Source organism: Artemia sp. Qi Xiang Cuo, chromosome 11 (assembly GCF_049724085.1).
Source record: "Artemia sp. Qi Xiang Cuo chromosome 11, ASM4972408v1, whole genome shotgun sequence".
Taxonomy (NCBI): Eukaryota; Metazoa; Arthropoda; class Branchiopoda; order Anostraca; family Artemiidae; genus Artemia; species Artemia sp. Qi Xiang Cuo.
Window position 1 is genome coordinate 35,685,854 of NC_142804.1, and position 62,686 is coordinate 35,748,539.

Genomic DNA, 62,686 nt, shown 5'->3' on the forward strand with positions numbered 1-62,686 from the left:
TTAGTTAAAAAAAGAAGAAGTATGGCATTCTTTGTGAAAATTCGTAATTTTCCGAAAAACTTTCCTGCTAAAATTTGTGTACATGATTAATACTTTATATGTTGTGGCTTTATTTGGGACTTCGTTATTTTTTTAAATGTTGGCCCCAAACTTATCTTTTTCTTTGGTGCCAAATAAAAGAAAATAAATAATTTTCGAATTCTGTGTTGTTAGTTGACAATTACTAGTATTAACACAAAAATTGTAAATTTCTATCTGAGCAGATGTTTCCTGATTTAATTTTTGTTTATGTTTTGTTAAGAAAAATATTTTCTTCTAATAATATATGTAAAACTTATTACATTAACTATTACATTACATAAACTATTAACATTGAAACTGCCAATTAGAAACGACGTACATTAGAAACATCTTCAAAAGGGGGCTCCTCGTCAATTTTTTTAGTGGTAATATCCGTACTAAATACAGCATACATAGTGAGATCCAGTGTCAGTTAGGAACTCTTTTTCGCGAATCAGAAAAACAAAAGTTAATCGAAAAAAGCTGGTTTTTTGTGAAAATTCCAGAAATTCAAATCCCTTCCGGCAAAACCTCCCGGGGGGAGGGCTACTGGTAGTAAAAGCTCTCATTTTGCCTCGTTTTCTTTATTTTAGGAAGTATTTGGCCTTCCTATTTGTTAGTTTTTCTTTGTTTAATTGTATAAGTTTAGGATTTAGTTTTCTTAACTTTTTAACTTATGGGCTGAAAAGTTTCTATTGGCCTTAAAAAAATACTTTTTATTGGATGTGGTTTGTGATAATTTAAGAACCAAAACTCACGTTTAAATTTTTACCGAAAATAACTATTCTTGAAACCTTCTGAAATAGTTCATCGCCTAGCTATATGATTGAGAACAATTCTGTAATTACATATTTGTTTGCAGAAAAGTTCTGAAGTTTATGAAGGATTTGTATATCATACTTTCTCAAATTTTGAAAGCTACAAAAAATGCAAGGGAGGAATAACTGTTATGTGTTCGTCCTAAAAAGAACATAAACTGATTATCTCGTTTATCCCAGATGTTTCCTTCTTTTAGAGAAAAGGAAAAGAAATTGGTCATCTGTTTATATTTTGATGGTTTTAATCCATCTTTCTTTCTTTTTTAAGAGAAGAGGAAACAGAAACAGATCGCCTGTTTCTATTTTGACTGTATTAGTCTGTTTCTTTTGTTAAAGAAAACGGCGCTGACGCTCAGACTTTGTTCAAATGGTATATTCGCAGATTACATTTATTAAAGTTATACGGCTTATAATTTGTTTTTAAACTTATTATTGAAGACTCTCAAGGAATAAAATTAAGTGGGGGGGGGGGGGATTGTATATCTGATTCATTATCATCCAAAATGTCTATCGTGCAGGTCTCGTAATTCATTTGTTGTGCTTCTTTGCTGTCTAGCTTATCATTTTGTAGTTGTTACCTGATTAACAAGCAATACGAAGGAACGCCCTATTCACCTTTAAAGGATTCATTTCCAAAGAAGTGGGAAATATTTACTTTGATGCTTTCGTTCGTAGTTTGTTCTATCTCAGAGGTATGATAACCGACTTTTCTTTTATTATTTTTCATTAATAATTTTCCTATTAACTTAGTTTGGACAAATCTAAAATAAATCATGAGACAAAATACTCAGATTTTAATTCGATATTAATAAGGCTGCCAAACTCATGATAAATAGAACTCTAAAAAGACCACAACCCTCTTATGTCCTTGTACTTTTCTTAAAACAATACTTTAAATCTTAGAAGCTTTATGCATTTTTTTTGTTATTTAGATGCGTGTTGTTAGTGCATTACTTTAATTATACCATTTTTTTTCTTATCCTGCTTATTTTATCTTATTGCAAAAAAAAAGTCGTTAAATTATAACGTCAGCGGTTTTATACCGTAGGTCGGATTAGATAGTCAGACGTTATACTCTTAGGGGAGGCTTTTGGGAAGCCAGTTTAAAATTAAAGTTTTACCAATGTATAAGTGTTGAGAATGTCTAATAGAAAACTTAGGAGTTCCAAGAAAGGAATATTTTCCATTCCTTTATAAGCAATAGAGCCTTTGTGGGGATTATTGTATTGAATTCGTTTTCTAATTTTTGTTCTTGAATATATCTCATCTTGTTCAAAATTATTGAGCAAGTCTTTGGGCCAATGGGTCATGAGAGTAATGATTTTGAGGCATTTGCCTCTTTTGTGCCAAATTGTATGAATAGCGCGTTAAAAATATGTGTAACTGATAATCCCTTCGTAGATACATCGAATGGAAAGATGAATGCATCAACCTTGTTTGGATCAAAATAGTGTCAGAATTTAAAAATATTGATTTTTTATCAGTATGAAACAAATAGACAAACGGGATTTTTTTGCGACAGTGGCACAGAACAAAATAACAATTGGTTATTTTGAGGTTGTTTCCAGTGTAAACACAATATGAAAGTGAGCTTTTATAATGTATATAGCTAAATGATTATTGCAGCCTTTGGCCCCTCCCTCTCCCTTAGCCTCATCCTTATAGTCATGTTAAACTCTTTCGAATCAGAATCTCATAAGCAGTTGTAGGGTGGGAGTGGTGGCCACCTTCCTGTTTATGCCCAATTATGTTGATGATAAGTTTGACTGTTATGCTCTTTGTAATTTCCGGTCGTTTAAGGTTTGGTGTCTTGTTTCATGGTAACCTATTATTGTTTTAAATTTGACTTGATATGTGACTTATTTTTACTCCTTTAAGATAAAATATAGGTCTTCTTTTTTCAATAAGAAATTGAAGCCATCTTGTTTGGGGTACGCGGCATCGATTTTAGATATTTTTTTTTCTTATTTAACGCTAGTAATAAAACCATCTACTTCAAAAGCTTCAAATCCTTAGTTTGGCTCTCTTCTGGAATTATGAAGATACAAGATGTGCATCTTGGTTTTTTGTGTCCACGAAAAAAATGTTAAATTAAATAAAAGTAAAATCGAAGAAAGTTTAAAGGAAAAATCTTAAAAATCCTCATAAAATCCTCAACACATGCTAAATTTGAAGGAGAGATCCCATGAGAGACTTTTAATACCATTCATGAATCTTGCAAAGAAAATGTTGAATTAACAGGAGTTATTTTGAACTTGTAAGCTTAATTAGATCGTTGCTGTGTTTTAAACTTCCCTCGTGTATGAAATTTGAATTCTCCTTGAGTAATATTCATTTCGCTAATAAGGTATAGCAAAAAATTGTCCCTTTTTTTGTAAAATAAAACTAGTTTCAAATAAACCAGATAACCTATTTATCTGGTTTTAAAACATAGACAACGAACTAATGATTACTCGATGGTTTACCCATATATATATAGTTAATAAGAACAAACTAAACCTAAAACTAACACAGCTAGTTGAATAAAAAAAATCAGGTGAAAATGATAATAATTAAATATAAAAAAAAACATACAAACGACAAGAAAAAAAGCTAATTGTGTAGCAAGAAAAGGTGAAAAGTACAGAAAAGGTTGCTAACTTCTACATCTTTTTTAGCCATTTTCGCCAACTTGGTTGCACTTGGTTTTTGGCGTTCTTTGTGGATGTGGTGTCCTTTGGGTGATTGTTGTGAACGAACCAGATTCACTTGACTTTGTTTTGTCGAAACTCAGTATTCTTCCTTTGAGAGTCCAGTCTACAATACGAGCCCTAATTAGACAACGTCACCGAGTGGATTAAATTAAAGTGTGATACTCTAATCGAAGTTGTTCTCGTTTTATTCTTAAATTTTTATCCTTGTAGTAGAAATGAAACGTCCACGTTTTGAAATCTTGAAAGTGAGCTGTTGTATAGATAATTCGAACGAGTTTGTGATTTGTAATTTTATGCATTAGCGTAATTATTAATTGGTCTGAAACCTGAAAACAACCCTTAGAGTAAATGACTAGGTTATACATGTAGGTTTTGGCTAAATTTTGAATCATCCGATTTTGTAATGAGGAAAAACTCTAGAAAAGAAATATAAAGAACACCGTGGAATATCATGTATCTTTACTCCCTTATTACTCATATGAAAAATGCAAGTGTAGTTTAGCTTCGCCCTTTGCAAGAACATATAAACTGCAGCTGTTCTGGAACTTAATAGTTCTTATGGAAGGTGGCCATGAATGAGGGCCATGCATGTTCCTAGGGCTTCGGGTCACAACGAGCAGACATCTATGTTTGTCTGTAGCTATTGTTTAATTTGCCTTTTTTATGCTGTTTGACCAATTACTAATTTGTAAGGAACAGTGTTGAATTTTAAGAGTTACATCTCGGTTATATGTATGCATTCAATTGTCTAAATATGTTAAGTATTCAAATGAGAATACATGAATGCTTGGATATAATAAATGCTTGAATCACTGTGGCTACTACCCTACCTCTTGGGCTACTGCTCTTTTTCCTTTTTTTGCAGCATACTCTGAATTATTTTACTCCAGTTCTTAGTGCCATCCAATGGAAATTAGAGGGGGGTGGAAAAACCAAAAATCAGATGGTTTCAGCACACACACTTGGGCATATATATTCGAAAGACGGATATCGTTTTGTTCTGAAAATTACAATCTAGAAATCTACAAAATATGTTCTGCCTTTCGTATGATAAAATAGTTTTAATAGTTCTCCAAAAAATATATCAGAGGTGCATAAAATCAATTAAAAATAGAAAATAATCTTAAGTAGATGTTCTTCTTTTCAGGGATTGACTATTATATGACATCGACCGGTAGTAGAGAAAAAAAAAGTTGTGGCTGTTTTTTTTTTTTTTCACTTTTTGATCAAATTTTGTTGAAAGCTACTATAGAAGAATATGCGTGCATATTTTTAAACGAAAAACAAGAAATAATTGGGGGTGGGGAGGATTTTTTTGGGGGTGGGGGGATTTATGTCCAATCGGATCCTTTTGTTCAGAAAGCTATCATCGATAAAAATAAAAAAGCTGTAAATTATATAGAAGTGCTCCAGAGGTAGAGAAAATTTAATATTTTGCTGAAAATTTTGTGCGAGGAGCTACGAACAAGAAGTCATAGATGGCGGCCGTTATCTTGGGCCGTGACAAAATAAAAAATTTGAGTACCTATTTCTTTCCTGAATTTCAGCATGTGTCAAGTTTGACAACTTTTAAGACTATGAAGGTAAGACTCTTAGATTCAATAACCAAGAACGGTAAGTTAAGAAATAAATGAAAATGTTCTCTTTTATAATAACCTAAACTTCATCGTTGAAAAAAATGCAAAAGCTGAGTTTAGACATTCGTCGATTACGACTGTGCACGACTGTGACCATCTTTAGCTCTATAGGTCCAGACCATAAATTCAAAATAGCACTTCTCGTTCAGTTCACATATTCTGATAGCTTGTTTAATTCATTTTTAAATAAAAGAAAGTTACTTAATATTTTTACTTCTCAAGCGTTTCCACAATTCAAATTTTGAGGAGTAAATGATTTCTTTTCTGCAAAAGTCCATATCTTCGCAACAGCGATTCAATGTCAAACGGTACAAAATCGCAGCTGGGTTAGTAGGTGGCTTCATGAAAGTGCACGTTACCAAAGTGTAAATTTTGATATGTGCGTTTTTTGGTAAACGTATCAGTTGAGTAGATGACCGACTTCAGAATTATTTTTAAGTCAGTAACAATTTAGTTGTTATTTGATGGGGTTTTTATGGATAGCTTCGTCCAAGTTTTGTTACAGAATTTAGGGTTCTTTGCTCCTCCTTTGAGGATTAACAGTTTTTACGGGCAAAACCCTGACGACATCCAAAAGGTATTACACCTGGATAGGTTTATACAAGTCCATGGACATTTCACGTGCAAACAAGATAATAATAAATGCAGACAAATAGATAAATAGCACTAAGAAAGAAAATTATATTGTTTCACGCTTTGTGCCTGGGACTTCGTATTTTGACTCTGGAAAATAAACGTGGTACTTAATTCAAGATAATTCTTTTCCCTAGAAACCTTAACCAACTATAGAGGTATTTTTTCGGTGATAAATACCAAAAAGCGATAAATCGACTACACTTAAAATTACCTTTCTTAAATTGTGAAGGTTTTTACGGATGCAAGAATAACGTTTCAGATTATTTCCATTCTAGTATAAACAGGGTATACGCTTATTATCTGAGGTATTCTTCTTTCTCTAACTTTTCTTTTTGTCATGGGTCCTTTTCGTTTCGTAAGTTTCAGACAAACAAAGTAACCGCAATCATTTTTTATTTTACTTTTCTGTGATAAAACTTTTTCTTTTAATAATTAAATATAGTCCTCAATTTGCCAAATTTACTATTCATGCATAAAATGGCGCTGGTAAATATATTGTGTTAATTTTATTTATAAAAGTCAGGAATTAGTAAAAATAGTGGCTAAGAGGCTTTATCGTGTCATCATGCCTAGCCCTTTAGGAAATACTTTTGTTGGCCTTCTCTGTCCCTCTGATCAAATTTATATGGGTGCCTGTGGTTAGAAATGTTTCATGACATAGAAACATTTTAATGTACCAATCATCTGTTTTAGGCAAAGTCTGAAGTTCTTTGGGTGTATTTATGTGCTTGGTTTCGGAGATTGTTATGAACTGTGTTTAACAACGGATTTAATTAAATTGGTTTCTAATATAAGTATTTAGTTTTCCAAGTAAAAAATGTTTGGCTTTTATCTTTATTTTTAGTGAATAATCTTTAAGTCTGAAAAAGATTGTTAGTTTATTAATTACATTGATGCTGAATCAAACAAGATGTCAAAAGGCGACTTTTGGCCGCTGAAAGTCGCAAATATGGCTACAATGGTTTCTACGAAAAAACGGCTTTATCTAATTTAATAGATCTATATTTGTTTTTTTTTTTTTTCATTTTTTTTTTAAACTTGTTTTTTTTGTTTTTTTTTTTATTGTAAACAAATTATAGAGGGAATAAAAGGACAAAACAAATCATGTGCTAAGGTAAATTTCTGTAAGTTCTTCTTTCTCGAGAAGTAAAGACTCGAGTTCCGATGCCAGCCGTTCCTTTGGCTAAATTGTTCCTTACTTTTACGCAGCACAATTAGCCTACAGCTTCAACGAAAGAAGGTGAAACTTGCTATACGCTAAATTTAATACCTTTTTTTTACTTAGAATATCAATGGTAACTCACGTGCAGTTGCGTCAATTCGTGACAGTTTAGGGGGGTGGGGAAATGCATTTTTCAAGGTCTAGGGGATTCAAATTCGTCCTTATTTCTATAGACATATCGAAAAAAGGTGTTTTCCAATGAAAATATCCCCCAAGAAATACATTTTTCAAAATCCACGGGAGAGCGAAAATCCCCCAATTCATGCCACTACTGAAGTGCTCTTCTTCTGAAAATGGAAGTTTTAATTCTAGAATGTCATGGGAAACAAAGCTTCAGAGCCTCAAGCTTCAGTCTTGATCATTATTCTTCGTCATATTTATTATGCTCTTGCTCCGTTTCTTTTTGAAGTGCCAACAAAATTAATAGCCAGCAGACAAGATTATTAAGTCAATATTCCGAAAAAATTATGTTTTAAATTTACACGAAGAAAAAAAAATTCAAAAGAAGAAAATTCACAGCTTAACTGGTTTGAGAGGCTTAAGCGTAATCATGTTGAAATGCTTAAGGAATCGTTCAATTTAGGAAATGCCAGAATTTGATGGTGAAGCTGAATATTTATGCTAAAGAAAATAGTGTGGAGTTAACTTCGGTACTAGGTGTATTTTGACGGATCTTAAAAAGGTTGGCACTAAATGGGTGAATGTCCCTTGGATGAACATCGCGCGAGGATCCCGTTGTCCCTCTATTCTTCAGATTCCCTCGAAATCTGTAGCCCTCGCCCTCTATAATAATATAATTATTTTTAAGCTTGTATTTTAGGATCACGTAGAATCATTGCAGAGTAGCCTTTCTCTATGATGCATCAATTATAATATGATGCATCAAATTATAATGAATAGGAAAGAATATGTTTGACAAACGAAACCTAAAATAAGCAGAAAAAAAATCAAATAACCAAGTTAAATTGAAGGTGAACAGAAATTACTCAAAATAAGAGTGGAACTACCTTATCAAAGTGGAACTACTTATCAAAGCACCTAAGGGCTAGGATGTCGTTTGTATTTAAATATATGGACGTTCTTTATTATAACATCCATAATTTAACTTCTGTTTTAAGCTTTTAGGAATGTTTCTTTTTACATATGAGTAGGTTTGAAACAATCAATTTAATTTCACGATGTTCAGGGAATCTCCAATCGGCGTTTTAAAAAGGACGGTTAGGCATTAATTTTCCACACTTATATGAAATGAGGTTAAAAAGAAAAATAGTTTTGAAACTGAAATGGTGAAACTCAATTGAAAGTCACTAAAGTTTTTATTCTAAAGAATGTTTTGTTTCTGCCCAATTTGACATATCAAATTTAAATGCTTGGAGTAAATTCACCGGCAGTACCATATGTTGTATTATTTGAATCAGTTAGTATTTAGATAATAGAAAAATGTAAAAATCGACGTGAATGTAAATGTATGTGTCTGTAATTAACACAGAAAGTCCTGCAAGTGCCTTGGCCACAAACAAAAGAAAAGACGATTACAGCATAACAAATAATTAAAATAATATTAGAATAAAACAATTTGAAAAAAATAAAAGAAAAAAAGGTGCTAATACACTCTTTACTTCTCTTCGAAATACTTTATTTTGGATTTTTTTTTCCTACATAATTTATTTTAGTTCTTTAGCTGATAAGGTTTTACTATGTGGTTTAATTAGGGAAGTGGTAGAACTTATTGGTGTCGGAAGGGCTACCGGTCCATTGAAAACTGTAGACAGGATATGCAACATACTTACCTGGCTACTCCGGCTCAGAGGAAATGCAACATATCTATCTTTCTTCTAAAATTTCAATGAGGAGAAAGGAGTGGAGGTCAGTCGCTTAGTAAGCTCAAAAATAGACCTGATTATATAAAGACCCGCAGCTGGCCTTGGACAGAGCTAACAAAGTCACCATTGGCATAGGGTAGGGTTTGAGCGGCCATTGGCTGACTTTTGTATAGAATGTTGGCAGATCATAAGAATACAACATTATTGCGGAATTCGGATCCAAACAAGCAACAACATGCCTACCTGTCTACTATAAAATTGAATATGGCAGGGAAAGAATTTCATTGGGGGAGGGGGAGGCCATCCTTGTGCCTCTAATTGTCATTATTGAAAATCATTGCATGTTTCTGATTTAAAGATGTTACGACCTTTATGTTAAAAAGTTAGCTGTGGCCGAGATGTAAACGCAGTTTGTACTTCGCGCTTTTTAAACCGAGTCAGACTTAGCTTTTTTTGACAATCGAGCCATTGGTTCTCCTACCCATTGTTTGACCTGGAGCAAAGTATTTTGTAGAATACATTGCCGATATTTAATTGATTGAAACCAGTAATGGCTGCCAAAATCATTTAAGTGAAGAGTCCATCTCCCTGAAAATATGAAGTGATGACTGTGTCGCGACATAGAATGGGGGAATTGCTCCTGAGGAGCAATCAAGTCGGAGAAAGAAGTTTTCTAGCTAGTACTGGTTCTGAGTACCTAATGTGAATTGTGGCTAATGGCTGGTCTGACTATCCCTTTTCTTGTGAGAGACAAGTGTTGCCTGCCGAATGAATGCTTAGCTGGTGCGTAACGTTTTCGGGATGGGAGAAAGAACAATAGACACCTTGACACTACTGGGTACAGCTCTTCTGTTTATGGAAAAAATGAGCAACCCCTATATTAAAATACTACGCCCTAGGGAGCACCAATAGCGCGTTCATGGGCTATTGCTGTTAGATTATTATTAATGTTATTCTTATTATTTTGTTTTGTGTAAAGACAACAGGCCTTTGTGCGTTAAAATTCGCCTCTGTTTGGTTTGCAGTCTATATCAAGTGTTTTATTGAGAAAGCATCATTCCAATTAATTCCTCACTTTCTAAGTTTATTCAGGAATGATGTTAGCCTTAGTTAACTAAATCGAAATAAACAAATTTTTCCTGTTTTATTAAAAAATGATTCTTTTCCTGTCCAATGAAATTAATGAATGATAAGGACTTGCTCCAGTAGGAATTCTGCATCATTCCTTAGCTTTATTTGACGGCTGACAGTAAAGGAATCATTTTTTAATAAGAAAAGAAAAATTTGTCTGTGCCTCATTATTCCTTATTAAAACGAAGGAATGAAGTTCGTTCATAAAACAGGATTTACGAATTTCCTATAGCGATAAATTCAATTTTCAAAAACGCTAAATCGTTAGGTTATTTGTAATTTTAGGCCTAGGGTAAAAAAAATCCAATATCCAACTGAACCAAATTATTTAAAACTAAAAATCTCACACCTTGTTACCAAAAAGGATTTGAGAAGAATTGTATATATCTATGAATAGCTAAAAATCTAAGCTATGCATCAATATGGGTATTATACAAATTATTTCAGATCAAACACTTGAAAGGACCTCTTTTTGAAAATACCAATCATCCTATGTTGATGTATATATCCCTTCAATGTTTTAGTTTAATTCATATATTAACAGAAAGCTGATTTTCTTCTGATTCTAAGAATGTAACTTTTATTGGTTGATATTTATTCTATATATCACAAATATTAAATATAAGGTAAATTTCAAGGTGACCCTATAATTTAGCTAGGATGAAAGTCAAAACATCATTTGATGCCTTTTTTATGCTCTGTCATAATACAATAAGTGCTTCTGATGCAAATTGCATCTTGAGCCCGTAAAGGGGCCCTGAAGGTATTTTATATGAATTATGAAAGAGCATAGCTAAAAAAAGCATCAAATGATGTTTTAACTTTCATCCTAGCTAAATTATATGGCCCTCTGCAAATTTACCATGTCTTTACCCCCCACCTCCCTAATGTGCAATTATATACCCTGAATTGGTATATATATATAGGGGTAGGGGTAAAATTCATTTCCAACAAAAATGATTATTATATTTAGAAAGACCATAAAAAAAGGTTTGAGTAGTATGTTTAATTTATTTGTAAGTCAATAATCTGAACTGTGAAAAATTTACCAACATATCCTTCAGAATTGTGATAAAATAAACCATGCCTTCAGCCTTCACTGCTGCATGCCACATGTGCTCAGCTAAGTAGGATGTCCTTCAATCACTTATCAATACAGACTAACAGGTTTTGTCTCATGTTAGCATTATCACTTCTTGCATATGTCCTGGATTTTAGTGCAGGACCATTTTACCTTAATTTTCAGTTATCAGTTTCTTTTTCTCTGGTTTTAGTCCTGAAAATACAATTACTGTTATTTGAGTAGAATTTTAAGCCATATCAATGCTTTTTTTTTCTTCAAAATCTCAGAAATGTATATGCCTTCCTTTAAAACCTTATAAATTGGGATTGAGCAAAGTTGTAAACAATTTTGTTTCACTTCATTTAAGCAGAAGATCCATTTTGCAAGGTCTCACTTTTATAAAACACAGATTTTTAAAGGTCTTCAAAGGCCAGGACCCTCTAGAAGGAGTGGAGGTAGGTACTGTACTTCAAAATACCTTCCTGGGACATACTTTAGCCTGTAGAACCATCCCTGAAAGTTTCATTTTCCTAACCTAACCCCTTTCCAAGATACCCAAAAGTAGCTAAAGTAGGATTTTACCATTTTTTATTTTCAAGTGCTTGTCAAAACAGAGACCACATTTTAATTTATGCTGACAAATTATTGGTGAAAATTTCACCAAGAATACAGGCTCTTGTTACTACCCTCACATTGTATCATGCTGTAGTAGAATAGGGGTGGTCCTAAAACCCATCCCTGTTTTTCTGGAATGCCAAAGAAAAGAGGTCTTTTACCATATGTGAATTTGATTAAATAGGCCTATTAAAGAAAGTTTAAGATGTGATATGAATTTGTAAATTCTAATGAAACTTGGCTAGGAAGAAAGCAAATACATCACTTGATGTCTCTTTTACTCTCTTTCCAAATTCAATGCTCACTTCTGGGACAAATTCTATTTGAGGCTTTAAAAGGGTTCAAGACAGTCCATAGAAACCAAAAGCTTAAAAATGTATTTCTGAAAGAAAACTTTCTAGTGAAAAAAAATTAGTTAAAGATCTAGAATTAGGGCAATTGAAAAGGAACTATGTTGAGAACCATTATTGCTTTATAATAGCCTATACAGAATAACAGTAGCTAACGCATTTTGACTATAGATCATCTGTAATTTACCCCCCTCCCTCTAATGTGCAAATAAATAGCTTCCCAAGCATTCTGCAATGTGTCTCTTGTTTCAACCTGTGTATCCATAAATTTAATCAATTGTGACAAAGCCAGAATTAGAGAAACAAGAGTGATGCATGGCAAAATGTATGGAAAATATATAATTTGGGCTATATATTTGTACATTGGGGGGGGGGGGAGGGGGGAGTTTAGTGGAGCTGCAGAAAAATATGTGTTTTTAAAAAGAGCCTGAAAATCCTCAAAAAAGGCATCACAGCAAAACAAGAAGTACGCTATCAAAATCAAAATTGTTTAAAACTCTGAAAAGGAAACCTAGAGCTTCTACCTTCACAAATCACATTTTTTATAGGTAGTACTGATGTCTCCTTTTTCTTGTTTTTGTTCTATTTTTTTCTTTGTTGCTTACAGGGCACTGAAACATAGAAAGTTGTTTAAGAGCTTGTTAAAAACTAAATTTTATATTTAATTATTTTATTACCTTATATTGTACTTGCTAGTGATTAGGATAAATCTAGTGTCTGTCAGCTTCAGTGATGATAGTTAGTTGTATATGTTGTCCCAAGCAGTGGTCCATGGTTTATTGAGCCACTCCTTATCCACTGATGACTTGAATGTATCCATGCTGGTAGATATAACTGTTTTTTCACTGAGGAAGTTCCACAAGCTGACAACTCTATTTAAAAAGAATTTGTTCCTTAGTCTGGTATTTGCCTGTTTCTGGAAAAGCTTACGAGGGTGAGCACAAGTTCTCTTTGAATTATCCAATTGTAAAAGGTCAGGAATGGTATCCTCAGCATTTAGAAGCTTCTATGCTGTTATCACATTGCTTTGTTTGCATCTATACATTAGAGATGATTCCATAGCTACTTGGTGAGTCTTGTTGATTTGGTATGCAACACACATTCCAAATTCTAGCCTGGTCAAACTAGACTTTTTTTTCTGGAGCTCTACAAGGAGGAATCCTTAGATTGCTCCTAGCTGCAATTTAAGGTAGTAATAACAGTTGTAGATCTGCTAGTGAATATATAACTAATATTTTAACTTTACATCATAATCTAAATCTATAGACATGGTAGGCTAGTAAGTTGCCATTTGGGGCCCCTTTAAGTGCTCAAAATAGAGTTTGCCCCAGAACCAATACTTGAATTTGGGTAAACTTGTAGTTGACAGCATAATTTAGCTAGGATGAAAGTGAATACATCAACTTGATGCCTTTTTTATGCTCTTTCATATCTCAGTAATTGCTTCTGGGGGAAAATACATTTTGAGCCCCTAAATGGCTCAAAGTATTCCATAAGGATCAAAAGCTTGAAAATGTGTTTCTAAAAAAGTGCCTAGTGAGAAAAAATTATCATTTGTAGCTGATATAGGAATGGTAATTATTATCTTCATTAGTTTCAATAGTAAAATGCTATTATGAAAACACATTTTCAGAAATTTTTAAAAAGACCAAGAAACCCCTTAAAACATATTGTCAGTTCTGCTGTGCTGTGATGTCATTTTCGAGTGGTTTCTGGCTCATTTAAAAAATTCCTGCAAATTTGTTTTCATATAAGATTTTACTATCAAGACTAAGGAAAATAATAATTATCATTCCTGAATCACCTTCAAATGGTAATTTTCTCTCACTAGACAGTTTTTTTCTAGAAATATGCTGTTAAACTATTGGTTACTATGGACTGTTTTACCATTTTGGGCCCCATTAAGGGCTCAAAGCATAATTACCCCCAGAAGCAATTATTGAATTATGAAAGAAGATAAAAAAGGCATAAAGTGATGTATTCACTTTCATCCTAGCTAAATCATGTTGTCAGCTACAAGTTTGCCTGAATTTGGAAAGAGCATAAAAAAGGCATTGAGTGATGTATTCACTTTTTTTTTTAGCTAAATTATATGAATGCATATAGATTTACCAGAAATAATTACTACCCTGTAGGAAGCCAAGGGAAAATGAATGGGAAAATGTACATATATTTTAGTGCTACAGCCAGTAAAGATCTAGAATATCAGTTCTTCAGAAGGAAACATGCTAGAACAAAAGAGAGATATTTTCTGAATCTGAAAATGTCTCTGTTTTAAAAATCTGTATTTGAGGTTGTTGATTTTATTTTCATTTTTATGGTTTTGTATTTTTGACAATTCATCTCCAGCCGCCCTCTGCAGCAGAATAGTCTATGCTGCTTATTCACAGAAAAATGATTTTAAGATAACACAGGAATTCCGTGGCCACTTATAAAGCATCAGATGTCTCCCAAAAATTACTTTTGACTCATCAGTTGCATTCTGTTCATTGCTTCCACTATTTCCAAATTTTTGGGAATAACCCCAAAAAACAGAGCAGCAAAGATACTAGGGTCTAGAAGCATCAAAGATTTAAATCTGACCCTGTATATGAGACCATTAAAGGGGGAGGGAGCTGGGGATGAAGTATCAAAATTACAAACAAAACCATTAAAATGAACATAAAATTAGCAATCTAAATTGTCTCTCTTTTTGTTCTTGAATGTCTCCTTCTGGAGAACTGCTATTCTAGACCTTTGTCCGACAGCCTCTTAATATTGATCAATATGGCATAATTTTTGCACCTCAAATGTAATAATTTTAAGAAATTTAATCATTAGTTTTGTTTCATTTAATAGTAGGCCTAGTTGACTAATAGTTGGGTGCCTGTAGTGATATTAGACCTATAAATGAAGTGATTTCACTACTTATGAAAGTAGTTGAGTAAGTTGAACAGACTTTTTGCAAATTCATTGAGGGTCTAAGCTATGCCCAAAAAATTTGTTTTGGCTAATTTTGCTTAGGGAATAGAAACCAGATATAGCCTAAGAAAAGAAAATATACTATTCAATGCTCTCCTCAAATAGAATTGTCATCACTGTCACCATTGTGTCCTATCCCCCCTCTACCTGTTGATCATTCCAGACATGGCCAAAAGTTGGTAAATGTATAGTATCAGATAGGAAAAAAAGCTCATACATTAGTGGTTTGCCCCTTAAGAAGGAAACACTAGATTTCTGAAACTTTCATTCCTTTACTTTACTTTAAATCCACCCCCTAATGGTCAAATACCCCAAAGTATATATTTTCCATGAATTTTCCAAATGTGACTCTTGAAATTGTTTTAACAGCAAACAAGTAACGGTATTTTACAGGACCAATTAATTATTATATTTTAATTATAAAAACACTGCTCTTAGTTGATTGGCAGTATCTTTTCACAAATTCCCAAAGCTCCTGTTTAAAGTAGAAAAATCATAGCCTAGCAGTATCTTTTCACGAATTGCAAAAGCTCCTGTTTTGCAATTTTCTTTTAAAAATAAATTTGCAAATATGCCTTAAAATTGAGTGAGACAAAGGTTGTGCAATGCAATATTGTAATAGCGATTGATGAAAAAGCATATTGATTAATGAAGTATTAAATACAAATAAGTTTTTTTTAACTGAAAGTAAGGAGCTACATTAAAACATAAAACGAACAGAAAACATTGCACATATAAGGGGGGTTGCCTCTCCTCAATAGGGCATTGAGGAGGAGACAGCCCCTTTCATGTATGGAATAATTTCTGTTCGTTTTAAGTTTTAATGTCGCTCCTTACTTTCAGTTAAAAAACTTGTTTTTTTTATTTAGTTTCCAAACGTTCTTGAATTAATGTAGGTTTTGATTTAAGCTCACCATACATGAATAAATAAAACAAATTTGCATATTAATTTTACTTTTTTTGGATAAATGGCTTTCTTGGACGATTTTGAGAAGAAAGGGGCGGGGGAGGGGACCTAGTTGCCCTCCAATTTTTTTGGTTTCTTAAAAAGGGCACTAGAACTTTAATTTTATTTACAAACGTTTTTATTAGTAATAACTAGCTCCTTTGAAATTACTAAAAATACTTTAGCGTAAAGAGCGTGGTATTGAGGAGGGGAGAAACCCCTTCATATTTGTAATAATTTCTGTTCGTTTTAAGTTTTAATGTTGCTCCTTACTTTCAGTAGAAAATTTGTTTTTTTATTTAATTTCTGATTGTTTTCTAAATAATTCTGGGAAATCCAGCACCCCCTTCATGGAAATTCTCCTCCCCGATGAAAACCTCCTCCATGGAAAGATCCTCCAACGGAACCCGCTGGAGGTCACTTAAAATGGACACTAGAACTTTTAATTTTTGTTGGAATGACCTCTCTCGCGATATTCTAGGACTACTGGGTCGATACGATCACCCCTGGAAAAAAAACGAATAAACACACATCCGTGATATTTCTTCTGGCAAAAAATAGAAAATTTTACATTTTTGCAGATAGGAGTTTGAAACCTTTACAGTAATGTTAACTAATACGCCGAATCTGATAGTGTGATTTTCATTAAGGTTTTGTCACTTTTAGGGGGGTGTTTCTCCTTTTTTTGAAATTAAGGAAAATTTTCTCAGGCTCGAAACTTTTGAAAGATAAGACTTCATTTGATAATACTTGTATATCTGAAATCAGCATAAAAGTTCGCTTTTTTTGATGTATATATTGGTATCAAAATTCTTAGAGTTTTGGTTTACTATTGAGACGGGTTGCTCCTTACTTACAGTTTGTTGCCACAAACTGTTTGAAAGTAATATGTTATTATATTGATTCTACATTTAATTCATGCACATTGCTAATTCTATTTTAATTCCATGTACAGTTTCTCCACTTTAAAGTTGTTGAGAAAAAAAAAATGATTCTTTAAATTTATTTTGTTGTTTGTATTTTACAGATTTTGAAAGCAGGGCTTTACATACTCAAACAAATTTCAGGTGATGTGGAAGTTGGTATTGATTCGACTGAGTACCCTTCTATTTGTTCAAACCTGGTTTGTTCCTGATGAATATTGGCAGTCAACAGAAGTCTCTCATCGTCTTGTATTTGGAAATGGAGAACTGACATGGGAATTTGACTATGGTCTTAGAAGCTATGTGATAATAATTATATATGCTTTAATTTTTAAGACATTGAAAATATGTGGGCTTGACAAGCCTTGCTTTATAGTAAGTATTCTCTTATGTTTCAACCTTCTTTCCTGAACCTATCCATGTTGTATTTTACGCTTGTTCATTAACTTTACTGCAGATGGGAGGGGGGATGGGGTAGTAAGTGAATCCTCCTGTAAGTGTTGATCCAAAGAAACGCTCAAAGCAAAACATTTGTACTAAAAATCCACTTTTTCTTGTTTTCAAACCTTTCTATAGGGAAACTTATACTACTTGTTGTAGTTAATTTTTTTTTTGAAAATTCTATGACTGTTATTTAATTCTATTCTCATAAAAGTGAGGCTGATGTTGTGTAGACTAATTGATTGGTCTTGTTCCTAGTTTTTTTCATTCAATGCAATTTTTGATTTGAACCTGATAGAAACTATCTTCTGTGGCCCTGGGCATTAGTTATATAGGCTAGACTTTTCTTTTAGTAAGAAACCTTTATTTACATTGAGTTTTGTTTTAAAATCAATTTTATAATTCCAGATGTCTGCAGAGGGCTTGTACAGCACCTCTAATGCAACATTTCTGGGGATTTCAGTGTAAGCAATCCAGGAAATTAATTTTTTCTCTCTTTAGATACTAAGGGTTTATGTTTGTCATGCAGCATGATTTGACTATTTCTTTATATATATATATATATATATATATATATATATATATATATATATATATATATATATATATATATATATATATATATATATATATATATATATATATATATATATATATATATATATATATATATATATATATATATATATATATATATATATATATATATATATATATATATATATATATATATATATATATCTATATATTTACACGGACGGGAGCACGGGAGCTTATTCAGCTCCTGTGCTTTTAACATCTAACCAAATAAATAGCATTCGTAATCGGATTATATTTTAAGTGACAAAAAAGAATAATTTATTGCGCAACCCAAGTATATTTCATAAGGAATGTAAGTGATTGCAATTCCTGACCTAGATTCAGTGTGAGATTATCTTTTTAGATTTTGAAATCTCATTAATTCAGTGACCTTGAAAACAATTTCTGGGACTACAATGCTGTAATAGCTATAACTCCACTGTGACGTCACTACCTGCTTGATTGGATTGAGTTTATATTGGCGATGGTTTTTGGCATTGATTTGGAGTGGATTTTTATCTATTGAATATTATTACCGTAAGTGCAATTATGAAATAATGGGCGACTCAGATATTATTTTAAATCCAATATTGAATTTTATTTATCGATCCATGATCGATGGTATCAAAGTAGAAACAATGATTGCTAAGTCGACAAGCATTTTCAGTCATGAAACCATTCTAAAGGCAAAGGAGGTTTTACATCAGGTGCTATAAATTGCAACATGTTTAATTAGATGCCGAAAAGACGATGAAAATGTCCTTGGCATTTGTAAGTGGCTATCTACGGCATCAAAAAGAAAACGTAAGATCCCAAAATTCGTGATATACTCACCACATGAAACTCCAACAATTGGTGATGCAATCGTTGTAACCTCAACCTTTCGCATCAAAAAACTTTTCTGGAAAATTGATGGTTTTTGTGAGCTAAATATGCAATATCTTGCTGTACAGGCAAGCTCTCCCAGACCATATTCCGCTCTATGGTCTTGCATCAAGGACAAATCCAAGCCTCCTGCCAATGCTGCTGTGCTGAGAAACTACCCCTCCAATCTTTCATCCCCATTATTAAGGAAAGATTTTATTGATAAAATATGTCCTGAAGCTGCAAATGATATTTCAGAGGTGAAACGTTCTTCATCAGAATGGAAAATTGTCGTAAAAAGTAAACCCGCTGCCTCCTCAATTGCTGACCAGATGAAAAAGTTCCATCCTGGCCTTTTAGCCTCTGTAAAATCTCCCGCCTTCATCGGTGTAATAAAAGGCGTACCGACAGAAATGAATGAAAAAGAACTAGAGAAAATTATTCAAAAGTGTATCAAAGCTTTGCAGTGTGGCAAGTCACGTGTCCACAAGATTTATTTTGAACAGCGGAATGATCTAGATTCCTTTCTGGAGAATTTTGTGAAGGTGGGTTATAAAAAGTTAACTGTCCAGAATTTCATTCATACCTAGACGGTGTTTCAGATGCCATCAACAAGGACATTTTGCTGCTGATTGTAAGAACGCAGAACTGTACTCTCGCTGTGGTTCCACGGAGCACTCTTCCACCAGGGATAATCCATGTGTTCGGAACATGTTTTGCATTACATGTAAAGAGTCTAATCACACCTGTTACAGTATCAAATGCCCTGGCAACGATCAAACCGATAAACGGGTAGCTAAGTAGATAAATGGATATTCGTTTTCTCTCTTGGAACATTAATGATGGTCTTATAAAAAAAAGACCTATTCGTCAGAATACACTTCATAATCATGATATTCTGTGTTTGCAGGAACATTTCCTGACCAACCACAGCCTTAGTTTACTTGACATTAGTGCCACCTTCAAAACTTTTTCGGTTCCAGCTAAACACAGTGCTTCTAAAGGCAGAGCTTCCGGTGGTATTGCTACTTATGTAGCATCGAATCTTAATTCTAGTGTTTTCTTTTCTAGTGATAGTTTTTTAGCTGTTCGAGTAGGTGAGTGAGTAATAATAAATGTGTATTTACCCACAGATTACAAAGATGAAGATTCGGAGAGAGATTTCGCTTTAGCAGTTAGTAAACTTAGCTCTTGTCTTCGTGATGTCCTTAAACTGAAAATCCCGTGTTTGATCGTACGTGATTTTAATTGTGATTTAAATTGTATCTTATGTTCAGTTTCTATCCGTATTTCTTTACTGTTAGGAATATTTGCTGAACATTTTAAAGTTCCTCTCAAATCGACTCAGTGAAATTACATACATTCTTCTTCGTTCACATCTAACCTCGACCATGTTGTGTCATATAACCTGGATATACCTTGTGTTGGAGGTAGTTTCCAAATTTCAAGTTTCAGACAATCTTCCTATTGCTTCTAGTTTTAAAGGAGAAGCTTCTCAGATTCCAGTGTTACAGGCTCATACAATTCGCCAGCAAAAGTGGTATACTTCTCGCAATTGAAATAGAATTGACATATCTCAGTTCATTGAAAGTTCAGATAGCATCTTTAACAAGAACCGGGTTCCATTTCAACTTCTCCAAAGGTCTTTTAATGAAAAAAATAATTAAGTGGGATTGACTATTGATATCTATTCTGCATAAATCTGACATACGCTGGCGTTTGCTGAAAAAGGGCAGTTCTACTTAAAAAAATACGACCCGATAACAAACTTCCCAGAGTGTCAAGACAACTCGCGTGCTCTAAAGCTTTTGAAAGTGCTAAATTTTGGTACAAGGCAGTGAGAGATCTACTTTGTCCCCGTCAATGAATAGTCAATGAACTGAGAAAAGTGTCAAAAAAATGTTTTGCTAAGGAACTTGCCCTTCATCGATCTAAAATGCAGACACTTTACTCCGAGAAGGTCAGGAATTCACCTGATCTTCTGTGGAAGCTACTACCTCATACTATCTCCTCCAGTTCGACAGACCTAAATGATATTCCTTTGTCCAAGTGGATATCCCATTGTTCAAATGAATTTTCTGAGCTTGATCCTGTTTTAGTCACAATTTTGTGACGAGCTCTGCAAATTCATTGATGAATCTGCTGACCTTGATTTTGTTGTTACTTGTGACGCTGTTATAAAAGCCATATCCCAACTTAAAAAGAAAGGGTCTTGTGGGATAGATAAGGTTAACACTCTACACATCATTAATGGAAGTTATCTATTGGTGCGTCACCTCAGCCTTCTCATGCAAATGATATTTGTTACAGGTATTGTTCCATCCTCGTTCTGCATTGGTGATCTGACTCCGATTCCCAAAAAAGGGAAATCTGAGCTGCAATGTTCCTCTTTCCGTCCCATCACCGTCTCTACTACGACATGCAAACTTTTTGAGCTTCTTTTTCTTGATGAGTTAAGACAGAAATGTTACGTTCCCCCATATCAGTTCGGTTTTCAGGCTAATCTTGGCTGTTCTCATGCTCTTACAGCAGTAGTTTGTACTGCCCTCGCCGACGCTGAATCTTCGGGAGAAAGTATGATCCTCGCCGGACATGACGTTAAACGTGCGTTCGATTCCTTAACTCATTCGTCCATGCTTCTTCATATGGCAAGGCAAGGCGTAAACCCATCAGTTGTCCGTGTTCTCAGAGATTTATATAGGGATCTAAGAGTGCATTTAAAACTTCAATTCCGTTTTCCCCTGCAGTCGGCTCTTCATCAATCCCTATATAATTGCATTAATTCTCGTGTGAGGCCAAACTCTTTAAATCCCTCGACTATGCTTGTGAATCCTAAGTACCCCATCCTCGTTAAGAAAAGGACTAGACAGGGAGCTATCACTTCCCCAACCCTGTGCAGTAATAGTGTCATGGAAGCTCAGGCAAAGTGTCTTCCTTCATGCATTCTTGGGAGAATCGATATGTCTCTTATTTGTTATGCTGATGACATCCTGAATCTCAGCCGAACGATCCAGCGCATTGAGCAGAATTTCAAAATCCTCAAAGATGAATATTCAAAAATCGGTCTGTCTTTTAATCCTGAGAAATCCGAAGTAATCCTTTTCAATTGGCGAAATCACTCTACTTCTCTTAAAAATATGGACGGTTCTCTTGTTAAACCCTCAGACCATGTTACATACCTGGGCCTTCCAATTGGCACATCTATAGGCCACACACGTCGTTTGCTGATTTCTCACGTTGAGCGTAAAATTAGCATTCCTTACGCTGTAATCGTTAAAAGCTAACTACATTTCAACAGTTACATTCTAGCATCCATTTATAACGCCACAGCCCTTCCACATCTACTTTACATTGCTTCTTTGTGGAAATTCTTTATAGTTACAGATAAAAAGCACCTACGATCAATCTTCTTCAGATTTTCTAAATATCTTTTCCATTGGCCCTCTTGGACAAGAAACCGTAAAAATATTTATTTGTATAAACTAGCTGACCCTACAATTAGTATTAATAAATCTCTATCCCGTTTTCAAAGTAAGTTTAATCATCCATGGTCACCAATTTGTTCACAATAGTTTTTTTTGTATTAATGTAATGCATGTAATGATTTTTTTTCTCTCTCTCTATTTTTTTTTTGTCATTTTAGGGGTTTTTCCGTATATGTACCTTTTTTATTGACGGGTATTAAATGAATATTATTAATAATAATACTATTAGTATTAACAATTCTCTCTCCCGTTTTAAAAGAAACTATTATCATCCGTTCGTTAGTGTCATTGTTTGTATTAATTTAATGAAGAGTTTTTTTTTGTCATGTATTCGAATTTTCAATGTGTCTTTGTGTCCTTCTTTTTCTTCTTTTTTTCTTTTTGTTTTATTTAGTAATCACTCCGTCTACTTCACCTTTTGTACCTTTTTTTGACGGGCAATAAATGAATAATAATAATAATAATAATATATATATATATATATATATATATATATATATATATATATATATATATATATATATATATATATATATATATATATATATATATATATATATATATATATATATATATATATATATATATATATATATATATATATATATATATATATTATATATATATATATATATATATATATATATATATATATATATATATATATATATATATATATATATATATATATATATATATATATATATATATATATATATATATATATATATATATATATATATATATATATATATATATATATATATATATATATATATATATATATATATATATATATATATATATATATATATAAAACTAATTGTTTGTGGTATCTGTTTGGAGACATGCCAACACCTTAGTTGAAAACAGGTTTATATGGTTATTATCATTTTACAATTTTTAATTTGTTGAATAGAAAGGAGATTTTTTTTTTTTACCAGAATTTATATTTTGATTTTTTTCTTCAGATAATGGCCCCACGTTTTTTCCAACTGTGTGTGTTTACCATATGCGAGATTATGTTTTTAAGAGCTGTCAAGAAGAAGATGGGAGCACACATATACAGTTGGGTGTATTTCTTTTTGGCTTCAAGCTGGTTTGTTTATTATACATGCTCAAGAACTTTGGCAAATACAACTGAGCTCAGTCTGTTGTATCTTTCATTATCAGGATATGGCTTTATAAAAGAAGGTAAGAAACTTAGCTCATTCTCTTTTACTATGGTTTATCTTCTAATATTGTATTTACATTTATTTATTAAATAATTTATAGACAAACTTTTTTCTTTATTTCCAGTTAACAGAAACAATTTTTTAAATAATATCTTAGTATTTTTAGTCGAAGAAGCTGACTTCTCTTTTTTATTTGTTACTATAGTTTTTAATGTAGATTTTACAAGTTTTGTCATTTCAAGCTTAAGCTGACATTATTTCAGAAAATGGATTTAAGGTACTGAGGTCATTTCAGTGCCCCTGGATATTGGTTTCCCTCCTAGATGTTGTTTTTGAAAAATTCAGCCCTAACACCCATTTTCTAGATATTGAAGCTCTCCCCTCCCCCTCTTTAAAGTAGGGTTTGCGCGTATTCTAATAAGGGACTAGCTTAGATAGTAATGGTAACATTTCTAGTTAGAAATGTCCCCTCCTATTGGTAAATAAGTTCAAGTTTTAATCAGTAATTTGTTGGAATCTAGCTATTTGACTTTATCTCCGAGGTGAAATTTTTATTTTCCAAGTATAAAATTCCATTTTGGTGCATATTCTTAAGATTTCGACTTTTTTAGCAAAGAGGTATTCTCCTGAAAAATTTGATATTGACGAATATAATCCTTTACATCCTCTTTGTTGCTTAAAGTTTAAGTTCAAATTTAAGTTTTAATTTCAAATTTAAGTTCAAAATTTCCTTATAATAAGAATAGATAACATAAAATATACTTCGTTTCCTTTGATTTTATCGCCGAGTTGTTGCAATAGGTGCTGTAACGTTGGGGAATGCATGGTATTTTCTAGAAGTTTTGTCATAATATATCTTCAGTTATCTTTTTTTATCTGTCTTTTTAAATTAATATTTCTCCGTAGCATCTTTTTCATCATAGGCTCTTACAGAATCAATTGCAAATGGTGGTCATAACCCCTACCCTCCACAACGTTAAGTTTTTCACAATTCTCCTATTTAACGTCTCTATTATTACCCGCATCTTTCACCTACTATTAGCTATAAACCAATTAAAAAAAACTAAACAATTTACATAACAACTGATCTTATTTTGATGTATTCTTGTCTGTGGACTAATAGAAATCAAGGTATACTGCTAATACGAAAGGATTTATTTTTAAATGATACTTTTCGTCTATCTCGTGTCTCTCTTGAACATCATTCTTTCTAAGAAAAGATATAAACATTTTTTTTGGTATTTTTTTTCCTGTTTTTGTTAATGGAAAAGAAATTGCTTTCTGTTTACCTCGCTTTTCTTCGAAAAATAAAGTGGTGTGATTAATTGCTGTGCTGTTCTTGTTGATTTGACATTCAAGCGGATAAATCACTCATATACATGCAATCCTCTTTATTCACCTGGTCTTCATATCAAGCCACGTCAATTTGAAGTGACACATGTACGATTTGGCACAGGTCTTGTCAACTTTTAATTTGACACGGGGTTGGACAGGTTTGTTTGGAGTTTTTTTTTGCCATTGAGCGGAGAATTGAAAAGTTATATAAATTAAAACAGTGTTTAGGCTAGGAATAAATGCGAGCAAGAGGTGATGCTAGGTGACGAGAAAACCGATCTAGTGGATGGCTTCACTTGCCTGGGTAGTATTATAAATTAAGATGGCGGATGTAGTGAAGATATAAAAGTAGAATAGCCAAGGCGCAAGGTGTTTTTTCGCAATTGAAAAAGTTTTGAAGAATAGAAAGGTAAATCTGCGAAGTAATATTAAAATATTTAAAGCCAAGCTAATCACAGTGGTGAGGTGTGGCTCTTAAATGTGAGTGTTTCGAAAGACTGGTGAACATTTTTTAGATGCTTCCTTGAGGTAATGTCTGAGGATTGTTTTAGGTGCTCGTTTGACTGACCGTATATCAAATAATATGCTATACGGAAAGAGTCGTCTGATCCGACTTTTTAGGGCTATTAATAAAAGAAAGTTTAAGATGGTTATATCATGTCGTAGGGATGAAGGAAGACGGCTTTCCAAACATTATACTTTTTGATTATCCATCTGGGGCTAAATGTAAAGCATATCGTTCACAAAGGGGGTAGCAAGAGTTCTTAGAAATCGGAGTGTATACAGTGAAACTTTGAATAGATTGAGGTGGAGAAGAAGTGTATGCAGCTGTGTTGGCATCAGGTGGCTCAATGCTGCACTGAGTTGTTCGTAGTAGTAGTTGTAAACGGCGATTCTTAATGACTTTTCTGAACTAAAGCAATTTGGATTTCTTAGATTTCTACATTTGTTTCTTAAATCAACATTTTTTCCCTCTTTTTTTATTCTAGACCCGAGCTCAAGTATTTTCTATATATCTGGCTTCATCTCTTGCTTGTTAAGGCCCACAGCTGTCGTTTTTTACGCCCCCCTAGCACTGGCTAAGCTATTTACACAGACAAATAGGGAAATTGCAGTAGTGATGAAAGCCGTCCCATATATGTAAGTATTTTTATTACCTCTATTTTTTATGTCAGTTCTATCATTTGTTGTAAGAGAGACAGCTTTAACCTCGCTTAACCTCAGCTCCTTTTATTCCTATGCGTAAGAGCTCGCACAGCGTGTGCAGCGGTAACGCAGAACTTTCCATTTCAAATCGGCTCATTCAGTCTGTTAAAATGAAAGTGGCAAAACTTGAAATATGGGATTATATTGGAAGCTGTTTTTTTTTTCTTCTTCTTGATTTTTGTTCTTTTAACGCATACAACAGCCGAGTTGAAATGTTCCATTGCATTTGTTGAGCAGTCATGACACCTAAAGTTAGAGAAAGAATAAATGAAATCTGAGAAAAAAACGCAAATGGGTGACCAGGGAAAAATTGATGGACGTTCAGGACACACTGCCTTGCAAAAAAAAAATATGCATGTATGCTCAAGGACACAAAATATTGCATTCTTGGTAACCATTCTGATTATCTTTTCCGGTAACCGCTTATTTTATTCGTTTATGTGTTTGTTTAGATTGTGGAAACGGTGTACTACGTATCCATACAAATTTGTCTTTCCAAGTTTTAAATGACTTTCAATTCTTATTGATGAGAATTCACTTAAATTTGTCTTGGTATATTCAAAAAGTAATTAATTCAATTCAAAACATACATCAAATATAAAAGGTGCTAATTCATAACCTATAAATCATTCCGAAAATCTAAATACCTGAAATTCTTTTTTTTCTTTCGTCAGTGTGAATAGGAACTCTCACAGACAATTTAAATACGAATAGATATTACTCTTTTGCTGGGGAGCTTGAAATGAAGAGTAGAGGGGCGTGTGTACAGAAAGCTTCATATCAAGGGCTAGCTTTAAAGACATATGTTAGTTTCTAGTGTTTTGTGATTTACGTTCGTCATGCAAAAGTCAAAAAGTTAATTTCCCTTATTCCTGGACAGAAAAACCATACTACTAATATTTTTAGGAAGTCCTCGGTGCTGTTGTATTAATTCAAATACCGAAATGTACAATTTGTTCAAGGGTGTCTTTTTAGCTTAGGACGACAGCCTAGTAGTCAATCAACCTTATTCCTTAAAGGAAAAGCTATATCTCACCAGGAAATAATTTAGAATTACTAACAAGACGATTTGTGTCTGCATTTAATACGATAGAGGCTGCATTAAGATTCATATTTCCTGGAAGCGGGCCTTATAGGGATTGGTCATTTCTGCTGAGTTTGACAGTGTGCAACTGTGTTTAAACCATCATTTAAAGCGTGGCAGAGAAGTAAGAAGAATGATGAGAGAACTCAACGACATAAAAATAAGGCAATGTTACTAAATAACCATGGCTTGGGGATATTGGGATAATTGAAGTGTCAAAAGTATTCTCGTACAAGGTGTTTTCAAAAGTATTAGTAATCCTAAATAATGCTAGAATTTTCGCTACAAAAGTATTTTCGAATCCTGGAAGCGAATCAAGTGAAGAAATACGAAAGTAAAGAAAAGAAAAGGTAATCGAGTGGCTTGCGTTTAACATGGCCATTAAAAAAGATACATTTTGGAAATTCTTGAAATTATGATTGCTTCTTGATTTATTAAATAAGATCTATTTACTAATTGTATGAATCCAGACATCGGTCAAACAGCCACAATCCGTATAGATATATACAACTAAGTTGGGAAGCTTCGGTGAAGAGGAATGCATGTTAGAGGTAAAGCATAAATAGTTTCTGAAAACTAATCAATAGTTTTCAGAGTGTCAAGTCTACTGCTTCCAAGAACTCATTGGACGGGGAAAACTTTTATGATGTGTGGGAAATAGATAATTTTTTTTATGATACCGTAGAGTTTGGAATCTAACGAGGTCATGCAGGTGTTGCAGAAGCGTCTTAAATAGAATGATTTTCACTTCAAACGCAACCCTGTTGTGCCATCGTTTTCGCACCTGTGGTCATTTATTTATTTGTTATCCGATCAGTATTTACCACCAGAATTTTTAAAGTGAAGGTACGTCCTTTGGCTTTCATCATGGGGAAGTGTGAGAATTAGTCAATGCGTTGTTCTGACATCATAAATTTATTTCAGGTTGATAACGCTGTTTTTTTCAATCATCGTGGATTCCTATTTCTACAACAGATTTATAATTTCTCAATGGAATTTTATTAAGTTCAATGTTCTCATGGGAGGTGCAGCATTTTTTGGAACACATCACTGCCTGTGGTATCTTATTGAAGGACTGCCACCTTTATTTGGACCAGTGATCGTACTATCCTTAATAGCATTCTTATCAACTTGTCGTAAAAGAGTCTATTCAAAGTTTGACTATGAAAAACTAGTGTTTGGATTTACAACGATCGTTGCTTGTTTCATTTATAGGTAAGGTAACTCTTTTTAAATTCTTTTCGGCTAAAACTAAATTGAAATGAACCGGTCAGGTTTTTGGAAAACGTTAACACTTATTCATGAAAATCTATTTCTAATAAAACGGAAAAAAACTCTGAAACTAACTATTGTTTCACTTGTTAGTGAAACTAACAAGTTTCTCTCTTAAACTAACTATTAAAAAACATAAGTTACCCGTTGGGTATTTTTTATTCAACTGCTCACCGACAACCTGACGGAAGGATCACCGTCAGGGTCACGCTGAGGTCCTGATAATATCACAAAAGTAATGTCTGGTCCAGCAAAATCACCTTACCCAAACTCTTTCTTTTTTCTGTGATGTTAGCTAGTTCTCAAATTGCCCTTGTATAGTTTCATCGCCCATCCACGCTGTTAAAAAATGTGTGTAATGTCTCTAGAACAGTTAAGCATATTGAGGTGAATCTTTCAATGAATCTTGTGGTGGATGTTCAACTTAGTCAAAATAGAACTGTGTGCACATCGGTTGCCAAAAGGGCGTATCTGCAATTTCTGAGGAACGGCTAATGGTATTTAGTTGAAGCTTTCAGGGAATGTTGAACAGGACTCTGAAATAAATCAAAAGATGCTATTTGCATCCATGCTGTCAAATGGGCGTATGTGAGATTTCTCAAAACGGCTACTGCCACCCTCACCCTCTTCTAGCCGTAGAAGCTCTAAAGTTTATTGCGTCATTTGCTCTTTCCTGAAAACGAACCACAAAGTTGATACGTAAAAAGATAAAGCGCGACAGCTGAATTGAATACACGAGCAAGAATAATCTATTTACGCTATATTTACAACTAATCGCTTTACTATAACCCGCTCTAATTGCATTGTGACCCATGCAACAACGTTCTCTATGCCCCGAGAGAACTCATTTCCCTGGTATAGATACCAAGGTACTTCAACGAGTTAGATCACGGAATGGTCTGTTTACTCGCTCCCACTGAACGCCATTTTTTGGAAATATAATTATAAACTATGAATTCAGTTTTTGAAATAATCACAGGCAGACCGATGCTCTTGTAAGCTTCAATGAGACAGCTCCGGTAATGACGTAGTCCATCTAACGTATTGCTAGGTAGCAAAAGATCGTCAGCATACGGATTAAAGTTCAAGCTAACAGGGTTTAGAAGGAATGAGCCTCTTATATACGGGGTAACACAAATAAATATTACAATCAGAAATAACTGGGTTTAACACAGATCCCTGCCTAATCCCTTTAAGCAGTCGAATCGGTCCCACCACCCTTTTTTTCGCATCCGGCACTCTGCATCTATTCTAAGCATTCAATAAATTACCGCTTGCGACTACGAATCTTGAAGGACCAGTACTATACTTGGATCAACCCCTGAATGATCAAAATGGATCACAGAATCGAACGCGTCTGAAAAGTTAACTCTACACATTTAAAAGCAATATTACGGTCAAGATTAATTTTCAAAATCCCCTTTAGCAACCTATGAGCAAAGCCACAGCCTAGGTTTTGTCAAAAACCAAACTGTTTTAGCCCCACTAGTGCACGGTCATAATGTAAGGGATATGCATCCTCTGAAACACTTTCTAAAAACCGAAGAAATAGTAATGGACCTATGAGATCTGCGCTCTGAAGAATCGTTGCCGTTTTTCAGCACATTAGTTGTATGACCGTTACAAAAGTTATCAGGGATTAATTCTTAGGAAATTTACATTTGCAGGAGCAGGGACAAATAATCAAACGATTTTTGACTTCCTTTCATTAGGTAAGAGAGACTGATTCCGTCAATGCCACGGGCTTTATTGGACTTGAGGCTCTCATCAGCTTTCAGTACGTTTGAGGGCGAAATGGCCACAAAGCTACGCTGGTTAATATATAATATACAATAACTCTTGCAGCCTTTCTGATAAGTATACTTGATATTTGATAGGTGTTTCCCCCCATCAGGAATAATTTTCGTTATATTCAGTGCTTGATCTCTAAGCTTATAACTACTATATTCTAAAATTTTTATTTACCTAGCTTATAGCGTCAGCGGCTTTTCTATTTCTAAATCATTTTAGTTTGATTCGAACTCGTCCCTGCAAAACCAAATCTTCCTTCACTTCCAAATTTTCAATTTCATTTCTCCTTTGTATGTCATTTCCTAAACTGTCACTGTTCACAAGTCCTTAAAATGTTCTGCGCATCTCTCCCAAACATTTTATTTGACACTAATCGAGGCTACGTTCCCATTCCTAACTGGGACATTTCGGGAATGACCGCTTCCTCTCAGTTCATTGGCATGTCAATACAATATCATACTAGTATGTCGTCTGTCTCCATCTTCTAGATCCTTAGTAATTTACGCATAGCCTCCATTTCACATAACCTTAGCTCACACTTTAAGGCCATATGTGCTTCCCTTGCTTTCTTCTTGTTCTTGTAAGATCTATCACTCGGAAACCTCTTGTGTAAACCTATTCTCTCTTCTACCAAGCTTAGGAAATTTTTGCCAATATTTGGAGCTGCTTTTTTTAACTTTTCCCCCAAAGACGTCTGCTACATCGCCAGCTATTTGCCTGAAACTCCCTGAACTACCAGGAATGTAGCTACCCTCCTAATTTTTAGCTTTAAATCAACTCTAGACACTACTAGGTACTAATCTTTACTTTTAACATCAATAATAGCAATCCTATATACCCTAGTGCCCTGTATCGATCATGTATCCTGTCAGCCTTTGATTTAGAATAACATGATCAATAAAGATCAGCAGTCTTACCCTCATGTGAGTACCATGTTAGTTTTTGAACCATTATATGTACCGTAAAGGTTTTAACTATATTAATAAAAACAACAAGTAAAACAATAGGGAAGTTATCTAAGTGAGTGAAATTTTTTTAAACCTTAAATGAATATTTTGGATATCCAAGAGCCGTCCTCGGCAAACCACATACATAAATAAAATAAAACTTACAATATAAAACGATCTTTAAAACTTGAAAAAAAAAACAGTGAAAACAGTCCCAGAATTATTACTTCAGTAATTCATTAATTAAAAACTAACACACAAGTACTTGTCCAATAAGAGAGTCATACTTACTCCCACCATTTACCCGTGCCATTTAAACATTTTTGCCTCTCAATTACTTGGATTATCTGTCTTGGCTTTTTTTCTACAATTAGCCATGTCTTGATGCCTACTGCAAAATACTTGATTTTCTTGATTTTTCAATTTGTCTGATTCAATTTTAAGTCATCTGAGTCACTACCGTTACCGTCAATCGGTTCTATAGGGGATTTAGCCTCTTTGACTAATACCTTGCATTTTTGGTCATGAAGTGTACAACTACAATTCTGTTATTCATACCTTCTCTAACCTAAGCAAGATTTAAAACCTTTCTTATTCATTTTCAGCCCTATTCCCTGCCTTTGCATCCCATCCTTTCTACCTGAATAAATCAATTCTGTTTAAACTAATTTCTTGTTTCATATACCCGGGAGATGAGTTTTTGAAACTCCCAACAAGTGGAGCTCAAAACATCTATGTTTGTCTGTCAAAATGTCAATAAGATAGTTGTCTTTCAACGTTATTCATCAACGATATGTCACAATTTCCAAGTTATTTGCATGATGGAAATCGTTATGGCCTCAAGGATAGCTAAGGGTCCCACCAATACAGGTCAGAGCCTGACAGTGTCTTCTCAAAATGCTTAAGTTGGCCTAGAACCAGGGAGCGGGAAGTCCCTGGGACCCCCAGCTGAGTGAAGGCTTTTTGTAATTCTTGTCCCGTCTTGGTTATTGAATCATTCTCAACATTTTGCGGTGCACCTTTATCAACACGAGTCAACATCCTGTCAAAGGAATCTCAAGGTTTTTACTTCCGATTCGTTATGTATTAATTCCTGCAAATATTATGCTACAATAGGGAGGTAAAGTGTATTAAATGACATAGCTGGGAAAAGGCTTGTCAACCCCCAAAAGGCCCACAAAGCGCACAAACCCCGGAAGAACTATCCGTTAATCAAAGTCCAGGGCAAGGCTGTGTCGTTTACTAGACTATAATTTGCGCGAGTGGCGGTAATCTCGGTGGCGTCATTTCATGAAAATTTGGAGAGGGGGGAGGGGAAAAATCTATTTTAAAATATCTGGGGGTAGGGGAAGCAAGTTCGTTGTTTTTTCAGCTTTCTCAATGAAAATACCAAAAAAGGCATTTTTCAATGAAAATACCCCCAAAAAGATATTTTTAGAATATAGGTGTGGGGGTAAAACAAATCTACAGGGGCACGCGTTCCCCCTCATTGATGCTAGTGGCCATTATTTAAAGTTACCATGCAGCACTGCTTGCAGTCACAGTTCTGGTTAGGCAAACTCATGAAAAGCCAGCTCAAATGTCAACATGAAACTACAAAGACAGGGTTTCCCATCCAGTAATATGGAAAAATCCCCTTCTCCCCTGATTTGGTTTGAGTTTACTTTTCTTTGGCTCTAGGCTTTAAAAACACCGACTGGAGTTGAGCTGCAACTACTGGAGTAGGATTTTAATCCATATTAAGATTAATTTTTAAATTTAAGACACTTCTGCAAATTTTTCGAACTGTCATCAGAATTTAGCAAATGTATGTGTTTTTCCAAGTTCAGCAAATATAAGTGCTTTTTGGAGGGAGGAATTACGATGGGCGCCCAGAAGCTGAATCTTAGGGGGGATGGCTTCCCTGGTCTAATCGGCACTTCCAATGCGGCATAATAGAAATCCCAGAACAAAATATAAGGCAGCGTCATCCGGCCAGGGTAGCTTACTTTTCTTTGGCTCTAGGCTTTGAAAACACAGTGGCACAGTTGCAACGACTGAAGTAGGATTTTAATCCACATTAAGATTAATTTTTAAATTTAAGACACTTATGCAAATTTTTCAAACCCTCACATCAGAACTTAGCAAATATACGCGTTTTTCCAAGTTCATCAAAGATAAGTGCTTTTTGGAGGGTGAAAGGGCCATGGGTGTCCATCAGGGGCGGATCCAGGGTTTATTTTAGGGGGCGGGGCAAAATAGGTTGATCCGATAGAAAAACTTAGGGGGGGGGGGGCAAAATAGGTTGATCCGAAGAACTTGCGTCAGGAGCAAGTTTAATTAACGCAAACTTGGGTTAATTAAGTAAATTAAACTACTTTAGACTACGCTAGGGGGGGGCGTGCCCCCTCCCCCCTAGATCCACCACTGGTGCCCAGAAGCTGAATTTTAGGGGGGGGCTTACCTGGTCTAAGCTGCACTTCCAATGCTGTATAATAGGAATTTAAAAACAAAATATAAAAACATAAGGCAGCTTCATTCGGCCAGGGGGGCTTACTTTTATTTGGCTCTAGCCTTTGAAAACACAGTTGCACAATTGCAATGACTGGAATAGGATTTTAATCCACATTAAGATTAATTTTTAAATTTAAGACACTTATGCAAATTTTTCAAACCCTCATATCAGAATTTAGCAAATATACGTATTTTTCCAAGTTCATCAAAGATAAGTGCTTTTTGGAGGGAGAAGGGGCCATGGGCGCCCATAAGCTGAATTTTTATTGGGGAGGGGCTTACCTGGTCTAATCGGCACTTCCAATGCTGTATTATAGAAATCTCGAAACAAAATATAAAAATATAAGGCAGCGTCATTCAGCCAGGGGAGCTGGAGCACCCCTCTGCCTCCTCCCCTCCTTATAGGTGTTCATGAAAAGGGTGACGGTAGATAGGCTACTTCAGAAGACGCTTCTAGGACATAATTTAGCTACCTATTCAGTCCTGAATGTATCATTCACCTTTTATTAAAAAAAGAAAAATGGGTGGACTCTCAAAAAAGAGTTGAAACAGGCCAAAAAGGCCCATTGCCTCCACAACTATTGGTTCCTCAGTATCGTGGCAGCTTTTAGATAGTCTAGAGCCCGTCACCTACGCTTTTTACATTTCTTGCTTAATTAGTGTATTTCTTTTCAGTCTTCAGTCCCACAAAGAGCACAGATTTTTATTACCAGTTGTACCCTTTATGTGCGTCTTGGCTGCAACAGCGTCCCATAAAACTACAAATAAGTAAGTATTGATTAAATATTCACTTCTTACATGTCAGGTTGGCCGAGTGGTTAAGGCGCCAGACTTAAGATCTGGTCCCCATATGGGGTCGTGGGTTCGAACCCCACACCTGACAAATTTTTTATTCAATGTCCTATTTTTCTGAAGGTTTTTTTGTTCAATATGTTATCTCGTCATTGTCTTATCAAGAATGAACTGAATAGTTAGCTGTTACAGTCTCATTGGGTACCGAGTTTTTGCGTTATTTAAATAATTTTTTTTCACTATCTCAAATAGTAGGAAATTTTGGGAATTCTGTAATGAGAAGATGTAAAGACAAAATTCGAGGAAGTTCAAAATTATTCAAACTTGATTGAAACAGAATCTAAGAAAGATAAACAAGCATATGAGTGTACGGAGTAGGCTGCTTTTGCTTAGAATACGTGGAAGAAACATGTACTGTACTAAATTGACAAATCTAAAATTGTTAGCTGTTATAAGTTGTTTAGTTTTTGGGTTATTGTTTAAGTTACTTTCAAATATCTCAAGTAGTAGGAAATTTTGAGAAGTTTTAATATTTTTAATGAAAAACTGTCATGAAAATATTCGAGGAAGGTCAAAATTATTCAAACTTGATTAAAATAGAATACAAGATAACTTCTGTATGAGGGTTGATTTTTGATAGACAAGTATTTACGGAGCGCTTTTGCTCAGAATTCGCGGGGGAAACTTTTCTTCAGCTTTGAAGCATGGATTGACCAAGGGATAGACATGTTCTAACAGTGCTTCCGCTTTCACTTTCAATAACGGGAGAGATGATAGATCTAAATTTGAATATGTGAAAATTGCTGTAGACACAATGTCTTATGTTTTCCCTTGCAATCTGGGTGTGTGTCTTTTCAGTGATAGTTTGTCAATCTTTTTCACTGCTTCAATTGAATCACAGGCTATATTGCTTGCGGGGGGGGGGGGTCAGGAAACTACAGTTATGCCTGAAAAGTCTTCGAGGTGGCATTAAATTGACTCTTGTGCAGTAGATTTTCAGTCATTTCTGGAGTTATTCTCTTTAAAGAAGGTCTTTACTTTGCCAAAAGTTACTCCAATTGGTTCATTGTTCTAAATTTGAAACACTAAAAAAGACAATATTTTCTCCCCCGCCCAGGCAACTATTTTCATGGTTGCACGGATAGCTACAACCCAGCAAAGAACGAACCACAGCCCATATCAGCCAAAGATTTAAAAACATTTTTTGGAGAAAACTGTTAAGTGAGAAAAAATAGCCATTAGAAACAAATTTCGGAATGGTAACTATGATGTCGATTAATCTTAATGGTAAACAAATTTTGCAAAACTAACTTTATGGGAATTTCAAAAAATGGCCTGGAACCCCTCTAAAATGGCGTCAGATCCAAATGAAAACTGCACTATTATAATCGTCATTATCGAAAAGCCTATGTAGGAAAGTTACAGTACACTCCCCATCTGGAAAAACAAGGAAAATCACTTTTTGCATAGGTAGTACTGATGCTCATAATTTTTTTTTTTTTTGTTTTTTTGTGTGTTTTTTTTTTTTTTTGTGTGTGTGTAGAAGTCGGGGCCGAGAGTTTACATACGATTAATATTTGGCTGATGTCATTTAAATTAAAAAAGAAGTAAATTTGAAATTTGCAAGGTAAAAGGAAATCCATTTAGTCTTGTTATTGTAAACCAGTAGATTTTTGTTTTTTCTTACATACACGGCACATTTCCTTATAAAGGTGATTTCAGTTATCCCCTTTGTTGCAATTGGCCTGCATTATACTAATGTGCTCAAAAATACTCTGGAGAATAGGCAATACAAATCCAAAAAAATCCCAATAATTGTGATTTTTTTATATATATATATTACAGAATATGTTGAGGAGCATATGGGCTCGTAATTGTTTGCTTTTACCATCCAAGATTGAAATAATTTATTAACCTAAAACGTCAAATTTTGTTAGCGACTGGGCCGATCTACTGGAAAGTTTCGACAATATGCTCCTCGACTCACGAGGACTTCGAATTTACATGATAGGCTACGGTTGTGTGAAGAGGCCCAAGGAAGGATTTTTCAAGCTTCGTGCTTCTTGATCATCTCATATTTCTTAAGGGGTTAACTGTATATGTAAATATATACGCGGAAGGAATGATACTTCAACACAAGGGTGTCTTTGCTTGGGGTCTTCTAATTGTACGGTTATAAATTGTTACATGATTTCCTTTTGATGACCATTATTCTAACATTAATCTATGAAGCATTAGTTTTTGAATAGGCGATTTGCATAATATTCTGCCGTTTAATATAGGGCTCCACACATCATGTCTCCATTGTAAACGTATTTTGAAGCCTCTTGACCATGTTGATGAAATTACGCATATCGAAATACCAGTTCGATATCACAGTAGCTAGCTTAGTTACAAAGAGGGTGGGCGGAGTCAAACTGATCACTTTTTTCGCTTAAATTGGGCACTAGATATCACAATTAGTAACTAAATGTACCTTCTTCCTACTTCCTGCAATCCACTGTTCAATGGGGTGTAGCCAAAAAAATAAATATAAGAGTTTCATGGTTCTTTACTAAGTTTACGGTACTATTTAGTCCGTGAGAAGAGAATGACCATCAGTGCCGTGTTACAAAATTGTAACACCGAAACCGTTCTTTTGTTATTTCCAAAATTTATTTTTAGAGTTCAGAGTTGGATCATTGCCTTCACTCTTCTGTTCAATATTCCCCTAGGATTTTATTTCTCTTTGTTTCACCAAAGAGCTCCTCTTGACGCGGTGAGACATCTTGCTGAAGAGGCGAACGTAAACAGCAATATTAGTGCTATATTCTTTCTTCCGTGTCATTCAACTCCCATGTTTTCGTAAGTTTTATTTCTTTGTATTTATTTACAACAAAACTTCTACATTGCAAAAAAGACAAAATTACTGACTTGAGGTGTAATAATAATAGAAATGACGCTATTATTTTACTAATTCATCTGTTTAAGCAGAGTCACAAAGCTTAACTCGAGGAAATTCTGTCAATATAAATGTAATCTTGGACGCAGAAATATGTGAAAGGGCAAATTCGCCTCTTAAAACTGAAATAGTGCGAGCCAAGTTTTTCTTCATTCCACAGATACAATAACTATGGAGTGTCAGTACTTGGATTTTGTCATTAACTGTAATGGAACATGATATCTTCTTTCTTTTGGACACCAATAGATTTTATTGGTTTTCAAAATACCATTAATAAAACTATATTAATACTAATTGCCTAAAGGTGATAGTAGGTGAAAAGATGAAGTCCAATCTTATGAATCCCTGCACGTGTTGTTCTCTATATACTCACTTTTAATGTTTCTTTCACATGCGTGAATTTGTTTTTCCAGTGTCAGCATTAGTCTCATAACTTTGTTCGTTTATTTTTGGTTTCCCAACAGGGGGTTACTCTAGTAGACCAGCCAAAAGAGCTAAGAATTTGCCGGGATAATACCGTGGCGTCTTAGGATTTTCGTTAGAGGGAGGGGACCCCAACCACGCATTGCACTCTCGGCCGAAGGCATCGAATCAGGAGATCAGTAACTGCTGAACGCCATTGGTCAGCACGTGAAAAAGTTTTAAAAGTTTTAAAGGGGACATCAGCTGAAACCTAAGAAGAGTTAAAAACTTACCATAAACCTAGTCTTTACTATCACAGTTTCCTATTTAACTCGTTTTTTTTCAAATATTATTTGCGTGTTACTAAGTTTATTTGTTACTGGGCCAAAAAGATTTAATTAACAACAGGGAAGAACTCTAAAAACAAACTTCGTTAGAACTTGAATGGCCCTTTTTCGAAAGGCTAAATACAAATCAGGAATAATTTGGGTTCATATACTTTGAAAACGACGACTTTTGTCACTATATCTTAAGATTCCGATTCACCGCTTTAGGAAATTTGTATTCCTTTCCTGGTTTCCACTGCCTACTCGATAAGTCCACCTTTCATCCATCAGAAATCTGGTCATGATTTTTAATGGACTCTTAACCAGTGTCAAGCAAGCTGATTCTGGATTTGGATAGTAAGGTGTTTCCTGAATGTTTAAAATTCAGTTTAAAAACTGATTGTTATTGACGAGAGGGTTGAGACGCTCTCAATATCGCAGACAAATTAATTTGAAACGTTCGTTCAATGAACAGAATAGGCCCAATAAACTGTTTTTAGGTATTAAAATATAAAATGAAATATATGTCAGTCCAAAGACCAATAGATGTCTTGTGGCTCTGTTAATCAATTTTGTTGTCCAATAATCCGTTTTTGCATCACTTAATTAATCAACAATCTTTTTGTCGCACTCAGCAAAGATCTTGAGCACATACTATTGGTCAAAATGAGCAACGGTGGTGCCAGCTGTTTTAATTTCATTTTTTTGTTTTTTTAAATTCGAACAATGATAAAACTAAATTTCAGTTTTCTTTCAGAATCTTTTCAGATTATTAAAGGAAGCTGTTGTTTTATTTTTCTTTGAATTTACAAGGTCCTTTTCAATCACAAATGTTAGTGAAATAAAGTATTAAACAGTTCCTGGGGTTTTCCCGTTGCCCAACAACCTTGACAACCAGCTGTCTCCACAGACGAGGTTCAAGGGGGGGGGGGGGTTCAAACAACCTGGGAGACCGAAATAGGTAAAAAGAGCAAGAGATTGCAATATTTGAAGAGAATATGATACTTTTTCTGTAATAAAACTGTCTTTAAACAGCCGCTCATGCTTCTATTTTGGAACAACGTAGATTTAAGTTGTCACTCAGTCCAAAATAGTTGCTACAATAATAATCTTCTTTTTTCTTTTTTATCAACAGAAGTTCAATAAATGCTCTTATATGGGTGTATTTTGGCGAAGGTCTCTATAATTTTTCCCATTATCTTTTCCAACCTATTTCTTTGTTTTTTATTTCTTTAAAGGAATAGGGCAAATTTTTTCGTTGGAATTTGAGCAGAAGCAAGACGTGTTGAAAATGACCGAAGAAACAAAATAAACAAAGAAACTTTGAAACCAATTTTAGCCAACTAAACAAAGTCTGATTTCAAAGCTCTCTCACGGCAACATTAAATGGAGTTAAGTAATTTAAGGGAATATTCGGCTATTTAGAAGAACTTATGGGCTGGGATTGACGAGTTAAAGTTACCCAGAATAATGTAAAGCCCCCTCCCCCAAGGAAAATTCATATAGAAAATCCTGCTGAAGTTTCCTATGGAGAACTAGTCGATTTACAAGCATGGACCTCCCAAGGATTTTCTTAAGGGAGGCGGGGCCAAACAAAAACAATATTTACACACATTTTTTTCCAAATTTACAGAATTAAATAAAATCAGGAAAACTTTACAGTGCCAGTAGGAGAATGAATATTTCTTCGAAAAAGTAAACGGAAATAACTCATGGGACTTGTCGGCTCTCAAACTAGTCGTTGGCAAAGTAGTTCATTTAGCCAAGTACTAATACATTAAAAAAGAAGATAAATGGAAATATCCTAATTTCATTGAAAAAAGGCGTGTTGAAAAAGGAAGTTTAAGACCTATAAAGTGCACTAGCAAAATGTGTCAGAAAGCTCAAAATAAAACGTGGGAATTGCCCCCTTTCTTGTATGGAAGTAATTTCAGCATTTTGATTGGGGGACAAGAGATTTTCGCATCTGGAAGATTTGGATTGGGAGGCCTTTGGTGGAAAACTTACGAAAAATACAAGCCTAAATGTGTTTTTAAGCTGTCTGAAAACTTATTTTGGAAAATTATTTTATAATAGACACCGAACACCCAACGGTAAAAATTAAAGGTGGCATGGACCTGCTCTAAGTCTTCAATATCATATTTTTCTGCAATTGGTAATGAAGAAAAGTTGCTATTTAGCAATAGATTCTACTTAGTTAATTCCAGAAACATTACACAATACATAATAAATAATAGATGCACGTCATTATAAACCTAAAATTAAGTAGGCAGTTCTGCTTCCACGCCCGTCCAGTGATGAAAGCTTACCAGTGGCTTCTCAGCGCCTGGTGTGCATGGCGCGTATTTATTTTTTTAACCCTACCTTACCCTACCAAACTTAAAACAAAACTAGCACTATCGTGCTTGTATTCCGTATTAACGCTATTTAATAAAAGTTTTAACAAGCACCTCTTAATCTAGTCCAGTTTTATGTTCTGGCACAGAAAAAAAAATTGGAAATACGTAAACCAGTTTATCACCAATTATCATTTTAGATTCCCTTAATATATTACAATATTTTCCAAATTATTGGGGATGGGGCAGCCTCCCTCTTGATCCTTAGTCTCCATAATCTTGGTCCATAGTAAGATATCCATAGTCTGATTTTCCCTGTTCTAGGGTTGAGCGGAAACAATGTGAATTGAATGTATTCGTTTTAACTGACTAATTTTATAGGTAGAAATTATGTTTGCGCGTTTAAAGCTTGAAGTATTTTTATTTTTTCGTTGCATCTTTAGAATATGCTTTGCATCGGAAAGCCATATGTCGCTTTAAAATTATATCGGAAGGAGTCGGATTCACAAAATGCTGAAGAAGATAGGATTTATGTGAAAACTGCATTTTATTATGGAAAAAACCATGGTATTAGAGATAAAAGAGGTTGTCAGCTGTGTTAGATGGTAAAAGAGGGGACCAGAGTACTACCGAGGCTCCCTATTTTGCCTTCTATGTAAAACAACCTAAATGAACTACGGCTTGTACGGTAAGATCCTTTTAATCTACCGGGTCCTCTCTGGAAGAAGAAACATCTCTGGGAAACTCTCCCGTGGACGTCTCTGTTTACACGCCAATTCAGATCCCCACACTTGGTGCTGCATTTGGGGTGGGGGACCTTCCGGCATCACCGAACGGTAATTTTATCTATAGTCGACAAAACTGGCTCAATCTTTAGAGCCATACTTACAGATATCTTCTCTTGTTGAAGATATCTCAGTAATATACGAGTGTAGCCCTTCTATAAAAGGATCGTATCAAACTTCCCAAAACCTGTAAATTAGGCGAGGAGCTAAAATATAGGCACTTCAAAAGGGGAAGAAACTTACTATTTGACTTCTCCGCAAACAGATCATCAGATAACTCAGAATGGTAAAAACACAAAGACACAAGATACCTCGGGACGTGGTAGGTCAATACGGAAAAAGATGAACGAGCTTAGAGGGACCTAATAAGGAATAAAAAAGGACAAAAAGACGTTTAATTAATAGTTTAGGCTATGGGTGAAGCAATGAATTTAGTGAGGGAATAATATTACCCTTATGAAAAGAACATTTATCTGACAATCACGGCCAATGGCACAACAAATTGGAGTTTTATAGTAAAAGGTCATATATCCCCTTCCATTTTCGTCGTTTTTAGAGGTATTTTAAGACAGGGCTTTTGCAAATGTTTAATATTTTTGAAGCACGGACAGTTATCTCAACATTACCAATGAGCTTAAGCCAAAACATATTTCAAGAGATAAACTGTGAATAACAAACGATATTGTTTCCAGTAGATCTCAAATAATAAAAATCAAGAACATCCTGAAAATTAGCACAATTTGTACACAATTTTTAGGTTTCAAGCTTGCATAGAATACTACCATAGGAAGAAGGAACAACATGGGAAAATCAATGGTATTCACTCTACAAGCTAATCATTTGCTCTACGGATCTTTTGCCGAACTAATAATTTTTTTTTCCTAATAACAATTTAACCCTAAATATTTTTTTCCTGTAACTCCTATGGCCGTGTGTCAAACCTGTAGAAATATTTGGCTGTCTTTTCATACTGAAAACGAATTTCATTATATTTCAGCTTCCATGTTCTTCATTGATTAACAAGTGTTTCTTTCCAGAGTTAGTTTCAATTTCATATATATTATTTGAGTCACTGTCGCACGTATTACTAGGAATACAGGTTTTCTCCTCTTAATTGGAGAGGCATCATTCTGCATATCTTACTTTATATACTTATTCCATTTCACAGCATGTATTTGCCTTTATTGCAGGAATACCTTATGAGCACCTTTCCCCAACCGGTATTTGGGAATACAGCTAGTTTAATATCACTTTATTTTGCTAATTTAGATTAACATAGCCTTTTTGTCCAAAAATCCCGCCAATAACTCATTTCATACACCAGAAAAAGTGGCATCGTTGAGGGGGGGGGGGGGGGGTAGTTGTCCCCCCAATAATAGGGGAGGCTATAATTTATTAAGTAGCCTTAAAACCGTTGTTCATTTTAATTGTAAAATTTGCTCTCTACTTTGAGCAGATAATTTTTTTTAAATTCATCCATGCTCGGTTTTAATATTAGGAAAACGGGGAAAATAGGGGTCCATTGCACATTAAGATTTTTCCAAATATACTGCCTTTGAAACCTTACCATCAAGTAAAAATGTGAGCCTAGTTAATAGCAAAATTGAAAATGTTCTATGCTTCCTGTTTCACCACATTTGCTGGGGTCAATTTTTTCCCTGATATTTAAGGTGCTTTTAATTCCTAAAATCTATCAGTTCAAGATTAGATTCTCTTGTTTTAAAACTTTCAAAAGTGGAAATGAATACACCCTCTACATCTGCAAGTAGGACAGAAATGGAATCATTGAAGAATAAGGAGACAGATATACAGTGAATACAATTTCCTGAATGATAAAGAAATTATTGAAAAAGAAAATAAGACTTCGCATTTTTTATGATGATATTCGTACTATAAGTAGATGGGTCATATCGGTTGCAGTTTGATCATGGAATTTGGTAGAGGGTGATCTGCTCCAGGAATCATTTAATTGTTTCAATTTTTATTTCCAGTATTTAACTGAAAATCCAATATAGCTCCAAATTCTCTTATTACTAATTGAAATAACTGATAAGCACTGATAACTTTCTGGTCCTTATGTTTCGGATTCAAATAGTAACCCATAAATATAGAACTACCTCTATTTATAATACCATGCTGACTTCTTGCTATTTTCAATTTTTTAAACATTTCTTTTAACCAGATCCTAAAAGACACAAAGGCGCTAAGAATCATGACGAAATAAGTTGTATTTCCCACAATGCCAGTGCTACTTATGGGACATTTATCTTTGCATCAGCGTGTTGTATAAAATGTCGACTAAGAATAGAATAAAGTGAATTTAAACAAAATATGTTTATTTTTCTCACAATTTAGAAATTTGTGTGCACGTATAAACTGTACAAACCCATTCTCTCTTTCTATTGTTATCAGTTTATCATGCAGCACTAAAGACCGAGCTATGCTTATGACGGAAATTATAAACACAAAGACGAAAATCAGTGTAACCCCCCTCCGAAAATGTATACCCCCTATATCCTGATTTATACAAGAAAAACTTTTGTGTAAGTTTTATACAGTTGTGTTTTCTAAACGAAGATACAAAGGGGAAGGCTATTTTCAAACTCTATGAGTCACTTTTCGATTCCAATTGGTCTCCCTGGCAATTTCTAAATAATTTAAGGTTCCTGTCGCAATGATGCCAAGAAATGTTCGGGTTTTCTGGATATTCTTTGTCAAACAATGCCCAGTGGATAAGTTAATAATTCTAACTTTATTTTTCGAATACTTTCAAATTTAAAATATGGTCACTGTTTAAATGTGAGGAATAAGTCAAAATATAATGTTACACAATCTGTGGTAATACTTTGACTTATCCTGTATGTTTACTTAGACAGTGCAATTGTGCTGCCTATGATTTTTGTTTCGGCTTTATGAGGCCCGCTTATATCAGTGCTATTTATTAATATAAATTGGCAAAGTCACAAAAAAAAATCAATCTAATAAAAAATAATAAGTAATATATCAATAAATCACGTATCCATTCAATTCAAAATTACGAGCAAAGAAATAGCGCGATACCTGGAGCTATTAGAATAGAGCTTGGTTCAATCATGAGATTGGAGATCCTGTCCCGGGCGTGGGAGTTTGGGGAAGTGGAGGGCGGATATGTACTGCAGCATTAGTGGTGAATCTGGCTAAAAAAAACATCTGGTATGTGACATTCACCTTCGCCCAACAATGTGTTTACGCTATACTACTGTCGTCTGCAGTAACTCATTGCTGACAAGTTTAATAAAAGCCAAGCACCAGCACTTATATTTATGATTGTTTAATGTGTGTTAATTGTTTATAATGTATTGCGTAATGTTTTTAAATTCAGCAAAAAGCGTGTTTGTTCAATATTTATTTTTCTTCCCTACCGCTTGAATAGCACCCCCCCGCCCCCTATAAAAATACTGTAGCTGCGCCCCTGACCAGCACCTTGATTAGAGTCCATCTTACAGACTGGATATTTATTTTTTATTTTTTTCTTACAAAGCTAACAATTTCAGACAAATCTAAGGTAGCACATATGACATATTTATGTTGCAAATTTAACACAAAAAGCCCCACAGGGCTATCGCGGCACAAAACAAAAGGAAAAGCCAAAAAAAAAAATATATAAAAAAATAACAGAAAAAACACTAAGATTGACATGGCCATCGTAGAAAAACCTCCTGGTATGTCATGTCCACACAAGTAAACTGCAGCAAACGCCTAATACTTACCAAACACCCGTTCCCCAAAAAATTTCCCATTCACAGCTCTTTCCTGTTATCAACTCCAAAAACTTCACTTCTCAAATCCCTTCTCAAACCCCTCACATTTCCCCAGAAAGAGCAAAAATTTTCCTTCCACTCTCTAAACATCCGACAGCTGTAAGGAATATTGGAAAAATTTATGCTAGGCTTGATATCGCCTTCCTTTATATTGAAAAAAGTGAGTAAATAAAAAAATATGCAAGGCCTTGTGGAAAATGAAAAAGTTCCTTGGAATCAGATTTTGACGAGAAAAATACAGAATTGTCTGTAAATTAGGTTTACCTCGAGAATGAGTCTGGAGTTTCAGTACTATTTACTGTTTAATCTTTTTATGTTTTTTGCTGTGTTTAGGTCCGTTCCAAGGTGATCTTAGAATCCCTAAGCTGAACCAGATAACTTAATAGATAAAGAAGCAATTTCATTCTTGTATTGGCTGAACATTAACAGTTACAATTTTTAAGGCAGAATTGGTGCAATCCAGTTACGAGGTTTGGTGTCTTCGACACACCATGACCCTTTATTATGAGCTTAGAATCAGGGTGTGTCATTGAATTGTGGAATGAACCATAAGTAGTTCTTAAGAATTAAAACCATTCCTTCTATTGTAAACAACACAGAATCGCTGTTTTTTCAGCCTTAGAATTTGTGTTACAGGCTTCTTAGCCGAGCTCTGAACTTTGAATTCAGTAAGCACTTCAAACCATTTACTGCAGTCTGCAGAAATGCAAGATGCATTCTGACTGTGGGCTATAGCTGTGTGAACATAAGTGTCACTCCTTTTTACTCTCTTGTCACTGTGCGTCAATGACTAATTTAAATGTATAGCAGCTAAAAATCATGTGCTAGGATTACCTTGAATCATTCAGAAATTATCTATCTCATTTGTCCGATTTGATCTGTTCGTGGAATATTCAAATTATTTTTAACTTCAATTCTGGTGCACAATTCTAGTTTACTTATAGCACGTATGGCCACTAATGCAGGGTTGCAATATTGATTTTTCAATTGCATTAGATAAGTATCTAATGTTTGAGTCGGTTGTTTCACTAACTGTTGATCAGCAAGGATCTCTGAATGAATAAAATAATAGAGAATTCTTTTGTTTGTTTGAATGAAATTTGAAACATAAAATGAAACCTTGATAGTTTTAAAAGTACGAGAAAATTAGACATTTTTTTTACCCGTGAGGAATCTGAAGAAAATACGAGATCTTTCGGAAAAATATGAGAAGTGGACAACTTACCTGACACCAATTGTTGCATTGTTCAACTGAAAAAACGAATAATTGTGCAATGAGAGATGTTTACCTAAAAGGACTGTAAAAGTGTGGATTCTAGATTGATATGTAATAAAAATATTTGCTCAGAGGAGAGATTTTCCTGCAGTGAGGCATCTCAAGAAATTTATTGAAGATTGCAGCAAAACTTCAAAAGGTGTACTTGCGCTAATAAGAGGTTGAGCTCTTTGAAAAATCAAAAAGATAAAAAAAAATAAATAAAAGAATCTAGTTGAATTCGGGGTAGGTAGGCATCCCACTTAAATATGCCGCTTTAACACTCTAAATTGAACTTCGATTTTAGTTGTAATTCATGTTAGTAGCGATATTAAACGATATATTTCGGCTTACTGATCCTGATGGATCGTGGAAAACTAGGAGGAAAATTGTTGTGTATCAACTGATAGACAAGAGAGAAATAAAAATCAACGTAAATCTGGTTTTTTTTTCATTTTGAGTGTCCAGTAAATGAGAATTGCCAGCATTGGTTTAGGGACTGTCTGTTGAAATATTGTATTCAAAAAGATTATTTTTAGGATAAAATATTAGGACTATCTTAATCATAGTGTTCCTATATGAAAATGATATAAAAAAATCAGAGATATTTTCATGGAGGAAAGAAGCCTTGGTTTAGACGAAGGAACGAAACAGACAAATCACTCTGTTATGCGTTGATATTATTTAAATTATCTTCTTACTGGGAATGTAGATCTTCATAGGACGATCAATATCTAACTGACTGACAACTGTCGAATATTACTGGAATGGGTACGATTATACGCAAATCGGATTTTTTGTGTCGTAGTATTTCGAAATCTAAGACAAATTTTTATCATTAACAAGTCAAGGAGAACCAAGCCTTAGTATTTAGAAAGCGAACTGAACCAAACATACTGAAGTGAAATAAAATCACACAAACTTAAGCACTTTAATTCTGGAGACTACTTTTTTTTTAATATTCCGAAAGGACACCAGTCTTTAATTTTCCATTGGAATTCAAATTTGAGGCCAGAAAAGAACGCTTCTGATACTGGCCATGTTTTCCTAAGATCTATTAAACTAGACTGCAAATTAAGGAAAAATTAGACATTTCTGTTGAGGTTTTAGTGCTGTCGCTGGACGCTCCTGGAAATCTGGAATAGATTATTTTATCTTTAATGGAGAGTTTGATTTATTGTTATCTTGGTGCTAGACATTAAACTCTTGTATTAGTTCAACATATTGCGATTCGGCCTTGAGCAATTACATTTTTGGTAACCCCAACCACTCCGTACTGTTTGACGAAACAATTCTTATTAGCAATTACCTAGGAATAATACAAAGCTCAAAAGATGGGTGAAGTTATTGAAATTGAACGGAATTTGAATAATAATATATCTCTAAATAGAGGCTTGAGTGAGTACACACCTAACCATACACACAATTCATTAAAGAAATAAATTAATACTTTATAAAATGCAATCAATAGCCAATCAAAATGAACCGTTTCCAAAAGACACACAATACTAGCTTCAAAAATAGCAAACACGTCAATAAGGAATTATTCTAGTTTGTAATCAGTTTAAAAAAAAAGAATGAATAAGCTTTTTTGTCAGTTTTAGCAGAACGTTTGTGAGGTGGGGACGATAACACTTTCGAATTTTTTTTTTGTGACGTTAGCTAAAAATAAATATCGATGAGTTTTTGAGTAAAATAGTTTTCTTTTTTTGACTTACATTACATTTCGCTGATGACGGATGCTGGTTGTATAGCCGAAATGCTTGCTTAGGTTGTATTTACTGTTTTCCGAAAATTCCTCGTTATCTTCTTTTATTTTGTACAAGTAATACTGCTGTATTTAAATTGTTGCACACAGTTTCTACTATCCATAGTCTTCAATGGTTCAAAAAAGCTTTATTTGAGCAAATAAATAAAGATTTAGCTGTTTTCTGTAAGGGTTGAGTTATGCACTGGGGTCGTCATAAGAATTGGCAAAATTTTGCTGATTATGATTCTGACTTTTCAAAATGTCATTATCCATCGCCCCATCACTACTATCTTTAATTTGAAAACTTTAATGGAGGAGTACTAAATTTGGCTTTTATCTTTTTTTTTTAATAATCTATCCTTTAAAAAATGCCTTAAAGAGTGTTAGAGGAAGTAAAAGAGGAAAAGTACTAATCTTCGGAGTCTCAGATGTGACAATGTTGTTGACTAAGATGACTAAGAGCAAGAACCGCCAAACGATGTGGATGAATTTCATAATTTCATGCTTGGGCCATATAAGCAGTCACACTTGTCTATAAAATAGAAATTACGCACGACTACCGCACCAATTAGGTATCCCGTTAGTATTCTCTTAAGTTGAACAATGTTCAGCTTTTAAGCATAAAATTTGTGATTGATCAATCTGAATTAAGACGTAAGGTATAATAATTTATGTAGAATACATGGAGGCTTGAAACAGCAGTCTTTCTATCTGTCATCTAAATCTGACAAAAGCAAGACAGCATTAGAAGGGATTAATTTGGAACAAATTAACGTTAATACAAGGTTTTAAAGCCAATTCCTTGTCATTTCAATTTCCTGCATTTATAGTATGAGTGCTACGTAAAAATCAAGAAAAACACATAACATTTATATATCTCGTCTTTATTTTACATCTACAGGCCTGATTGTGCTGCGGCTCAAGCATTTATCGTACTGAGTAACTCTTGGAAACGTAGGGTCAGTGATGTTAATCAATCTAGGTTGTTGTACATTATTTTAAACGTTAATATCAGTAAATTTGTGAGAAATGCTATTATTCCTTGTCATTTGAATGGTTTAAACTATCACATATCTTGAAGTTTTTTTTCCATAATTATTTTGGTGGGTAGGCCTCCATTGGGAAGTTAAAACTGGAATTAAAACATTTTAATACTGAAACACATTAGGTCACATAGAAAATGATGACTGTGTCTTGAACTGGGATAAACCTAAAAGGGGAAATCATAGGATTCCTGATCAGACGCCACCAATTGATTCAGTGGGGTTAATAGCTATATGCATAGCATTAAGCTCAAGCCTGTGATGAAAGTGCATAATATGGTTTGTTAGACCGACTTGTAATACCTACGATTGTGTAATGATGAGTTCACATTTTCCTGTAAAATTTAGAATAGAAATATCTCTGATAGATTTGTCGATTTTTCTTCTCCAAACCCTGACCCAGTTTTCCGAAAGCTTGCTAAGCCTGGTCTGATCAACTGTAAATTTGCGCTTACATTTAAAGCCGTCTCATCAAATATGCACAACACTCTTAGCCTAAAAACTTCCAACAACGGACCTAAAATAGGCCATTAACAGTATTATAAATATTTATTCGTTATGTCTTCTTTTTATCATTATCATGTAACAAAACCAAGATTAAAATTTTAGTTAGTTTTCTTTTCGTTTATTTTTAACAAGCTGAATATATATATATATATATATATATATATATATATATATATATATATATATATATATATATATATATATATATATATATATATATATATATATATATATATATATATATATATATATATATATATATATATATATATATATATATATATATATATATATATATATATATATATATATATATATATATATATATATATATATATATATATATATATATATATATATATATATATATATATATATATATATATATGTATATATATATGTATATATATATGTATATATATGTATATATATATATATATATATATATATATATATATATATATATATATATATATATATATATATATATATATATATATATATATATATATATATATATATATATATGTATATATATATATATATATATGTATATATATATATATATATATATATATATATATATATATATATATATATATGTGTGTATATGTATATATATATGTGTGTGTGTGTATATATGTGTGTGTATATATATATATATATATCGAATTAAACTCTAGAATGGAGTATAATTATATAAGGTTAGTCCTTTTTAGTGCTTGAGTTAGTGTCCATAATGATCCTATAATTGTTATTTCTACACTTTTAAATACCTTTCTAAGCTAATTAACCAAGACCTAGCATGTTTCATATAGAAGTTCTCTTTTTCAGGCATATACATTTCCCTATTGAAGGAAAGTACTTTACCTGTTTACCAAATTTTAACAATGATCAGAACAATGTTGATGAAGCGGGTAGAATGTTCTTACATCCTGTCAAAACGACTGAGATTAATTTATTGAACAACTTCACCTACGTTATAACTGGTAGCTATCTTGAGAAGCAAATTATGACAGTTTTGAAAAATTATGGATATGTGAAGAAAAATAGTTACTTGCATCAGCTAATCCCAGACGGTCGAGTCGGAAATTCTATTAGCGTCTACGAACTTTTGGAACTAAAAGAAAAATTCTGATATGACAAATATTTGGCAAAGATATTTAAAATTATTATGTCTGATATTTGTTTCCAGAATTTGTACTGGTTTTACTTAGCTTTCAGCTTAAAAGCTTCTTGGAAAAACCTGTTTCGAAAAAGGCTGATATACACAATTTGTAAAAGTTTTGAAAATAGGAGGACTATTCATTGTAGACATTTAGAAAACAAGCTAGAAGATGAATCTTTAAAAGCATTCATCAATCATGTTGTCCTGTTAAATGTTGGTTTTGATTTTTTTAGTTGGATATGCATTGGAAGAAAACAAATTTGTGTCTTGTCTTCTACCAAATGCAGACTTAGCGAGAACTGTTTTGTCACTCAATTCTTTGAAGAAAATCACAAGTCAGACATCATCAATAGTATTGAAAAAAATAATTTATATCTTTCTGAAAACCCAGAAATAGCTAGAGAATGCACAATAACTCAAATTGGTATGAAAAAAATATGTGAAAACTCTGTGATTGAAAGTTTCTTTGAAAAGAGTAAACTATTATCTGAAGATGAATGTTTCATAATTGGCAATACTAAAAAAACCTGCAATTATCTTAGCAGAATTGACTCAAACTTGTTCAAAGTCACATTCATTAAAGGTTTGGCAAAGCCAAATATTAAAACATGTTTTGTAAACAGAGATACAAAGCTCTACATTAATCCAGCACTGGACTGTGGTAAACCTAGTCAGGTTTCAAAAATAGTTATTCATGAATATTCAAATGATTTCAAGGAAGTACCATTAGTACCATATGGTCTTGTATCTCATTTCCATAAAATATCAGTGTTGGTGAAAAATTATATTCAAACTAATACACAAAAAGTACCCATTTCAAACCCCAGAATTTTGATTGAAGGACCCAAAAAGACAGGAAAAACTGTTTTATGTAGAGGAATAGCTGAATATTTTGGGTTAGAATTAGAAGAGAAAGATTTATCTGATGCAGCTACAGACAGTAGTGGATCTACAGAAGTTGCTCTTGACAGGCTACTAACAGATGTTGGGAAAAGTGGACCTACTCTTTTGTTCCTGAGAAATATTACAGTTAGTATAATTATTTTTGCTGTCTTTATTTTGTAAGTAAAATGCTGAAGTAAGTATGAAATGTGTATCTTAATCCACAATTCAGGTAATTATAAGCATTCTGACATAAGCCATTTTATTTTCAAAGACCTCTTGTTTGATTTTTGTTGCTATAATAATATTAATCAGTTATAAGTAATCATGGGCACCCATATTTTTGGAGGCATAGGGGGGGCTCCAGCCCCCTCCCTGGCTGAATGATGCTTTCTTATATTTTATATTTTGTTTTGGGTTTCTATCATACAGCATTGGAAGTGCTGATTAGACCAGGTAAGCCTCCCCCTAAATTTCAGCTTATGGGCACCAGTGTAAGTGATATTGTACTCCTATAAAGGTATTGACTACCCTCCTCAGTCTAAGAAGATTACTTGAAGAAACCACAACTTCTGCTTGATAAAATTTATAATAAAGCTATCCATCTGTATTCTAGATTCATTTTATAAAGCTCATTTAAGATGTAGCTTATGTTATTAGTTTTTTAAAGATGATTTCTAGGTCTTGTTGGCCAATAGCTTTTCTGGACTGAAATAAATATGATTGATTTCATTGATAGTTGAAAAAAGGAAGATTTAAAAACTAAATATACTGTTTAGGCATTGCAGAGCAAACTAGCTAGTATTATTAGTAAAGATGGTGGGTGCAGTGAAGATGTTGAAAGTAGAATAGCCAAGGTCCAGGGTTGTTTTTCATAGTTTAAAAAGGTTCATAAGAATAGGAAGATAAGTGTGCAAACCAAGATTAGAATATTGGAAGCTACATTGATGGCAGTGGTCAAGTATGGCTTTGAAGCATGGACATTCCAAAAAACAGAGGAGGATTTGCTAGATATTTTCCAGAGAAATTGACTACTGACGTTTTGGGTACCTGACTGACTGACCATATTTCAAACAGTTAGCTGTGCAAAAAATGTAGTTCAGTCATACTTTCTAGGGCTATTATGAGATAAAGGATGAGATGGCTAGGACATGTTCTGTGGATCAAGGATGACAGATTGCCAAAGACTGTCCTTGCTGGCCAAACAAAAAGCAGGTTCCCTCAAATGGAGTGGGAGGACATCATAAAGAAAGATTCAAGGGAAATGTGAACTTCTTGGGAGGGTGTAATGAGAGAGACTTTGAATAGATTGGGATGGAGGGGAAGTTTTTATAGCTGTGTTGGCTTCAGGAGGCTTGATGCAGCAGTGAGTTGTTAGTTGTCATAGTAGTCAATGATTATTTATTGTTTTGGTTTTAACCTTGATTTTGTTCTTTTGAGTTTGTGTGGTTTATAGACTTTGTTGGTTTTTAATTTTTTGCCTGCAATGAAAAAGCCTTATTGCTTGTGCAAATATCTTTGACAAATATCTTCATAGGGGAGCTGGTGCTTAACATTTTAAGCTTGGTTATATTTTAATATAATAGGATTAAAAATTAGCACATTCTTTAGAACAATTTCCAGCTTTTTATTCTTTTTTTTTTGGGATGGGGGTCAGCCACTGGGAGTTGAATTTTGAAAAATTAGTACCTCTACAATTGGCTTCTAAAGAATGGTTAAAAGTTTATTCAACTGAACAAAATTGAAAATGAGGCCAGTCACAAAACTGGGCCATATTTTGGTGGTCAACCAAAATAATCAGCTCAAGATTAATTACTGCATCATGATGGTCATACTTATAGTACAACAGTCCATTAGATGTTGAATATAATCTCCATTGTAAATAAACTTAGAATTTGTCAGGTGCAAACTTAGAATATATTAATCTAACTAGAGGTATTGGTATTGGTTGTGCCCCAATTGTGTATAAATACTTTACTCCCTTCCCTTGTATGCGTTGTGTTCAACTCTAAAATAAAATGCTAAGTTTATACTCAATTTCTATATCAATCTAGTATTATTTTTTTCAATTAATGTCAGCAATGATTTGAAGGATTCTAGGCATTTACCCCCCCCCCAGAAAATACCCCTGCAGAAATCTCCCCCCCCGAAGAAAATATCCCCTCCCCCAGGAAAATACCTCTCATGGAAAATCCCCCCCCCCGGAAAATACCCTTCCCCCCCATGGAAAATAAGGCTTTCCAAATTTTATAATTTTATTTGAGTTTTGTTTTTTTATTTTCTTTAGGGAGAAGGAATTTTGGTACTTGTGTATTATATGCTGCTCACTCAAGTTTATGCTATGTAAAACTCAAGAACAAACTGGTTTCTTTATTAATATCTTTCAGCTTAGTGCAGGACAAGGCAAAAACAAGTGACAGAATAGATGGGAAATATATAATTTGGGCTATATATTTGCACATAAGGGGGGGGTAAAGTATGTGGACAGTTTGAAGTCAGGAAACAATTCTTACTTAATAATATGCAGAATAGTTATACCTAACACAATTTGCATGCATACCCACTATACTTTACCCCTCCTCCTAATGTGCAAATATATAGCCCAAATTTGTTTCTAAAGTAGCAAAGAAACTGGTTTGTTCTCAAGTTTTACAGATTGTAAACTTGAGTGAGTGGCATATTATACATAAGTACCGGAATTTTTCATGAAGAGAGTCCCACACCTTCTCAAGACCAGAACATAACTTGCATTTTGTTGAAAAAAAAACACATTTTAAATATTCTCCCTTTTTCTACTTTAATAAATAAAGATGTATTAAGACTTTAAGGAATAAATACCTGAATATGCACATTAAACTCACAATACACGGTGAATATTTTTCTTTTTTTTAGTAAAGTGCAAATTATGCTCTGGTCTTGAGAAGATATGGATGTTGCCAGCCATACTCCTTTTAATTTTTGCTTGGAAGGTCTTGTCGAAGGGGCAGCTCCTTTAAGAGTCGATTTTAAGATAATCTTTCACTTCAATTGGGAAAAAATAGGATGGTTAGTCTTAGAATAATTTGACTAGATCATGCAGGATTATAGAAGTCTATTTAGAAAAGTGTCAGTGTATAGGCCTACTCTTTATTTCATTAATTTGTAGGTACTAGTGAGGCAAACCTTTATTCTTCACTTATATTTTATTAGCATTATTGTTCCTTTCAAAGTCAATAGTGGCTATTTGTCCACCATAAACTGGCTAGTCAACATATAGAAAACCAAGTTGTGACCAAATCAACTTTCTTTTTATTTGTGTTAGTTGATAATAACTTGACCTTCTTTTTTTGGGAGGTGGGAGATGGGCACATCCCCTCTTCAGAGACCAATGGGTGGTTATTTCACATCATCAAATAGCAAACCCTGTTAAATATTACGTAATTGCAACTTGATAATATTTTTCACATATTAGGATTATGTCACAATCTATTTTAATTTTCCTTGCAATATTAGACCCACCCTTTGTCTAAAGCCCAATTAATTGTATGCACTGGATGATTAAGATTATAGTTTTGATTCAGTAATGTCAATTTGAGGGGGTGGAGCATTCACCCCTCAGACTTTGAAATATACCTTTTCTGGGGACATTTTCATTGAAAAATTCCTTCTTAGGTATTTTATTGAAAGAATGACAAATTTCCCACTTGTAGATTTTGAAAAATGTTTGCCTGAACACTTTAATTTCTTTGGCTCTGGCAAAATTTTGAAATTATGAAAAAAAATCACCGAATTTTCATGGCGTGTTGCCATGTTGAACCATGAAAATAAATAAAAGAAATAATTAATTAAATTTGAAAAATACTTTGTATCTGTAAAAATTCAAATGCTAACATTCTGCTCATTTCCAAAGACACCCTGACCTTCAAAGAAAAGCTATACCATCCTCAGCATTTTTTTTTTTTTTTTTTTTTTTACTGATTTTCCATCCATATTTTCTTTTAAATTGGGTGCCTGCTACTACTAAAAACTGCGCGAATACATATGGAGTTTTTTTTTTCATTTGAAGCTGAATAACCAATTTTTCCCATTTTATTAAGATGTACATGGCTTTGTAAGTTTCCACTTAAATAGTTACAAAAATCATTCTTTTTTCACTGTCCTTGGTACTTTAAGCACTTGCTGTATTTCTATTTTGTTTTGAAATCAAGTTTTTCTTTTTATTTTTTAGGACTTTGGAAAAATCAAAGAAACAGGAGCAGCCAATATGAGAGTCATTGAAAAATTAACTCATTTACTGGAGTCACTTGACTCCTTGAACGTTGTGGTATTTTGCTCTGTTGAAGATTCATCTAGTTGTCTATTGGAAGTATTGAAATTATTTAGGCAAAAATATACGATGACACCACTATCCAAAGAAGAGAGAAGTAAGAATATTTGTTGGATCTGTGAAAATATTGGTGTTGATATTAAAAAAGAAGACCTAAAGAAGTTATCAGAAAGTACAGCTGGTTTCACATTTGGTGACCTAAATTCTGTAATAGCACTGTCAGTCAGGTTAGCCATCTTTAGTTTTCTTGAAAAGAGGATAATTTGTTTGGCAATCATATTATAGCAATAACATTTAGTTCAACAATGACAGCAGTAAAGCCTCTTGACAAATTTTTCTGGAGTTTTTTTTTTGATATTTAAGCTTAACATTGCCTGGCTGAAATCTTCCGAAAAAGATTGAAGGTTAAGTAACAGAAAGATCCCCTGACCCATTCCTGTTAGTTTAAACTAATTCAACCTAATTAAAAACTGAATTGACTCTAATGATAAGGAATTTACACATGTAATACATTTAATACAGGTCAATGGCAAGTGCACTAGAAGGTATTGGATTAAAAAATACCAGTAAACAAAAATGAAAGAAAAAAGATGAAAAAACAGTAAAAATAATGGTATATGCCAAAATTAGGAAATTTAAAGATTAGCGATTTAAGAATTAGGGAGGTTTGGGATTTTTCAAGATTCAAAATTTAAATTTTTTTCTTAATTCTTGAAATATATCCCATCTGTTTTGGTTTTCAATGGAAAACAGATTTTATTTCAAACTTCACAATAACAGAGGCAACACTGTAGCACTGCCTAAGTGAAGAGTCTTGTACCTTCTATGGATTTTTTTTTCTGGCCACTTCATTATGTGTAAGAAATGGTTTTAGGAATGTTGGGGGGGGGGGGTCATTTGATTAGAAATTGAAAGTTCTAATGCCATTGATAAGAATTCAAAGCGATTGGAAGGTAACCAGCCCCTTCCACAGGCCCAGATTTACCAATAGGGCCACTAGGCCCGGGCCTAGAGTTGCACAATGTCAGAGGTGCAATCAATTATCACTGAGCAATTTTTTGTTAACAAAAACTGGACTGATGTGATTTATTGTGAAAGTTCCAGCTGCACTCCGCTGCCGCGCTGCCTATTCACAGAAAAGTAATTTTAAAACAACACAGGGATTCTGTGGCAACTTATAAACTGTCAGATGGGAGTTCATTAATAAGAAGAAAAGACAAATTGAATTTGAAATATATCAAATATCTTTAAAATTGCTATTCTCCTAGTTGGAATAGATCTGTGACACGGTTTGTTGATTAAATCACAAGGGGCTCTCCCCTTGGCGTCCCTGACGCCTGTACTCTTGGTGTGCGGTGCAGTTGTGGCTTTAGGCTTGTTTTGACTCTACTTGCTAGAGAGTGCTCTTCAACCCATTTCTACCGTGCTTGGACACTTTGCGCAGTGTCTGCTTCTGATTTATTTTGCTTGCTTAATATAGGCTACTATTGACTGAGATTCCCCCCCCCGTTCTCTGCTTGTGTTAGTTTTATTTACTTGACTTCGTTGTTTTACCTGTTTATTTTTAACCTTTTATTATTTTAATTTATTTGTGATGACTGACAGGACAGTTTTTAGTCCTTTCACCCCTTACCTAAATAATTGTAGTGCAAGGATTCTGGTCCTAGAAGTAGAAGGTCGAAATGAGATCTTTAAACCACTGATATTTGGGAGTAGAACAATTATTGTAAAAACATGAGTGTAAGGACTGTTATGGCTCAATGCTAGAAAGACTTGGACCAGATGGCTTATTATCATAATAGCTGTGAACCAATCAGTAGCTACTGCTATAATTTCTATCTCAGATATAGCAGTAAATGGTTTTAAGGTAAAGTTTGGGCTTGGTCCAAACTCCAAACCCAATTCACTCAGAAACCGAAAAGGCATTATATTTATCCCATCTGAGGAGGTCACTGATTTGGATAATTTTTTTTTAGGGAGGTTATCCCTTTAATTTGCACCTTCAATCCAGATGTTCAGTTCCCACTGAAAATCTTTGTTAGGGGTGCAAGGTATAGAGTAAAGCAGTTTATCCCTCAGCCAATAGAGTGGTTCAATTGCCAAGGTTTTGGCCACATGGCTTCTAATTGCTGCAGAGGCAGAAGATGTCTACTATGTAGTGGACAACACACCCTTGAATGTCCCCAATCCAAGACAGTAAAGGAAGGTCAGGTACTTAAGTGCTCAAACTGTAATTGAAAATATGCTGCTAACTCCAAGGAGTGTTCAATACTCATGGAGAAGAAAGCTAATGTTACTTACTCAATCACCAATAATGTATCCATGAGGAATGCTGCTGAGGTCTTAAAGAAGGGACTTCCAACTCATGCAAAACATGTCCCTAAAGTACATGTAGACTCTTTCCCTTCAATGACTCTTAATCAACCTCCAGTTGAGGAACTCAACATGAAGTACATGGACCCTGTTTGAAGTTGTTGCAAGGCAGATATCTAATCGAACCCAGATGATAGCGTCACTTTGCAAACTGTTTTCCCAGATAGTGCCACATCAAACAGTTCTTGGTAACGAACTGTGTAAGAGCGACTCGTCTCAATAGTAACCAAAACTCTAAAAGACGGAATTTTGATATCAATAGATACATCAAAAGAATAGGATTTTTATGCTGATTTTAAATATATAAGTTTCATGAAGTTTACTCATATCCATCAAAAGTTATGAGCCTGAGAAAATTTGCCCTGTTTTCAAAAATAGGGAAAAACACCCCCTTAATGTCATATAATCCTAATGAATATCACACCATCAGATTCAGCGTATCAGAGAACTTTACTGTAGAGGTTTTAAGGTCCTATCTACAAAAATGTCGAATTTTGTAGTTTTTGCCAGAAGAATGATCATGGATGCGTGTTTATTTGCTTTTTTGTTCTTTTTCCCAGGGGTGATCATGTCGACCCAGAGGTTCTAGAATTTTGCGAGAGGCCTTATTTGAACAAAAAACAGAGAGAGCTTTTTTAATAAAAAATAAAAATAGAATCAGTTTTTACAAACAAAACTGCATTTTAAATGTTTTTCATATTTTCAAAGATATTTGATTTTTTAAGCAATGATAACCATATATGAAGTAACAAGTGACGTGATGTAAGATCTAACAACGATTGTGTACTGATAACCATAAATGACGTAGTGAGTGACGTGACGTAAAAATTGAAACAAAATCAATTTTTATTTTTGTTTTAGTTCAGAATCAATAAAGTTATAAACTGCAAAAACATTTATGGTATCTGAGCAATAATTTTAATTTGTAATTTAAACTAGGAAAATACCTGAAAATTTTAAAATTAGTTTCATTTTTTGTTAGGTTTTTGGTACTTGATACGATAACTAAACACGAATTGTGTAATAAAATCTGTTTCCATAAGAAAATTATTTATTGTAATGGCTTCACAAGTAATAAAAAAGAAGTTCAAGGAGAAGGAACTATATGAAAGTCGACCTAAGCAGCTTGCTGGCAAAATTAAATAAGGAATCATGTTAAAGTTTGATCAATGATGTCATAATCGTAGGTTGTAGCCAGGTCGTCTCCTACTATTCCAATTAGGAAAAAGCCATAGGTGTTTTCCTATTTGTAATGAAACAGTTCGTGGTAACGAACTGTATAGCAAAAGCGACCCGTCTCGATAGTAACCAAAACTCTAAAAAATGGAATTATAATATCAATAGATCAATTGCCAGTGTCATTCGGAGCTAATCAACACTCAAAGAGGAAGGCTTCACCCGAAGACAAATGCTGATAGAGTTAGGATGAGCCCAAGTCGAATTGTAACTGAGAATCAGAGCAATTCTCCAAAGGATATCGCGAGCACTGTGTGAAAAAGCCTATGGCTTTTTCGTATTTGGAATAGTAAGAGACGAGCTTCTGATGAGGTATCAATTTAAGCCCAATGTGTGCCATGGTTCGGTCTTTACTAGATTTTAGCCATTTCTACAGCTATTATACTGATGGAGCTAAGATAATCACCATTTATAATTAACCAGAAAGATTCTTAATATAATTTTTTAGTGTATTAATGAAATTATTATCATACGTAACTTATATTTCATAAGTCTTTGATGGTCCAATGGTAAGCATACCCACTTTTCACGCGAGAGAACGGGTTCTTTACTATTATTTTATATTTTTTAACATTGGACGTGATCGTCTCTTACTAGGTTGCTAGCTACCGCTGCAACCCGGATATCCAAATAGAAAATACGAAATCACAAGCTGTTTCACAACCGAAATGAATTTAGGAAAAGGCCCCTTAGCTGCACCGCTGCGAATATCGTTATTACGAGTTGAAGGTCCCCAAATGGGCTTTGCAATTTGGGCAAGAATGAATAATATTCATGCAAGATGGGATACAACATGGGATTAAACAGCAGCCAAACCAACAGCCGATACAAGCGAGAATGCCTCCGCTTATCCAGGCAAGGAGACTTGGTTCTGATCTTATGGATGTATCAATTTCGGCATGACAGTGTGGACACACTATATGAGTAGGACCTGGCCCAGGTGGTACCAATGTTGTAACAATAATAGTTTGACCAGGTTGAACAAACGTTGGTGGTGGGGGAACGCCACCTACAGACTCTGCAAAGCTAGGAGGAGCAGAAGATGGAGGGCCAGATTTATTCATAGCTTTTTCTTTCAAAATTTGTTTCAAGTCAGTGCTCATTTTCATTTCTAAATTGTTTTTTTCTAATAAAAAAAACCACGTGTCAAGTAGCTAGAACCTAACAAAAAACAAAACCAATTTCTAAAAATTTCAGGCATTTTTCTGGTTTGAAATAAAAAATTAAAATTATTGCTCAGACACCATAAATATTTTTGTAGTTTTCAGTTAAATAATATTAATTTATATCAAATTTTCAGGAATTATTCTAGTTTCAGTAGACAAATAAAATTGTGGGTAAAACCCCCAAAAATTGCTGTATTTAACATAACTATGTCTACATGCTTTTTATAATAGTAAAACTCCTAGCTTGATTTTTGTATACAGGAAGATGTACATTCGCTACTACAGAGTTAAAGAAAAATGTAGTTTTTCGTAAATGACTGATTCTGTTTTACAATTATTTTTGCTAATTATTTTCAAACAGTTCGTGGTAACGAACTGTATAGTAAGAGCGACTCGTCTCAGTAGTAACCGAAACTCTAAAAAACAGTGTTTTAATATCAATGGATATACATCAAAACAATCGGATTTTTATGCTGATTTTAAATATATAGGTTTCATTAAGTTTAATCTTACTCATCAAAAGTTAAGAGCCTGAGAAAGTTTGCCGTATTTTCGAAAAAAAGGGGAAAACACCCCTTAAAAGTCATAGAATCTTAATAAAAATCCCACCATCAGTTTCAGCGTCTCATAGAAATTAAATGTAGATGTTTCAAGCTCCTATCTGCAAAAATGTGGAATTTGGTATTTTTTGCCGGAAGAAAGATCATGGATGCGTGTTTTATTTGTTGTTTTTTTGTTTGCCAGAGGAATGATCACGGATGCGTGTTTATTTGTCATGTTAAAGATTGATCAATGATGTCATAATCGTAGGTTTTAGCCAGGTCGTCTCTTACTATTCCAATTAAGAAAAAATCATAGGCTTTTTCCTGTTTGTAGTCAAACAGTTCGTGGTAACAAAATTCTAACACATTTTATAAAAAGGGTCCACCGAGATTTGAATTCAGATCGCAAGATTCATAGTCCTAAGTGCTAACCACTACACCAAGAAATGTTCACATAAGAAGTTATAATAAAGAACCAATAACTCAATAGTTTTCTCAATAGTAAGCACATTAGGGGGTGGGGGGGGGTGGGGGTTAAGTTTAAACTTATCTCCCATCTACATCAGAAATACAATTTACAACCCCCCCCCCCTTAATGTGAAAATATATACCCTGAATTAGAATAGGGGTGGGGGTAAAATTCATATCCGGCAAAAATGATTCTTCTATTTGGAAAGATCATAAAAAAAAGATTCGAGTGATAGGTTTACTCTATTCGTATTTCAAAAATATGAACTGCTAAAAAATTACCGAAGGGCCTCCATGTCTGGTTTCCTTATACAGTATATAGCAGTGGGTACTGTATAATGCATAAGTACAAATATATACATATAGTAGTAAATATATATAGTATACATAAATACTATATATACTTACTTAGTTTATAATACTATAAAGTAATATATACAGTATAAGCCTAAAATTGAGGCTATTGAAGAGGAGATATGTTAATAAGACAGTTCCTATTTTTAGAATAAGCAAAAATTGTAGTTATCAAACTTTGAAATTGATTTCGCTACACTTACCTCCCAGCCCCTCTAATATGCAGACGTATAGATAGACGAATTGTATTATTCCCATATGTTTCCCCGTTCCTTGCTTTCGTCAGCATTTATTTGATTTACGGTTATACTAGTTGAAAAAAGAGTGATGCATGGCAAAATGCATTGAAAATAATTAATTTTTACTATATTTTTCCACATTAAGGAGGGAAAGCATAGTGGAATCACTTTAATATATATATATATATATATATATATATATATATATATATATATATATATATATATATATATAAATATATATATATATATATATATATATATATATATATATATATATATATATATATATATATATATATATATATATATATATATATATATATATATATATATATATATATATATATATATATATATATATATATATATATATATATATATATATATATATATATATATATTTGAGGAGGGGACAGCCCTTTTCATATACGGAATAATTTCTCTTCGTTTTAGGTTTTAATA

The 62,686-nt window shown here is 33.8% G+C and overlaps 4 protein-coding genes and 1 non-coding gene across 7 annotated transcripts in view; 4 read left to right on the forward strand and 1 right to left on the reverse strand.

Moving 5' to 3' along the window:
• The window catches only part of LOC148946925 (man(5)GlcNAc(2)-PP-dolichol translocation protein RFT1-like), a 51,240-nt gene extending 47,222 nt beyond the window's left edge, over positions 1–4,018 (forward strand). The window contains exons 9-10 of the mRNA XM_089096742.1: positions 1,450–1,570; positions 3,536–4,018. Coding sequence (XP_088952868.1) covers positions 1,450–1,570; positions 3,536–3,718 — 304 coding nt within the window. The 3' untranslated portion in view covers positions 3,719–4,018. The remainder of the gene's footprint in view (positions 1–1,449; positions 1,571–3,535) is intronic.
• Positions 4,019–10,268: 6,250 nt separating this feature from the next.
• Positions 10,269–50,625, forward strand: LOC148946927 (GPI alpha-1,2-mannosyltransferase 3-like). Of its 3 annotated transcripts, none has more exons than XM_089097200.1 (8): positions 10,269–10,283; positions 16,983–17,253; positions 23,219–23,441; positions 25,747–25,897; positions 27,972–28,262; positions 34,226–34,318; positions 37,007–37,186; positions 50,322–50,625. In XM_089097200.1, exons 2-8 carry the CDS (start codon positions 17,026–17,028, stop codon positions 50,623–50,625), a joined length of 1,470 nt encoding a protein of 489 aa, XP_088953326.1. In that variant the 5' UTR covers positions 10,269–10,283; positions 16,983–17,025. The 3 variants fall into 3 exon arrangements, with proteins under 3 accessions (XP_088953326.1, XP_088953327.1, XP_088953329.1); XM_089097201.1 differs by lacking the exon at positions 10,269–10,283 and adding an exon at positions 10,428–10,446; XM_089097203.1 differs by lacking the exon at positions 10,269–10,283 and adding an exon at positions 11,525–11,538 and having other exon boundaries at positions 17,023–17,253.
• On the forward strand, positions 34,351–34,433 carry TRNAL-UAA (transfer RNA leucine (anticodon UAA)). The gene has a single exon. It is a non-coding gene; the product is annotated as a tRNA-Leu (tRNA).
• Positions 50,626–50,661: 36 nt separating the features above from the next.
• On the forward strand, positions 50,662–56,178 carry LOC148946929 (uncharacterized). Its single transcript, XM_089097204.1, has 2 exons — positions 50,662–51,684; positions 55,745–56,178. The coding sequence occupies exons 1-2, from the start codon at positions 50,662–50,664 to the stop codon at positions 56,126–56,128; spliced, it is 1,407 nt and encodes a 468-aa protein (XP_088953330.1). The 3' UTR covers positions 56,129–56,178.
• Positions 56,179–60,136: 3,958 nt separating this feature from the next.
• On the reverse strand, positions 60,137–60,516 carry LOC148946930 (LITAF domain-containing protein-like). Its single transcript, XM_089097205.1, has one exon. The coding sequence runs from the start codon at positions 60,514–60,516 to the stop codon at positions 60,169–60,171; it is 348 nt and encodes a 115-aa protein (XP_088953331.1). The 3' UTR covers positions 60,137–60,168.
• Positions 60,517–62,686: the final 2,170 nt, after the last annotated feature.

Excerpts from the sequence above, each read along its gene's own strand:
- LOC148946927 (XM_089097200.1), top strand. The coding sequence starts at position 17,026 with ATGTGGAAGTTGGTATTGATTCGACTGAGTACCCTTCTATTTGTTCAA. Across the intron at positions 17,254-23,218 it reads TTGACAAGCCTTGCTTTATA|ATAATGGCCCCACGTTTTTT; the intron begins GTAAGTATTCTC and ends TTTTTTCTTCAG. Across the intron at positions 37,187-50,321 it reads CATTCAACTCCCATGTTTTC|GCATATACATTTCCCTATTG; the intron begins GTAAGTTTTATT and ends TCTCTTTTTCAG.
- LOC148946929 (XM_089097204.1), top strand. The coding sequence starts at position 50,662 with ATGTCTGATATTTGTTTCCAGAATTTGTACTGGTTTTACTTAGCTTTC. Across the intron at positions 51,685-55,744 it reads TGTTCCTGAGAAATATTACA|GACTTTGGAAAAATCAAAGA; the intron begins GTTAGTATAATT and ends TTTATTTTTTAG.
- LOC148946930 (XM_089097205.1), bottom strand. The coding sequence starts at position 60,516 with ATGAATAAATCTGGCCCTCCATCTTCTGCTCCTCCTAGCTTTGCAGAG.